This window comes from Oryctolagus cuniculus, chromosome 6 (genome assembly GCF_964237555.1).
Source record: "Oryctolagus cuniculus chromosome 6, mOryCun1.1, whole genome shotgun sequence".
In the NCBI taxonomy this organism is placed as follows: domain Eukaryota; kingdom Metazoa; phylum Chordata; class Mammalia; order Lagomorpha; family Leporidae; genus Oryctolagus; species Oryctolagus cuniculus.
In genome coordinates, this window is record NC_091437.1 from 1,723,708 (window position 1) to 1,792,674 (window position 68,967).

Here is a 68,967-nt window from a genome sequence, read left to right on the forward strand (position 1 = left end):
CTGAAACCATTCTAGGGACCAACTATAGGGGCCTTTGGTGTCTTGAAATGGAAATGAGTCACTGTAAAGACTTTTAGTGGGGGGTGGAGGAGTCTGAGTTGGTGACACACCCCAGTGCTAGAAGCTCCTTGGTAAAGTGGTCAGCATAGCCCTGGCCCTAGCAGATGCAGGGCCAGGGGTGTTGGTTCTGTGACTTCGACTCGCAGACCTCTTGGGGCATGGACACCCAGAAGCGGCTGGAGTCTGTGGGAAGGGCTCTGCTTGCTGATGACTCTCTGGCTACACAGGCCTCCCAGCTGGCACAGCGGCCTGGGTACATCTATTTTCTCTTTTGCTGAAAGCAAAAAGACCTCCAAACACACTGGTGGGCTAGTGTAAGTCACTGCTCTAGAAGTTGTCACTAGAGAGAGGGGTGACTCCCTCCCTCCCCTTGAGTTCACCTTGTGTGCCGTCATGAGCCCATGTGGTGATGTTGGCCCAATCAGCCCACCAGGGGCAAGGCTGTAGCTTGACAAGGTTAGGTGTGCGAGACCACCAGACCTGTTGTCTGGGTACAGTGTAGTAGAGGGGCTGGGACATGGCTAAAAGGGAGAAGGCTTTTGTGAGGTTGGTTATGGATGAAGGAGGAGGAGGATGTCGGGCGTGTTACAAGTAATTTTCCCTGGGGATCTTTAAGGCTCAGTCTAAACAGCAAATTACACTCTGGGAGGCAGATGAGACAGAGGACTCACTAGCACAGGCCTTGGAGGAGGAGCACAGCAGCCATGCAGGTGAGAGACAGGGAGATATGGGGGCCCAAGGATAGGTCAGAATGCTGCACACAAGCACGAGATTTGAGGGGACTTGGCTGGTCACTGTGTCATAGGCAGGGGAGGTCGAGAAGGGGACTTCGAGGCAGAGATGTGCCTATCCCACTGACACACCAGGTTGTCTGGAGCAAGGTACTTAGACCTATTTATGTGGTTGTTGAGATCCAGAAAATAGGAATTTAAAAAATGTAAGCTCCTCCCCTCCCTCTTCGTCCCCAGTTCCCTGCTAATGTACCTGAGAAAGCAGCAGAAGATGGCCCAGTCCCTGGGCCCCTGTACCCACCTGGGATACCTGGATGAGGCTCCTGGCTCCTGGCTTTGGATCCGCCCAGCTGTGGCAACTGCAGCCATTGGAGGAGTGAACCAGTGGATGGAAGACCTCTCTCTCTGCCTCTCCCTGTTTCTATAAAATTCTACCTTATAAATAAAGAAATAAATCTTTTTAAAAAATGTAACGGGCAGGTGTTTGGCTATGGTTAAGATGCCCATGTCCCAGTATCGAGTGCCAGGGTTTGATGCCCACCTGTAGTTCCTGACTCTGGTTTCTTGCTAATGTGGGCCCTGGGAGGCAGGAGTCCCTGCTACCCAAGTGAGAGACCTGGATGGAGTTCCTGGCTCCCAGCTTCTGCCCAGCTAGCCCGGACTGCTGTGGGCACTAGGTACACCAGAGTCGTGGCTGTCTTGGCTGCTGTTTAGAGGTGGGCCTAGGAGTAGGGGTGACTGTAGATTGTGGCCGCTTGGGAGACCTGGGAGGCTCAGCTACGGGCTCCCCTAGTCCTAACGGGTGAGCAAGTGGGGCTGGGGTGTCCTTGGTGGGAAAGCAGGATTTACTTCCAGAGGGGGTATGGCAGTCCTTAAAGGACTCTGCTGTGTTCCCCACCTCAGCCTGTGGAAGGCAGGGCTACCTGCCCTCTCAGTCCCTGCTGGTTTTCCTGGTGTTTGTCCCAGACAGGCTTCCGCTCTGCCTGGAGGGAAGCACCCGGAGCTGCCCTGAGCGGTGACTCTGCCTTTTTTTCTCTGCTGCCTGCTCCTTGAGTGAGCTGGATTCCAGCATCCGGGAATTTCAGGAGGGGAAGTGGCTCAGAGAGGGGACACTGGTCAAAGGTCCAGTGCTGCAGGGGTGTGGTTGGGGTCAAAGGAAACTGCAGAAGGCACCGCAGTGCTGGGATGAGGGTGTGCCTTTGAAGTCTGCTCTGAGTCTCTGCCTCAGGCGGGGTGAGGGCACGTGAAGGCATCCGTGAAATGAGACCTCGGGCGGGGTGACCAGTACTTCATGAGGGGACCTCGGGCGGGGTGACGGGTACTGCGTGAGGGGACCTCGGGTGGGGTGACGGCACTGCGTGAGGGGACCTCGGGCGGGATGATGGCACCCGTGAAACGAGACCTCGGGCGGGGTGACCAGTACTGCGTGAGGGGACCTCGGGCGGGGTGACCAGTACTGCGTGAGGGGACCTCGGGCGGGTGACCAGTACTGCGTGGGGGGACCTCGGGCGGGGTGAGGGCACCCGTGAAACGAGACTTCCGGCGGGGTGACGGGTACTGCGTGAGGGGACCTCGGACGGGGTGACCAGCAACTGGGTGAGGAGACCTCGGGCGGGGTGAGGGCACTGCGTGAGGGGACCTCGGGCGGGATGATGGCACCCGTGAGAGGAGACCTCGGGCGGGGTGACCGGTACTGCGTGAGGGGACCTCGGGCGGGGTGATGGCACTGCGTGGGGGGACCTCGGGCGGGGTGACCAGTACTGCGTGAGGGGACCTCGGGCGGGGTGACCAGTACTGCGTGAGGGGACCTCGGACGGGGTGACCAGTACTGCGTGAGGGGACCTCGGGCGGGGTGAGGGCACTGCGTGGGGGGACCTCAGGCGGGGTGACGGCACCCATGAGAGGAGACCTCGGGCGGGGTGATGGCACCCGTGAGAGGAGACCTCGGGCGGGGTGATGGCACCCGTGAGAGGAGACCTCAGGCGGGGTGACCAGCAACTGGGTTAGGAGACCTCGGGCGGAGTGAGGGCACTGCGTGAGGGGACCTCGGACGGGGTGATGGCACCTGTGAGAGGAGACCTCAGGCGGGGTGAGGGCACTGCGTGGGGGGACCTCGGGCGGGGTGACCAGTACTGCGTGAGGAGACCTCGGGCGGGGTGAGGGCACTGCGTGGGGGGACCTCAGGCGGGGTGACGGCACCCATGAGAGGAGACCTCGGGCGGGGTGATGGCACCCGTGAGAGGAGACCTCGGGCGGGGTGATGGCACCCGTGAGAGGAGACCTCAGGCGGGGTGACCAGCAACTGGGTTAGGAGACCTCGGGCGGAGTGAGGGCACTGCGTGAGGGGACCTCGGACGGGGTGATGGCACCTGTGAGAGGAGACCTCAGGCGGGGTGAGGGCACTGCGTGAGGGGACCTCGGGCGGCGTGAGGGCACCCGTGAAGGAGAGCCCTGTGTGGATGACGGCACCCGCTGAGCAGACGCAGGTCCCGAGACGCGGTAGTGGTGGCTCCGGAGGGCGAGTGCGCACGGCGCGGGGCGCGGGCTCCCGCCCTCACCTCACTAGCGGGTGCGACACTGAGACCGCGCATGCGCACCCTCGTGCCCACACGCGGCTCCTCGGCTGGGACGGTGGGGTCTGAGGGCCCGGTTAATGGTGCGGGTTGTTTAACGAACGGGGCGTGCGTTCTAATAAGGGCGAGGCGCAGTCATCCTGCCCCTGTCCACTCCTTATACGGCCGCGTGTTTCCTGTGATGGAGGCTGGCAGGTGTCACTTAGCCTGCCCAGGAGTTGTGATGAGCGCACAACGAGCTGTACACAGGTCAGTCTGCGTCAGCCTCGGTCCCTAAACTGCTGGGACCTGGACCATGCTGGGGTCTGTTTATCTCCAGAGCCAGAGGAACCAAGCCAGGCCCGTGGCCCTTGAGAAGCAGGTGCCTCACTGCTCCCTTGCCTCCCCTCAGGATCCCCTCCCTTAGCCTTTGCTGGTGAGGAGCTGTGGTCTGTCTGCTGAGACTTCTTTGGTTCTGTGTGTGGACCTGTCGTCCCTGCCTACCCAGGGCATGGGGCCCTCTGGACCCCTGATCTGAGGGTCCCAGCACTGGAGCAGCTGAGTCAGAAGCTGTGTCTGGCTCAGCCACAGTGAGAGTCCTTGCATGCTCGTCATTGTGATGTGAAGTTGCTGTATTCCAGAGGAGATGACTTAACAAGAAGGTTGAGAAGATATGTGTTGAAAACCAGTGACACGATTTCAGCCATGTGGCATCCTAAGACAGGTGGAAACCAGGTGATACCGAGGGCATCACTCACTGGCTGCCAGACGGAGCTGTTGGCTACCCTTGCCCAAGGGAGTGCAGCATTTAGCTAGGTCACCCATCTTCTGTCTCATTCCCCTGTGCCAGAGTTGCTGATGTAGGTACAGCAGGTCTGGTTCATTGCAGCACAGGCTGCACCTTGCTCAGTGGCAAATGGCCAAGGGCAAGCTTGTTGCAAGAACCACTCCTGCCAGGGAGCCAAGAGAGGTTGATGTATGACCGAGGGCATTGCTTATGGTGTGGGCCAGGTCCCTCCTGGCCAGAGTGAGATGTTTTATGTGGCTTCATGCTAAGCAAAGCCTCCCCAAGGGGCAGTTAACCCAATGGCTGTCCCTACGCCCAACCAAGATCAGCCTAATGGCCCATTTCTTTCATGTTGGACTTGCTATTTGGTGGACAGAGATGCCTTTTGGAACCAGAGTTCCCACTGAACATCTACCCCTGTGTAGACAGCTGTCGGTGCACTGGTAGGAACTCCTGAGAAAGAATTGTGTGTTGTATTGGCCATTAGGATCAGACTGGTAGTGTCTGTAGCTTACGCATTGTTTCAAGTGTCATTATCTGTTCACCCAGGTGAAAGTTATTAAATCTGCACTGAGGGAGAGATAGGCTCCCCACTTGGTTTCTTGGTTTCATAGAATGGGTCATTACAGGGGGATTGGTGGGCCTTATAAGTTCCAGAGAAACTTTGAGATTGTGTGTTGTAGCGCCTGTTTGGCTTGGGATGGATGGGATTTTGCCTACTACTACGCACTGAGGTGGGGGTCTCTGAGTCCTACTTGGACAGGCTCCATACTCTTTGCCCTTCTGTGCTTCTTGGTGTCACAGACCATGGTAGAGACCCAGGCAAAGATGTGTCTTGAAATAGTGACCCCTCCTCCATCTCTTCTGTGACAGTCAGAGAAGAGGGGACGGACTTTAACAATTTGGTTAATCTGGCTATGGTACTAAGTAGATCTCTCCCCAGGAAGGGTGCTGGCCTTCTGGCATCACAAAGAAACTATGAGATTGTGTTAAGCCTCCCATGATGCAGCACAGGGGAGAATCTTTCACTTGACTTCCTGCCTGCTCCACCAATGGTGCAGGGGGGCATGGTCAAGGGTCCAGAATTGTCAAATGAGGCAGAGCAGTTTTATGAAAATTCAGTCATCTTACCTGCCATGTCGCAGGTCACCTGAGGCTCCTCAGCAGAGATCGTGAGGTGTTCCATAGGAGTCTAGGGGTGAGGGTGGTGGTGTCTCAGGCCGCTTCAGTCCTTTAGCCACAGTGTGGGCTGCTCCAGACCCCCTTCAGGACTCAGAGCAATCTTACCCACCGTGGCCTCATGCCAGCATGTAGGGCAAGGCCTGGGAGGCATCTTTCCACCCTGCAGGTGAGGACGTCCTTTTTCCAATGGCCCTCAAGCTTACCATGGTATCAGAGGCTGCCCAGATCCTGCCCCTCCAACTTACCTTGGCCTGGGTGCCATCCTGCCACTTCTGCATTGGCTTGGGCACCCCCAGCTACCCTCTGCTTTTCCTCTGCTGTGCAGCAGGTAGGTAGTAGGGCCTCTGGGTCTTGTCAATCAGATTAGAAGTCACAGCCACTTTAGTGGGTCCTAGGAAAATCACCCAAACTTTTCCTGGCATAAGGACCAATCAGACACAGAAGCAGGTGGACCCTGAGGGTGTCCCCATGCCCCTCGGGAACCTCTCTCAAAGGGGAGGTTCTTTGTTCTGTTGCCTACTGTAAAGGGCTGTGTTCAGGGCTCCCATCCCCCTTGCTGGGTAAGGTAAAGGTAGACAAAAGCCAAAGGAGCAGGGGACAGTGCGAGGTTGTTGGGACATGCGGAGGAGTGCCTGGTTGGCTGGGGTGGAACCTGGGGAAAGAGAAAGGAAGGGAGGAGCAGCTGGCCTCCTTGGAGAAGCACTCAATAAGGAGTCATCTAAGATATCAGGCTTCTGTTTGGGTGGGGGTGGAACTTGATGGAGCTCAGGCCTAAGGGTCAGATCAGAAGTGCCCCTCTCCCGGTCAGTGTGGCCCACCCCAGCTCAGGGGCTGTGATGCCTGTGTCTGAAAAAGACTGAGACTGAGACAGCCCTGCAAGGTGGGAAATGTTTCCTAAAAGTTTGGGAGGGGTGGAAGTAGGAAAGAGAAGTTTCCCCTGCAATTTCTGCCCAATGCCGGGGAGAAGGCATCCAAGGGCCCTCAGGGAGGAATGAGGGAGAAGGTGCTGCCAGAAGTCATCAGATTGGTTTAGAGACATTAGATCATCCTACGGAGACAGCAATGGCTTGGAGTTCCTCCCCTCCCCCTTCCTTCCTGTTGCTTTGAAAAGTTTGTGTCTTACTATCGTCATCCCCACTATTTAGTGTGAACTCTTGATGGCGAAAAACTGTTGTTGCTTCTACAAACACAGAAATAAAAGTGATAAATCCTAGACATCCTCCTTCCTGCATTGGACTTGTTAACCCAGGCCCGGAAAGAGCCAGGAGGCATAGCGCTGGGGGGACTCCCGCTGAGCTCCGCTGGATTCCCTGGCTTCCGGTCTCTTTCCTGCGGGGCTGAGACCGGGCCTCCGAAATCCCAGAGCCTGCTGAGAGCCGGGTCGACACTGCCCTGTCCCCCCAGACCTCTGCACGGCTCCTGCCCTCCATCCTCAAGCACTGCCCGTGGGCCTCAGCTGTGTTTGTCGCCGAAGAGCTGCGCGCACGGTCAGGGGACACGGGACTGGTCGTTTCTAGCCCAGGGGAGATGGGAGTTCCCGCTTGGACGCACCCCGCGGATCCGGTGCCGCGGGTACTCCCAGACGCCCGGCGGAGACCTCTGGGGTCTGGGAGGCCGCGGACGCTCAGGGGCGAGCTCGCCACCGCCCAGAGAAGCCACGCAAGCACGCTTTGTGAACTTGAACGTCAGTCTGGACGAAGCCCGGGTGCGGCGGAGCCTGCGGCTGGAAGTGACCCGCACATGCACGCACCCCAGCCCGAAGGGCCAGGGCAGGGTGAGCGCGCGGCGGGCGGAGCCTCCAACCGCACACAAGGCTCCTTGCGCTGCTGCGGGCGCCCACGAGGCAGGTGCGGGGCACCTGGGCTCAGCGCCACCGCGCCGGGGCGTAGATGCAAGTGTCCCCGCGGCAGCGCTGCTGCAGGGGTTCGCGCGAGGGCGGCCGGGATCCTATGGCTGGCCAGGGCCGGAGCCAAGAAATCCTCCTTCCTCGAGAGGTCCCTGACGAGTTTCTCACCCGCGGAAATGTGGCGGCCACAGCCTCGGCCGGCGCGGGGACCGATGGTCGTGTCCCAGCCACAGCCCCTGTGGACACCCTAGTTTGTGAATTCCCGGGGTGGGGAGGCAGCCCCGGGTGCTCTGTCGCGGGCGCGGGCAAGGCAGGGCGCGAGCGGGGGACCAGGAGCCAGCCTGGCCCTTGCCCCTCCCCTCGTGCCGCGGCGCCCCGCTCCAAGTCCCGCACAGGAGCCACCACCCCTTCCTGGGGACCACCGCGTGCAGGCAGCCCCGCTCCTGATCCTGGGAAGGCAACCCGGGCCGGGAGGGGGCGGTTCTCCCCAGGGTCCGCGCTCTGTACGTCGGCACGCGGGCCCTCCCGTCGCCGCTCTGCGCCTCCACGCTTCCCAGGTCCGCGCGGGAGGACAGTAACCCGGACCAGCAGTCTCGGCCTCCCGATTCCCAGAGCGCGCCGTGCAGATTCCAGCGTTAACGTGCCTGAAAGGATCTTCCCGAGAGAGGCGGGCGCCCGCAGTCCTCCTTGGCCTCCGTGGCCTTGCGGTGCGGTGGGTCCTCGAGGATACCCCGAGGCGATCCTGGGCAGAGCGAGCCGGAAAGCCACTCTCACACAAGCCGCGAGGCGGTGCGTTGCTCCCAGGGGAGGTGTCCGCAGTCCCGCACCCAGGTGCTAAGCCTGGGCCGTGCGTCTTGTTATTCTTTCCGACTTCAGAGGACCGACCGCGGTCAGCCGAGGCCTCCCTTCCTCCCGCGAGCCCAGCGTTCGCTCTTCTGCACGCCAGGGTGAAAAGGCTTCCCCCGCGGGCCTTGAAGGAGGCAGAGGGCCCCGGCTGTCTTCCCACGCGTCCTGAGTGGGGGCTGCCCTCCTGGCGCGGGGCTGCTGGAGCAGAGGTGTCACCGCAAGTGCACCCCTGGGAGCCCCGCAGCAGCAGATCTATTTCCGGATTGGCTAGGGAGCAAAGGCATGGTCTTAGAGTTCAGGGCTGGGGCTGAGTTCCAGGGCGGGCCTCTGGCTGGTCCGCAGGACTGGCATTCCCGGGAATGGCAAGAAGAACTGGGTCTGGGGTTGGATTCTGCCGTCCTTTCTGTGACCCAGACTTGGCCGGACATTGGCTACGGGCTGGCCGATTCCAGAACTGCAGGCTCAGATCAGCAGGTGAGTTCCTGCGGGTGCTCTGGGAGCAGAGGCCAGTGCTGAGAGGCCGACCGCGCTGACCCTGGTGACAGTTGTGTCACTTTCTTGAGTTTAATGAGCCAGGCTCCACAGACGAGTTGCAAGCTGGATGCTAGAGTCTGCCAGAGAGGTGGCTTGGTGGCTTTTGTGTTTCTCCCTCCTGTCCCCCTTGCTGCCTTCTGCCTCTTGTGTTTGGGACTGGAGACTTTGGGAGGATCTCCCAGCTCTTGCTGACTCTCATTAGCTGCGTGATTTTTGTTCACCACTGGATATGAAAATTTGGTGCATATTTGCTGGTGCACGTGCACACACGTTCACTTCCGTGACTTGGCCTGTGTTGTGGCAGGTGTGTGTGGGTTTGCAGTGAGATATTTCAGTCCACACTTGCGACTCAGGATGTCCGTTCACAGGGAAGCAGAGCCCCTACCCCTGATGGCTAGAGGTCGACTTTGTCAGCTCCCAGTCCCTCCCTCAGCCTGCACTTCCTTTGTTTTCCCTTTGATGGTGGGCGGTCAATTCCTTGCTGATTAACTTGTCCAACTGAGGGAGTGGCTGGGGTTGGGGGAGGAGGCTGGCTTTGTACCCCAGCGACTAGAGCTCAGAATGCAGGACTTAGCATCTCAATGCCAGCCTCTTTGCTGGGAGCTTCACTGGGACTCCCGACCCGGCAAAGTGATGGTCTGGAGACCCCAGACAGATCAGAGCACACCTGACCCCGGACAGACCAGAGTGCACCTTTGCGGTCCTGAAAGAGATGGTTGGCTCCCCTTGAAACCGATCCCCCAGCCTCTGGTCTGTCCCCTTTAGCCCAAGGTGTCCTTGCCTGCCCGTCATCAAAAGGAATTCACTGACTTGAGGGAATGATCCAGCTGGCCCTCACAAGGTTCTAATCACCAGACTCAAGGAGTCATCTGCTCCTCCAGTAGATGAGAACCTTGCTGGCCACTGGGGTGGTCTGTGTGGGGGAATGCCAGGTCTGGGCAGGATGTAACTGCTATGTAACCCCCAGACCAGCTGGAGCCCACTTGGCCCTCTTAAATTCCCTAAAGGGCATGGCATCACTGACCAATCAAAGGAAGGTCACAAGCTCCACTGACCAACCAGAAACTTGGACACGAGCTGATCACGCACCTCTCAGCCCCAATTTCAGTCTGTAAGAACCTTCACCCCGCACTCCTCAGGGAACCTGGGCATTCAGCCAGCTCCTTGCTCCTTGCATTGCAATAAACACCTGCTTTCTCCCACCACTCCGATGTCAGTGGTGGGGTTTCTGCACGTCGGGGGAACAGACCCAGTCTGGGGGTTCTACAGTAAGGCCTTCAACCAGTTTGGGGTGTTGCTCCACAACACTCTGACTGACCAATCAAAGACAGACCAGGAGCTGGCCAGCACTGAGGCCAAATCCCTGTATTGTGAAGGCAGGACCCAGCCTCTGGCCTGTGTCCCTTAGTCCAAGAAGTCTTTCCTTCTCCTTTATCAAAAGGAATCAGTGACTTGAGGGAGTGGCACAGCTGGCCTGACAAGGCTCCAATTGATAAAACCCTGCTGGCCAGCATTGTCTGGAGGGGATTGTTTAGGGCAATTCCAGGTCTGGGGCAGAGGGTTATGACCTACTGGGGCTCCTGCCCATCATAAATTCCCTAGAGAGCACCGGGAAGCACCACTGACCAGCCGGGAACTAGGATTTGAGCCAGACATCTCTCAGCCGTGTTCCAGTCTCTTCGTCGCCAGCTTCTCGGGGAGCCTTTGTGTTAAGCAATAGCTGCTCCGCTTGGTGACAGACACTGACTTTGTCCCACCACCAGGAAGTGATTGGCTTCTGCACCTCAGGAAAGAAGACCCAGAGTAGGGGTGCTATGGGAACTCCTCTAACCAGTTTGTGGGCTTGTTCTGCAACAGAATGGTGGAGCCGAAAGCAGAGGCAGGGTGGGAGGTGGGCAAGGTCCCAGCCAAGACTGGGCAGAGCCTCGCCCAGGGACTGTGCAGACTGGATCTGACAGAGGAGGTCTGCGTGTTCTTAACTTCCCTTGGGAGGGTTCTCAGCATACAGGGAAACAGTAGGAGCCAATCATTTAATAGGTACAATGTATAACGTAATAACTAGTACTGATGTGCCATACTTCTGGGTTGCAGGATAGTCTGTGATGGATATGCACTGCAGTGTCCATTGTGCGCCACAGTTCACACACAGCAGTGTAACTCAAGCTGTGATCATCATCTATGCTTCCGTTTCCTCCTCCCAGGAATGAGGGTGTTGAAGATGGCAGTTCCAGCTGTGATGCTGAGATTTCTGTGCTTCTAGTCCAGCTCTTTCCTGGCTCCGGGGTTCCTGAGTACTAGGTACAGGAGCAGGACCATCTTTTATTGCTTACCTTGGCGGGTCACGCTGATGGATGTCTCCTGGAGGAAGAGGGTGTGGCTGCCCCCGGGACTGTTAGTGGCAATGGGTGGGATAGGTTCCTGTCTTCATACTAGAAAGAATTCAAATGTGAGACAGAGAACAGTGGTAAGCTAGGAAGCAAGGTTTAATGGGGGTAGGGTATCCATCAGAATGGATGGGACAGAATATGAGAGAGAGTGCCCTGTCGCTCAGACTGGGGAAAGCAAAGCTGCATGGTTTAATGGAGAATACCCGTGGTAGGCCAGGTGGTCGGCTCAGCAGAGAGCTGAGCGCTCTCAGCCTGTGTTCAGACTGGAAAGGGGTCCAGTTCTTCCCCATGCTGTTTCTCCTTCTTCTCCTCCTCTTCTAGGACAAAGGGTTTTCTGAGTGTGAATTAGATGAATTCCTCCCAAGCTGTCACTACTCAGTGCTATCAGACTGGGGAGCACACCTGGCGCCAGGCAGAGGCGCCTCCCCTAGAATGGAAAGGTTTTATTGCCCAGTGTTGTCAGACCAGGCAACCCATGTGGTGCTAAGGAGAGAGGACTCTCCCGGGGAGCTTTCCTTGGAGAGGGTGAGGGCTGAGACCACCTGGAGAGCTGTCTGGATGTGGGTGGGCTGCTCCCTAGGTGAGCTACTGCAAATGCTTTGTTTTCCTCAGGCCTTTCCCACACATAGGCTAATTTCTAACTTCCTACCTAACAGAACCAGCCCTGTCTGGAGCGCCCTCCCCACTGTCTTCAGCAGGGGAGAGGGGCTGGATCCTGGATGGCCAGTGGTATCACTTATGGTGTCTACATGAGCCGATTCCGTGATAAACCTCTGCATATGCCCACAAACCTGACACAGCCGCACCTAGCCCTGTCTGTCCCCACCAGCACTCCCAAGGGCTCCAGACAGAAAAGCAGCCATGCCCTGAGCAGAGTCGGGAGGCAGAGCTGCCACTGCTACCAGACGTCTCCCTCCCTGTGAGTTGTCAGACACTGAGACTCACCAGTCAGAGAGGGGCTCGCTCAAGGCCCTGCTCCAGCCCATAAAGGGAGGGCCACAGGGACTTTTGTGTGCTTGGATTAATGTTAGGATTTGCTAGGCCATGGGGACACACTAGTTAATTTCACACCTGGCACACGGGGGCCCCATGGAAGAATGACCCTGAGGATGTCACAGTGGAATCTGATGTTGGGGACATCCTAAGCCGGTAAGCACATCCTTGTAACTTGTTGACTTCACAAACACCTGTCAAGGGTCAGACCACCTTATCGCTGTGGCTGCTCCCTCCCCTACAAACAGCACCCTCTGACCATGGGGTGCAGCTCTTCCTCCCCTGCTTGCTGCCTGTCTTCAGTGAAAGTCTTTTCTGCTTTTGCCTGTTGCCCTAAAATCCTACAAACCAACAGAACAGCTATGACCATGACCGCTGACATTATGGTGCCAGAGACTAAAAGCTAGAACAAAAGGTGAATTACTTGTGTAAGGAAACAATACACATGCAAATATAAGCTGTATTAAAAACTCGGGGTGTGGTGAGAGGAGCAGCCATGTGCACTTTGCCCGCCTGTCCCCACCAAGTGGGAAGTGAGAGCTGATCCTCGGCTTCCTCACAGAGTCTGCTGCTGCATCCCAGGTCACTGTACACGCATGTGAGTGAACAGACAACGTCTCAGGAGAGAGTGGCGTTGACCTCACAGGTCCTCTGAAGGGGTCTCTGGCCATATTTTGAGGACAGCAGTGCTGAGCGAGCAGAGCGTGTCTGGAGGGCATGAGTGCTGGTTTCCAGCCAGGGACCGTGTGACTGCCTCACACATGTCTTACCTGTGTGCAGAATAGCCATGGGCCACATACGGGTACACAGTGAGGGCTTGTGGTGAAAATAATAAGAACATGAAGGAGGTCAAAGTTATAGGAAGATCTGGATCTGGAGAATCTGTCAGGACTGAGAAGACATTGTGTGAGTTCTTCAGAGAACTGGACCAGCATCACAGGAGGTGCTGCCATTGAATGTCGCCAAGGGCAGCACAGCAAAGTGCTTTTCAAGGGGCCCCAGGCTGCCTGGGGCATCCACACTGCTGTGTGCTCCAGGCCGGTGCTGTTCCTCCCATGGGTGACTCTGGCTCTTGTGAGTGGGAAGCTGGAGGCCATGTGGGCTGGGGACCCAGGGGGCGATGTTCAGGGCAGAGGAAGAGGGAGTGAACTTCCCATCCTCACCTCTGTTTTGCTGAGGCCCTCACCTTGGCTCCGTCTCCTGGTTCAGACCTGTTCAGGAACAGCCTCGCAGGCACACCCAGCTGTGCGAGCACCCCCTGACCCAGTCAAGTGGACCTGAATGGCCCAACACAGCCGCCCCATCGAGGGGGAATTGGCTTCAGGGACAGAAGAATGAGAGAGCTCACACTGGGGGGCCATGCCCGCTGAGTGGAAGGACAGGAGGACAGGGGTCCCCTCAGGGGTCCTGGAGTCCTAGACCTCCAAGAGGTGCTGATCCCATGGCCTCCCAGAGCAGGACTGGCCAGCAGCAGTGGGGGGAGGGCCACACCCATTCCCCTGTGGGGTGTTTAGGACCTTCAGGTGTGGACGCACAGACAACCTCATGCAAGACGCCTTCCAGTCCTTACCAGCACTGCCCTGGGCCCAGGGCCCACAGAGACGCATTCCTCATGGAGCTGGGGGCTGAGGTCCAACGTCAAGATGAGGCTGTTCTGGCATCTTGTGATGTTGCCGAACAACACCCCAAACTGGTTGAAGGCCTTACTGTAGAATCCCCAGACTGGGTCTGTTCCCCCGACGTGCAGAAACCCCACCACTGACATCGGAGTGGTGGGAGAAAGCAGGTGTTTATTGCAATGCAAGGAGCAAGGAGCTGGCTGAATGCCCAGGTTCCCTGAGGAGTGCGGGGTGAAGATTCTTACAGACTGAAATTGGGGCTGAGAGGTGCGTGATCAGCTCGTGTCCAAGTTTCTGGTTGGTCAGTGGAGCTTGTGACCTTCCTTTGATTGGTCAGTGATGCCACGCTCTTTAGGGAATTTAAGAGGGCCAAGTGGGCTCCAGCGGGCCAAGTGGGCTCCAGCTGGTCTGGGGGTTACATAGCAGTTACATCCTGCCCAGACCTGGCATTCCCCCACACAGACCACCCCAGTGGCCAGCAAGGTTCTCATCTACTGGAGGAGCAGATGACTCCTTGAGTCTGGTGATTAGAACCTTGTGAGGGCCAGCTGGATCACTCCCTCAAGTCGGTGAATTCCTTTTGATGATGGGCAGGCAAGGACACCTTGGGCTAAGGGGGACAGACCAGAGGTGGGTCCAGCTTTTCCATTGTGGGGGTTCCGTTTCTGCAGGGACTTGTTCCCTGCCTCACAGACAGCACCTTCTGGCTGTGTCCTCACCCGGTGGATGGGCCCCTTTCACAGAAGCTCACACACATCCCAGCCACACGGGCTCTGCCTGACTTCCTAGTCACTCAGAGTTCCCAGCTGACACTAAATTCCAGGCTCAGGAGCTTGTGTATGGATTATGGAGGGACGCATTCAGTCCACACGGCCTGCAGGAGCCGTTTGTTAGGCTCCATCCAGACGCACTTTTCCCCCTCCCAGACACGTCAGTGGGGAAGCTGCACCACCCCCTTCCTGCACTCGCTCTCCCCAGGCAGAGAGCCCCTGGCAGGGGGAAGGGTTGTTTGCCACTATCACCGACAACCAGCAGAGGACAGCAGAGAGTAGCAGGGGCTGCCTTCAGGCCACAGGGCTGCTGGGGGCTGCACCAGGCAGCCTGGCCAGCTTGTGCTTAGTCCTGGAGGGGGCAGGTGACAGGTCAGACCCAGTAGGAGCTGGGACACCCCAGCGTAGCCTGCAGCTGGAGGAGCAGGGTGAGTCAGGTCCCCAAAAGGAGAAGTGCCCACCATGTGGTCATGAAGAGTGTTGTGACAGCTGGTCCAGGCCACTTCCAGTTTTTTTGTTTTTGCTTTGAGAAATCTCAGTACATTGAAAAAAGAAGTGACCACGGAACTGTGGAGTGTTTTAAATTTCTGCATGGAATGAACCTCTTCTTAATGAAAACTCGGCTTTGGAGCAGCAATGTGATTCTGTGCACAAAAGAGATGGAGCCAGCTGACCACGCAATTCTGCCAGGATGCGGTCCTGTCTTTTAGCAAAGTGATCTCATTTGGGGAATTTTGAAGTCTCCACTGACAACTGTTGAAGAAAAACTTATCCCAAGACTGGGTAAGTGAGTAAGAAGACTTTGTTCAGGACAATTGCTGTGGGGGTGTCTGTGGGAGACAGAACTGGCCCCACTGCAACAACAAGGACATGGTTAGGGTAAGGGGGCACAGAGCTGACACTCAGGGAGAGGGCATACAGAGCTGATGGGGTGGGGGGCACAGAGCTGACAGGGTGAGGGGACACAGAGCTGACAGGGTGAGGGGCACAGAGCTGACACTCAGGGAGAGGGCACACAGAACTGACACTCAGGGAGAGGGCATACAGAGCTGACAGGGTGAGGGGGTGCAGAGCTGACAGGGTGAGGGTCACAGAGCTGACAGGGTGAGGAGCACACAGAGCTAACACGGTGAGGGGCACAGAGCTGACACTCAGGGAGAGGGCACACAGAGCTGACAGGGTGAGGGGCACAGAGTTGACAGGGTGAGGGGCACAGAGCTGAAGGGGGGACAGAGCTGAGAGGGTGAAGGGGCACAGAGCTGACAGGGTGGGGGGCACAGAGCTGAAGGGGGGACAGAGCTGAGAGGGTGAAGGGGCACAGAGCTGACAGGGTGGGGGGCACAGAGCTGAAGGGGGGACAGAGCTGAGAGGGTGAAGGGGCACAGAGCTGACAGGGTGAGGGGCACAGAGCTGAAAGGTGGGGGGCACAGAGCTGAGAGGGTGAGGGGTGCAGAGCTGACAGGGTGAGGGGACACAGAGCTGACAGGTGGGGGGCACAGAGCTGACAGGGTGAGGGGGACAGAACTGACAGGGTGAGGAGCACAAACAGCTAACACGGTGAGGGGCACAGAGCTGACAGGGTGAGGGGACACAGAGCTGACAGGTGAGGGGACACAGAGCTGACAGGTGGGGGGCACAGAGCTGACAAAGTGGGGGATGCAGAGCTGACAGGGTGAGGGGCACAGAGATTACAGGGTGAGGGGCACAGAGATTACAGGGTGAGGGGCACAGAGCTGACAGGGTAAGGGGCACAGAGCTTACAGGGTGAGGGGTGCAGAGCTGACAGGGTGGGGGGTGCGGAGCTGACAGGGTGAGGGGTGCAGAGCTGACAGGGTGAGGAGGGACAGTGCTGACAGGATGAGGGGGGACAGAGCTGACAGGGTGAGGGGCACAGAGCTGACAGGGTGAGGGGGACAGAGCTGACAGGGTGAGGGGGACAGAGCTGAGAGGGTGAGGGGCACAGAGCTGAGAGGGTGAGGGGTGCAGAGCTGACAGGGTGAGGGGCGCAGAGCTGACAGGATGAGGGGGGCAGAGCTGACAGGGTGAGGGGGACAGAGCTGACAGGGTGAGGGGCACAGAGATGACAGGGTGAGGGGGACAGAGCTGACAGGGTGAGGGGCACAGAGCTGACAGGGTGAGGGGCTACAGAGCTGACAGGGTGAGGGGTGCAGAGCTGACAGGGTGAGGGGGACAGAGCTGACAGGGTGAGGGGCACAGAGCTGACAGGGTAAGGGGCACAGAGCTGACAGGGTGAGGGGTGCAGAGCTGACAGGGTGAGGGGCACAGAGCTGACAGGATGAGGGGGACAGAGCTGACAGGGTGAGGGGGCACAGAGCTGACAGGGTGAGGGGGACAGAGCTGACAGGGTGGGGGGGGACAGAGCTGACAGGGTGGGGGGGGACAGAGCTGACAGGGTGAGGGGCACAGAGCTGACAGGGTGAGGGGCTACAGAGCTGACAGGGTGAGGGGCACAGAGCTGACAGGGTGAGGGGCTACAGAGCTGACAGGGTGAGGGGGCACAGAGCTGACAGGGTGAGAGGGACAGAGCTGACAGGGTGAGAGGGACAGAGCTGACAGGGTGAGGGGCTACAGAGCGGACAGGGTGAGGGGCACAGAGCTGAGAGGGTGAGGGGTGTAGAGCTGACAGGGTGGGGGGCACAGAGCTGAAAGGTGGGGGGCACAGAGCTGAGAGGGTGAGGGGTGCAGAGCTGACAGGGTGAGGGGACACAGAGCTGACAGGGTGGGGGGCACAGAGCTGACAGGGTGGGGGGCACAGAGCTGAAGGGGGGACAGAGCTGAGAGGGTGAAGGGGCACAGAGCTGACAGGGTGGGGGGCACAGAGCTGAAAGGTGGGGGGCACAGAGCTGAGAGGGTGAGGGGTGCAGAGCTGACAGGGTGAGGGGACACAGAGCTGACAGGTGGGGGGCACAGAGCTGACAGGGTGAGGGGGACAGAACTGACAGGGTGAGGAGCACAAACAGCTAACACGGTGAGGGGCACAGAGCTGACAGGGTGAGGGGACACAGAGCTGACAGGGTGAGGGGACACAGAGCTGACAGGTGAGGGGACACAGAGCTGACAGGTGGGGGGCACAGAGCTGACAAAGTGGGGGGTGCAGAGCTGACAGGGTGAGGGGGACAGAGATTACAGGGTGAGGGGCACAGAGCTGACAGGGTGAGGGGCTACAGAGCTGACAGGGTAAGGGGCACAGAGCTGACAGGGTGAGGGGAACAGAGCTGACAGGGTGAGGGGCACAGAGCTGACAGGGTAAGGGGCACAGAGCTGAAAGGGTGAGGGGTGCAGAGCTGACAGGGTGAGGGGCACAGAGCTGACAGGATGAGGGGGGACAGAGCTGACAGGGTGAGGGGACACAGAGCTGACAGGGTGAGGGGACACAGAGCTGACAGGGTGAGGGGGACAGAGCTGACAGGGTGAGGGGCACAGAGCTGACAGGGTGAGGGGCTACAGAGCTGACAGGGTGAGGGGGACAGAGCTGACAGGGTGAGGGGGACAGAGCTGACAGGGTGAGGGGCTACAGAGCTGACAGGGTGAGGGGCACAGAGCTGACAGGGTGAGGGGCACAGAGCTGACAAGGTGAGGGGCGCAGAGCTGACAGGGTGAGGGGCGCAGAGCTGACAGGATGAGGGGGACAGAGCTGAGAGGGTGAGGGGCACAGAGCTGACAGGATGAGGGGGACAGAGCTGAGAGGGTGAGGGGCACAGAGCTGACAGGGTGAGGGGCACAGAGCTGACAGGGTGAGGGGAGCAGAGCTGACAGGGTGAGGGGGACAGAGCTGACAGGGTGAGGGGCTACAGAGCTGACAGTGTGAGGGGCACAGAGCTGACAGGGTTGGGGTGGACAGAGCTGACAGGGTGAGGGGCACAGAGCTGACAGGGTGAGGGGCTACAGAGCTGACAGTGTGAGGGGCACAGAGCTGGCAGGGTTGGGGGGGACAGAGCTGACAGGGTGAGGGGCACAGAGCTGACAGAGTGAGGGGGGACAGAGCTGACAGGGTTGGGGGGACAGAGCTGACAGGGTGGGGGGCACAGAGCTGACAGGGTGAGGGGCACAGAGCTGACAGTGTGAGGGGCACAGAGCTGACAGGGTTGGGGTGGACAGAGCTGACAGGGTGAGGGGCACAGAGCTGACAGGGTGAGGGGCACAGAGCTGACAGAGTGAGGGGGGACAGAGCTGACAGGGTGAGGGGGGACAGAGCTGACAGGGTGGGGGGCACAGAGCTCAGCCATGGTGACTGGGAGGCCCCACCTGGCGGAGTCTCAGTGGGGCTCCTGCACCTGCCCCAGCCCTACCTTACTTTCCCTGTGATGTCTGCAGGTGCTGTGTTGAGCCCGCTTATGCAGGACTGCCCACGTTCCTCATCCCCTGTGCCCAGAGCCCCACCTGCCTTCGTTTTGGCCGGGACTGCCCATTCTGATATTTCCTCTCCTGCTGCCCCTCCCCTTGTTATAGGATGGACCCAGCCCCACCCCTCCCCCACTTCGACATTCCCTTTGCTGGCCCCAGCCCGGGTCACCGTGGCCCTCAGCTGTCTGCCTCATGGGCTGTGAACAAGGGCAGGCTGCTCTTGCTAAAGGGACCCAGGTCCAAGGTCCTGAGGACCCCCTCAGCCCTGCCCATCCCAGGGCCTCAGTGCAGGATCACCAGGCCCATAAAGGTGTCCATCCCCTGCATCTCAGAGCAGGCTCTTTTTTTTTTTTTTTTTTTTTTTTTTTTTTGACAGGCAGAGTTAGACAGTAGCTAACTGTGAGAGAAAGAGAGAGACAGAAAGGTCTTTCTTCCGTTGGTTCACCCCCCCCCCCCAAATGGCCGCTACGGCCTGAGCAATGCGGCCGGCACGCTGCGCTGATCTGAAGCCAGGAGCCAGGTGCTTCCTCCTGGTCTCCCATGCAGGTGCAGGGCCCAAGGACTTGGGCCATCCTCCACTGCCTTCCTGGGCCACAGCAGAGAGCTGGACTGGTAGAGGAGTGAGGGGAGCAGAGCTGACAGGGTGAGGGGCACAGAGCTGACAGGGTGAGGGGCACAGAGCTGACAGGGTGAGGGGTGCAGAGCTGACAGGGTGAGGGGCACAGAGCTGACAAGGTGGGGGAGTACAGAGCTGACAGGGTGAGGGGCTGCAGAGCTGACAGGGTGAGGGGCACAGAGCTGACAGGGTGAGGGGTGCAGAGCTGACAGGGTGAGGGGCACAGAACTGACAGGGTGGGACAGAATCTGGTGTCCCAACTGGGACTAGAACCCGGAGCCAGCGCCGCAGGTGGAGGATTAGCCAAGTGTGCTGCAGCGCCAGTCCTTTGGCTCTTTCAACTGGTTACTTATTATTTAATTTTTTTGAAATACTCAATTAAAATTATTTAAATTTTATTTGAAAGGGAAGTGGAGAGGGAGAGTTACAGAGAGATCTTCTATCTGCTGGTTCACTCCCCAGCTGCCTGTAGCAGCCAGGAGCCAGGAACTCCATGGGAGTCTCCCATGTGAGTGCTGCCTTTCTAGACACATTAGCAGGACATGGATTGGAGACTCCAAATTCTAAAAAGTCAGAATCTGAAGCACTTCATGTCCCAAGCATCTCACACACAGAAGGCTCTGCCTATAGCCCCTGTCCCTGTGAGGCTGCCCTGCCCCAGCTCCCAAGATGTGAATCTGCACCACACGCCTGCTTCCATGACAGCAGACACCTCCCTTCTGTCTCAGAGTGCCCTGCATGTGGTGTCGGTGGGGACGGCAGTGGTGCCATCTCATCCGTGCCAGACCTGAGGGCCTTGCATTTATCCAGCCACTTGATCCCCTGTGAGGATTCTGGGACTGCCCCTACTTTACAGACGAAAAAACTGAGGCACAGAGAGGGAGATGTTTGTCAGCCTCTGTCAGTCTGGGCCCTGCTGCCACTGCGGGGAGCAGAGGGCGGGTCTGCATCTGCCTCTCCTCTGCGGGTGGGTGGGCGCTGTACAGCTTTGCACACAGGCCTGGCTCACACCACACGGGGAAGGAAGTGGCCTCATCCTGCAGTGCTGCAGAAGTGCAGGCAAGCAGGTAAGGGTCAGGGACTAGGATTTGTGGGCCAGGTGTTTGGCCAGCACTGAGAGCCTCGTACCCGATACTGGAGTGCCTGGGTGCAAGCCCTGGTTCAGCTCCCTGCTGATGTGCACCGTGGAGGTGGTGGTGATGGCTCCAGGACTTGGGTTCCTGCCACCCATGTAGGTGGCATGCAGTTCACCTGGCCCAGTCCCTGCCACTGTGAACATACTAAATGAGTGAGCCAGCAGATAGAAACTATCTCTGTCTATGATGGAGAGCTCCTGTGCCTGTTCCTAGCCTCGATATGCAGGCAGAACAGGGAGTGCTGCTGGCCTGGTCAGTCCCACCTCTGCCAGGCCACACTCTCCCTCTCCGGCCTCAAGTCCCTTGCCATCCGCAGGAGGTCAAGGGAAGGTAGGTGGGGCCCTGAAACTTCACTGCTGGCTGTGGCCCTGTGGCTTCCACAGGTGCCACTGGGGAGAGTGGGCAGAGCAGATTCAGCCCAGCTCAGCACTTCCCCAACCTGCCACTGAGAACACACTGCCCCGGTCGGACTGGGCAGGAACTGCTCTGGGCCCTTGCCTCTGACACAAGCTTGCTCACTGTGGCTAAACCACATCCTTCCTGCTGGGAAGGCCCAGCTGTGGCCACTGCGAAGTCATCGCATTTCCCCTTGGGCTGTGTCCCAGGCTGGCGTGGGTGAGTCTAGCTTCCTGTGGCAGGGTGGGCAAACAGACCAGGGGAGGAATGGGAGAGGACATGCTGGCAGAATTGAAATTTCTTATGCTGGCCTCCCAGTCTATCCTCACGATGTTGCAGGAATGCTTTCTTGTGGATCAGGATCTGGGCACTGTGTGTGTGTACATGTGGGCTGAGGCAGGAGCAGCAAACGTGGCCCACACCCTCCTGGCAAGCCGCTCACAGCAGCGATGTGTGTGGGAACCCAGTGCGCTCTGGGATCAGGGCATCATAGGAAGGACCAAGGGGTTAGAAGCTGGCTGGTCTGCAGGGTAGTTGGAACAGTGTGGAGAAGCAATCTGGGTGCATATGGATGGATGTGGGGTGGTGCCTGGGGCTGGGAGCAGAGCACAAAGAGCAGAAAAGAAAGGGCGAGGAGTGGCCATGTTTTTGCCAACCTAGAGGGCTTCCTGCTGCCCAGGTACTCATCCTTTTAACACTATACATGGTTTTGGGTGCAGGCTGAGCTCTGCCCACAGCACCAAGTGAGAAGCTGAGGAGAGAACAGCTCCACGCTTGGCCCCAGGTCCACCGACAACAGTCTCCAGGAGACGTGGAGGATCTGAGACTGCAGGCCATGTCCGGCCTCTGTGGGGCTCCAAGTGCTCTTGGGAAAACTCAGTGACTTCTGCAGGGGAAGCTCCATCATAAATGTCAGTGATTCAGTGTAGATGCCTGATGCATGTTGGTGATTCTGCAGTGTAGACGCGTGTGGTCAGTGCCTGCTTGCCTGCTTGCCCCTTGTTCCTCTGTTCGGCTGACTCTGATTGTTTGGTTTCTGCCTTCTCTGCCCCTGCCAGCTGCTGCCTGGTGTTGCTGGTTACTCACCCCCCTCCCAGCCTCCTTGTTCTGTTCCTCATGCAGCTTCCCTTGGTCACAACAGGAGCAAGAAACCAGAGCCTTCAGTTAGCAGGACTGAAATCACCTCTTCCACACTCTCATTTACAGAGCAGGGAATGGCATGGAGGGACAGGGTGACCTTGTCCAGGTCTCAGCCCAGTGGTCAGTGGCACCAAAGGGACATCAGGAGGTGTTGTTTGCCACATACTGCAATGCGATCATGACTCTGGAATTCCTTATTTATTTGTTTGTTTTTCCAGTCTTTCCACAGGAGCCTCTCCCTCCATGGCTCAGGGAATGCTCCTGGTTGGAACTGCCAGAACTTTCCAGAATTGAGGATGGTGACTCATTACAGCTAAGCGATGCTCTTCCTCCGAGTTTTCTGAGATTTTGTTAGTTCAGTTCTTCTGGAGTGGACAGAAGCCACCTGTTACTCTTATGCCATTTCCATTGCCTGCTGTTCCCATGTGACGCTAAGCCAGGGGCCCTGGAAGGGCAGTGGGGATGGCCGGCACTCGCTGCAAGTTGGCCCAGTACCTGGAGGACCTTGAGGAGCTGGACCTCAAGAAGTTCAAGATGCACTTGGAGGACTATCCCCCCGACCAGGGCTGCATCCCCCTCCCCAGGGGCCAGGCGGCCAGGGCTGACCCTGTGGATCTTGCCACCCTCATGATTGACTTCAATGGGGAGGAGAAGGCCTGGGCCATGGCCCTGTGGATTTTCACGGCCATCAACAGGAGAGACCTTTATGAGAGAGCTAAGAGGGATGAGCCAGTGTGGGGTGAGTACATGGAGGCTTTTAAAAAATAGGTGGAGGGGGCTGGTGCTGTGGAGTAGTGGGTAAAGCCGCTGCCTGCAGTGCAGGCATCCCATGTGGGCACCAGTTCGAGTCCCGGCTGCTCCACTTCTGATCCAGCTCTCTGCTATGGCCTGGGGAAGCAGTAGAAGATGGTCCAAGTCCTTGGGCCCCTGCACCTGTGTGGGAGACCTGGAAGAATCTCCAGGCTCCTGGCTTTGGATCGGCGCAGTTCTGGCCATTGTGACCAACTGGGGAGTGAACCAGTGAATGGAAGACTTCTCTCTCTCTCTCTCTCTCACTCTGTCTCTCCTTCTCTGTGTAACTATGATTTTCAAATAAATAAATCTTTAAAAAATAAAAAATAGGTGGAGGCAAGTAGAGGACATTCAGGGTGACATTCACTGTGTGAGTGGAGCCTGTGGTGTGTTCAGTGCACTCCAGTGCCACCAGCCTCAGAACCCCTCCCTCTTGCAAAACCAAAATTTCTATTTGTCACAAAGAGAGAGCTCTTCCATCTGCTAGTTCACCGCCCAGATGCCCACAGCACTCAAGGCTGAGCCAGGCTGAAACCAGGAGGCTGAATCTCAGTTCAGCTTCTCCCACGTGGATGGCAAGGGCCCCAGTGATTCGGGCCTAGGTGCCTTGCTCTGTGAGTGGGGTTCTTGCCCCCACGGAGGTCAGACTTGAAAGCAGAGGCATGGACAGTGCCCACATGAGAGCAGGATTTGTTTGAAAGTAGGAATGACCATGCATCCAAGTGTGAGAGTGGGTCATCCCACATGGAGAATGCTATTCACTCCCCCCGCCATGAAGAGAGGGAGAGAAAGGATGCCTGAGTAGTACCCCCATGCATGGCCGGGGCAAAAGGATGGCCTCTCCCTGCCTCCCAGTCTCTTCCTGAGGCAGGGGTGGTGCCTTAACTGAATTGTGGTCATCATGGTGTCTCCTTCCCCTTGGTCCTGGATGAGGCACAGGTGCATCTGGGAGTGTGGGCGTATGAGACCAACAGGTGAATGCATAAATTTACATTGCAGGACTGACAAAAATTCCAGGTCACCCAGCACTAACTCCCACCCGATTGCCCCAAATCAAAAGTACTTGAGAAAGCTTCTGTTCTCTTAGGGTACACGTTGGCAGGAAACTGGAGTCGGGCTCAGAGCCAGGACTTTAACCCAGACACCCTGATGTGGGATTTGGGAGTCCCAAGCAGCGTCCTACCAGCTGTGCCAAATGCCTGCCCTGATTATTCAGCACTTTTTTCTTTAAAGATTTATTTATTTTACTTAAAATCAGAGTTACACGGGGGGGGGGGGGGATCTTCAATCCTATGGTTCACTCGCGAAGTGGCCACAACAGCTGGAATGGCACAGATCCAAAGCGAGGAGCCAGGAGCCTCCTCCGGGTCTCCCACGCGGGTGCAGGAGCCCAAGGACTTGGGCCACTTCCACTGCTATCGCAAGCCATAGCAGAAAGCTGGATGGGAAGAGGAGCAGCTGGGTCTCAAACCGGTGCCCATATGGGATGCTGGCGCTTCAGGCCAGGGCTTTAACCCACTGTACCACAGCACCGACCACTGATTCAGCAGTAGAGCAACCAGATTTGACGTAAGACAGATCAGTAATTTTAAGACCCAGAAGTCTAGACCTGAAAGTATGAGATATGGGTGACAAGGGTGAAAGGCACCTGGGGTCACCACATGTGATCTTTCTTGGCCATCTCCAGGGTGTTAGACTTGGGGATGGCTTCAGAGCCATCTGCCATCTGCACCTCTGAGTCAAGCTTTGATTTCATGGTGTCTGGGGCAGGGATCTTTGATCCATGCCAAGTGTCATCCTCTGCTTTTTGACCCTTTGTATTTATTTCACGTTCAGAACCTGCACATGTTTCTAACGCCACTGTGATATGCCATGAAGAGATCATCGAAGAGGAGAGGATGGGTATCCTTGGGCACCTCTCCCGGATCTCCATTTGTACAAAGAGAAAAGGTAAGCAGCAGGGTGGGCGTCCACTTGGTGTAGAGCCAGGCTCAGGAGGCGGGGGAAGCCAAGCAGCCAGGGGCTCTGCCATTCTTCCCGCTGGCCCAGGCACACCCCCACTGCCTAAGACGCACACTCAACCCAGAACCTGGGGAGGAGATCCTGTGTTCCAAGGCCTGGGCTGCAGACCCCTTACAGGAAGCAGGTTGAAGAAAGGGATTTTCTGGCTTGAGGCTTCCATACAGCCCTGGTCTGCTCCACTGTGCCCATGAGAAATCAGACACTTGGGTTTCCAGGACACACTCTCCCTCTCCCTGGTGTTGGAGAGAAACCATACCTCCCAGCTCTCAGTTCTGACTGCCACTCCGTCCACAGACGTGTGGCTGTGCCCACAGTCCGATTGCTGTCTCTGCCCTAGATTACTGTAAGAAGTACCGCAAGCATGTGCGCAGCAGGTTCCAGTGCATTGAAGACAGGAATGCCCGGCTGGGCGAGAGCGTGAACCTCAACAAGCGCTACACACGGCTTCGCCTGGCCAAGGAGCACCTGAGCCGGCAGGAGCGGGAGCAGGAGTTGGTGGCCATCGGCAGGACCCACGTGTGGGACAGCCCCGCAAGCCCCGTCCGGGTGGAGCTGCTCTTCGACGCCGATGAGGAGTGCCTCGAGCCTGTGCGCACGGTGGTGCTCCAGGGGGCAGCGGGCATCGGGAAGACCATCCTGGCCAGGAAGATCATGCTGGACTGGGCTTCAGGGCAGCTCTTCCAGGACAGGTTCGATTACCTGTTCTACATCCACTGCCGGGAGATGAGCCTGGGGATGCACAGGAGCCTGGTGGACCTGATTGCCGGCTGCTGCTCCGACCCCAGCCCCCCTGTGAGCAAGATGTTGCACAGGCCGTCCCGTGTCCTCTTCCTCATGGACGGCTTCGACGAGCTGCAAGGTGCTTTCGATGAGAGCAGCGGGGCGCTGTGCAGTGACTGGAGGGTGGCCGTGCGGGGGGATGTCCTCCTGGGCAGCCTCATCAGGAAGAAGCTGCTCCCCGAGGCCTCACTGCTCATCACCACCAGGCCCGTGGCTCTGGAGAAGCTGCAGCACCTCCTGGACCGCCCCCGCCACGTGGAGGTGCTGGGCTTCTCCGAGGCCCGGCGGAAGGAGTATTTCTTCAAGTACTTCCTGGAGGAGGCGCAGGCCAGGGAGGCCTTCAGCCTCCTCCAGGAGAATGAGGTCCTGCTCAGCATGTGCTGCATCCCACTGGTGTGCTGGATCGTGTGCACAGGGCTGAAGCAGCAGATGCAGGGCGGCAAGCACAGGGCCAAGACCACCACCTCCAAGACCACCACAGCTGTGTACACATTCTTCCTGTCCAGCTTGCTGCAGTCCCGCGGAGGCAGCCAGGAGCAACGCCTCTCTGGCCACCTCCGGGGTCTCTGCTCCTTGGCTGCTGATGGCATCTGGAACCAGAAAATCCTGTTTGAGGAGCGTGACCTGAGGAGGCACGGCCTGCAGGAGGCAGAAGTGTCTGCCTTCCTGAGGATGAGCCTGTTCCAGAAGGAGGTGGACTGCGAGGCCTTCTACAGCTTCGTCCACTTGACCTTCCAGGAGTTCTTTGCCGCCATGTACTATGTGCTGGAGGAGGAGGAGGAGGAGAAGGAGGAGGGGGCAGGCACAGGGAGGAGCCCGCCGGCAAGGGGCTTGGACCTCCCACACCGAGATGTGAGGGTCCTTCTCGAAAACTATGGCAAATTCGAAAAGGGGTATCTGATTTTCGTTGTGCGTTTCCTCTTCGGCCTTGTGAATCAGGAGAGGGCCTCCTACCTGGAGAAGAAGCTGAGCTGCAAGATCTCCCAGCAAGTTCGGCCAGAGCTGCTGCGGTGGATCGAGACAAAAGCCAACGCCAAGAAGCTGCAGATACAGCCAAGCCAGCTGGAGCTGTTCTACTGCCTGTATGAGATGCAGGAGGAGGCCTTTGTGCGGGAGGCCATGGGCCACTTCCCCAGAATCGAGATCAACCTCTCCACCCGCATGGACCACGTGGTGTCCTCTTTCTGCATTGGAAACTGTCACAGCGTAGAATCACTTTCACTGGGGTTTCTGCATAATTCACCCAAGGAGGAAGAAGAGGAGGAGGAGGAAGAGGAGGTGGAAAGTCCACTCTTTGATGTGGGCTGCCCCAACCGCCAGGGCCCTCATGCCGCCTGCTCATGGAGGTAAGCCAGCTCATCTGCAGCCATGGGTAGAGTAAGCGTCTGCTGCTGCACCTTGTTCTTGTACTCACTTCCTCTCCTCTTTTATTTTCTTATATATTTGAAAGGCAGAGAGACAGCTCCCGTCCACTGGTTTACTCCCTAACCTGCAACATCCAAGGCTGGGCTGGAGCTGGAGCCAGGAGTCAGGAACACAATCCAGGTCTCCCATGTGGGTGGTAGGGACCCAGTCACCTGGAGCCATTGCTGCTGCCTTCCCAGGTCTGCACTGGCAGGAAGCTGGAGCCAGGAGCCGGAGAAGGGACTTGAACTCAAGCACTCTGATATGGGATGTGGGCATCTTTTAGATAATTTTTCTTTATGCATTTTCATCTACTTGAAAGGCAGAGATCGTGGGAGAGAGATCTTCCATCTGTTGGTTCACTCTCCAAATGCCTGCAACAGGAGCCAAAGCCAGGAGCCTGGAACTCCTGGTCTCCTGTGTGGGTTGCAGGGACTCAATCCACTACCTCCAGGAAGCATTAACAGGAAGCTGGATGCAGCAACCCAAGCTGCAGCTTCACCCACTGCATGGCTCCCTCCCCATGGGACATGGGTATCTTAACCACTGAGCTAAATGGCTGCTCCTGCTCTCCCTGTTCAGTTGTCTTCCAATCGCAGTTTCCACAGGCACAAAACAATGCCCCCCATCCCTGCCAGATCTCTTCATCGGACCCATTGACTCATGATTGGCAGATAGATGAGATGAGTAAGAAACAACCCCCCGAAAGAGTAAAGCAGTCAGCAAATGTTTGGGGATGCTGGTTTCTCACAGAGGTTAGCTGGGATGTGGGATTTCACACACACTCCAGCCTCTGGTGATCTGCTTGGGGCTCTGTGCCAGGCTCCAGCAGTAAGATCAGGACTGCTGGGCCTACGTAGTGTAGGGCAGAGATGTGGTCTCTGATCACAGAGGCGGGAGTCCAAGACCTAGGGCCATCCGTGTGAGGGCTTCTGAGGGGCAGGCTGTGCAGCTGGCCGCACCGGGTAAGACAGCCCTAGGCCCAGAGTCTCAGGGGAGAGGGACCCGAGCTGCCCTGAGACCTGAGGGCAGTGAGGGGCAGCCCAGGAAGGCGAGAGCTTGGGAGGGTGGGCAGTGCTTTGGGACCTGGGCACCTGGGAACGAGCCTTCCGAGAGAGATCGGGGGACGTGCACCCCTCGCTGGTTTTCAACGCTGTGGATGCTGAGGGGTGCCGGGTGTGGGAAAGCTCAGTCAGGTCGGTCCGTCCCTGCCCCACTGTGGTGAGACGCGAAGGTTCTGGAACCCGCCATCCTAGGCTCGGGGAGGAGCGCCGGGCTCTGCTGCCTGGGTGTTGTGGCTGCCCGCGGTCTGCACTGGGCGCCCAGCGGTAGAAGGCGCCAGTGTGTCAATCTTCACACGAGGCTGGGACAGGACCAAGAGGGAACTGGGTCTTTCTGCCGGCAGTGGTGAGTTCCCGCTCTTTCAGGCTGCCCGGATGCCCTCCGGCCCACCGCGGCCGGGAAGGACCGGGTCCTGCCATGGTGAACGGAGTAGCGTTCAGGGACAGGGATGGGAAGCAGGCCCATTTCCGAGACGGCCAGGAATTCAGACCTGCTGGAGACAGAGCCGACCATGGGGCTGCTCGCTGCCTTGCGCCTGCGCCCAGCCTGAGTGAAGCGTCCGCGTGGTGGTTCCTGGCAGGGGAGGGTGCCGTTCCCACGTGGCGGCCTCCAGCCACGTCCTCACAAAGTGAAGGGCGGGGCATCTCTGGGCTTCCTCTTGCAAAGGCCCTGATCCTGCTCACGAGGGCTCCACCCTCAGCCTCGTCACCCCCAGGAGCCCAGCCCCCAACCACAGCACACAGCACTGTGCTGGGTGAAAGTTTCAACCTAGGACCTCTGGAGACCCCACATTCAGACCAGAGCCCTGGGGAAGGAGAGGTGGGCAGACAGGAAAGGAGGCGGCCCTGGGTCTGTGGGGGAGCAGCCAGGAGCCTGAGCAAGAACTCCCACCCAGAGAAGGCTGGTGGCATCCCCGGAGCAGAAACTCAGCACTGGGTTCTGGTGACAGCAGCCACTCTCGGCCCCTGGACCTCGCTTAGTGGTCCCAGAACCTTCAGGGGGCCTGGTCAGCACAGCAGAATCAACACCCAGTCCTAGATATGGAATCAGACATGCGTGTGAACGAGAGCTGAGGGCGAGTCCAAGTGTCACTGCACAGAGAGCGACCTGGAGTTGGAAAGTCATTGGCAGAAGCCGGCCCTGCTGCAGATTCCAGCCTTGTGCCTGTGACAGCACCTGTGTTGCGGGTGACAGCACCTGCGATGCGGCTGTCAGCCCCGTGGGCTCACTCTCTCTCATTCACAGGAGGACCTGACTCCCTACGTCTCCCATAGTGTCTGGGCTGTGGTCAGGACAGCTGGAGAAAGGGAGCAGAAGGCCCTCTTGATCAGCCAAGCCTCAGGCTGCACTTCCGTCCATCATGAGGTGTCCGCCTGGTCTTCTCATGTCCTCAGCCCCTTCTCCCTCCAGGAATCGCCTTTGGTTCATGACCCCTTTCTTAACCCTAGGAAGTATCCCAGCCCCTGCGCCAGTTTCTATTGTGGAGCCTGATTTCCTTTGCTCTCCTTCCTTCGACCGCTAGATTGGTGAACTCCTGTCTCACGTCCAGCTTTTGCCGGGGCCTCTTCTCAGTTCTAAGTACCAATCCAAGCCTGACAGAACTGGACCTGAGTGACAACAGCCTGGGAGACCCTGGGATGAGGGTCCTGTGTGAAGCGCTCCAGCATCCCGGCTGCAACATTCGCAGACTCTGGTAAGCCCATGGGTGTGCAGTGCTGACAGAGGGGAGACTGGAGAAGGCTCTTAGGGACTGCATCAGGGCGCAGGAACTTCCCACGCTGTCATGGAAACAAAATGCCCCAGGGGTGGTGCTTGGACATTGGACAGCAGAAGCTTATTTCCTCACAGCTCTGGGAGCGGCAAGTCCACGGCCCGTAGGGTTGGTGGCCTCTGAGGTTCGCTCGTGGGCTCCTTGATGCTGTCTTCCCCTGTGTCCTCAGGGGTCATCCCTGTGCATCTGCGTCATGAACTCTTCCTGCATTCCTGTGAATGGGGCCCACACTGAGGACCTTGCTTTGGCTTAACTTCCTCCTTGGAGACCCTGTTTCCAAACCCAGCCATGCTCTGAAGTCAGGGGGGCAAGGGCCTCAGAACAGGAGCAGGGGGAGGCAGAGCAGGTCAGAGGCCAAGTGCTTGGGAGCGTTGGCAGGGGAGAAGGAAGGGCAGCGGGGAGGAGAGCCAGGCCCCGCAGGTTCCCTTTTCTCTGGCCTCCCTCAGAGCCCCAGACTGGAAAGCTTCGCCACACCACAAGGGGACAGGAACTAGAACACACCAAAATGTGATTTTCTCTTTCCTTTAAAAAAAGATTCATTATTTATCTGGAAGCCATGTGCCTCTGTGATACTCTCCATCACCCCCACAAGAGTCCTCCGCAGGTCCCCGGAGGGCAAGGCACAGCAGGAAGTCCAGTGACACTGTGGGGTTTGTGGGACAGAGGAGGCCTCCTTGTCCATTTGCTTGTAGTTGGCCTGGAGGTGGGGTGGGAAGGAAGGAGTGCAGCAAGTGCAGGCCCCGTGGACGCTGGCGTGGGAGGGGCTGTGGTGTCATTCTCGCCCCATGGGGCGCACACATACTGGGGTGTGTGTGGTCACAACACTTTCCCATTGCTACAGCAATGACTGAGGCTGAGCACTTAGGAAGGAAAGGAACTCACTTAGCTCACAGTTTCACTAGTGTGAAATCCAGACAGCACGGCCCTGGCCCTGGGAGAAACACAGTGAGACAGAGAGGGGAGATCGCAGAGGGGGAGTTGGGAATCTGAGTTAGGAGTCCAGTGCACAGACTGAAGTGGCTTGGTCTGTCAGAAGGGCTCACTGTCCTGGGAACTAAGTGGGTTCCACAAGAGCTACCTTAGTCCCTTCTGAGGGCCACTCCACGGTGACCTCACCTTCCCCTGTAGACTCTACTCTTAAAGGTGCCTCCACTTCTTAAGGGCACCAGGATTTCCACATATGAACCTTGGGAAAAACAAACCGAGGCCTCTGACAAGTCCCTCATCACCAGCGACGGCTCCTTAAGTTTCTGCTGCAGGGCACTTTAAGTGAGGTGGAGCACAGTGCGATGAGGGCAAGAAGTAGCTGGGCACAACCCCACCAGGGGCATGGTGCGGGCCTGGGCCTGGGTAGCTCCGGGGTGGGTCGTGGTGTACCTGGTGCTCTTTGCTGCCAGGCCATCACGCAGGGGTGCTCTCCATGCTCATGATCCCAGGCTGGGAGCTGCTGAACTGTGCTCGTGAGCTCGCTGGTCAGGTGATGCGCCCTTGAGAGAGCAGGGTGTGCCACCCTATGTGGGTGGCAGGGACCCAAACGCTGCCTGGTACTAACGCTGACGCTTTGTGCTTGGCGCCAAGGCTGGGCCGCTGTGGCCTCTCCCACCAGTGCTGCTTCGACATCTCACTGGTCCTGAGTGGCAGCCAGAAGCTGGTGGAGCTGGACCTGAGTGACAACGCCCTGGGAGACTTTGGGGTCAGGCTGCTGTGTGTGGGGCTGAGGCACCTGTCCTGCCAGCTGCAGAAGCTCTGGTGAGTCTGCACCACCAGGTGCCCGGGTCTCTGGGTCTCAGTCTGCTGTCCCTGTGCCAGGGAAAGACAGAAATAGAGTAATACCTGCCTTTCCGGTGGGTGGAGCCTGGCTGAACAGTGCTGGGCAGGTTGCTGCTTTATGGGAGAGTTGGAACCACCCCCAGGTCCTCTGCACACACACAGAGTGCCCCATGCTGGGGTGCTGCCCTTCTAATGCTTCTGAGAGGCCAGAACCTTTAAAGTTTATTTATAAATAAATAAAGACAGGAGAGGGAGAGAGAGAGAGGTAGAAGGAGGGGGAGAGGGAGAGGTAGGGGGAGAGGGAGAGGGAGAAGGAGAGGGAGACGGAGGGGGGAAGAGAGAGAGAGAGGAAGGAAGGAAGGAAGGAAGGAAGGAAGGAAGGAAGGAGAGAGAGAGAAAGAAAGAAAGAAAAAGAAAGAAAGAGAAAAAAGAAAAAAAAAGAAAGAAAGATCTTCCACTCATTGGTTCATTCCCCCAAATGCCTGAAGCAGCTAGGCTGGGCCAGGCTGAAGCCAGGAGACAAAACTACACAGGGATCTCCTATGTGGGTGGCAGGGACCCAAGTATTTCAGCCATCACTGCTGCTTCTCAGGGTGTGCATTAGCAGGAAGCTAGAATCAGATGCAGAGGCAGGACTCAAACCTAAGTATTCTATGTGGGGTCTGGACATCCAAGTCTTGTCTTAACTGCTGTGCCAGCTATCTGCCTGAGACTGGAATTTCAAGGAGAAGACAGTATTGGAAAGGGCCAATTTCCACCCATTGGGATGACTTTCATAAAATAAATGCAGACTCACAAGAAACCAACAAGTGTTGGTAAGGATGTAGGGAAACTGTGCACTGTGGGGGAGGCATGAAGCAGTGCAGCCATGGTGGGCACAGCATGGCAGGTCCTCCCACAGGAGAGCATGGCCATTGTCCAGCAATCCCACTTCTAGGTCAGTGCACACCAGAACTGGAAGCCGAGACACATATCTGTATCCCCACACCTACAGTGGCACCAACAGTGGCTAGGAGGTAGAAGAAACCCAGCTGTGCCTTGATGTATGTAAGAAGTGGCACCCATGTCCTGTGGCTTTAAAAGGCATTCTGACCTCTGCTGGGACACAGATGGACCTAGTGCCAAGTGAGACGAGCCACATGAAAATGGACAGAGGCCATGTGACTCCACTTACGTGAAGTTCTGAGACCATCCAGTGTTGCAGGGACAGTAAGCAGGATGGAGGTTGCTTGGGGCTGGGGGAGGTGGAAGGGGAGTTAGTGTTTAATGGGTGCAGCCTTTCAGTATTGCAAGATGAGAAGAATTGTACAGATAGATGGTGGTGAGGGTTGCGCAACGGCGGGAAGGTTCATAAAGCCACTGAGCTGTGCCCTTCAGAATAGTTAAAATGGTGAATCTTATGATGTGTATTTTGCTATAATGAAACTAAATGCAGCGGCTGGTAAGATGTAGTATTGACATAAGCTTGGAAGGTGCCTGCTTGTTATTACAGCCAACAGAAAATGGAATCAAAAGTTGCAGGCTTCGGTTCACTCCCTCCCACACGTGGACTGGCATAGAGGCAAGGCAGTTATGGGGCCGCCATGGCCCCTGGGGGACAGGAAATGACAGACGAGACCCTGACACTGTGCTGTCTTCATGGAAGGTTGGTCAGCTGCTGCCTCACGTCCATGTGCTGCCAGGATCTCGCCTCAGTCCTCAGCACCAACCACTGTCTGACCAGGCTGTATCTGGGGGAAAACACCTTGGGAGACTACGGAGTTGGACTTCTGTGTGAAAAAGTCAAGCATCCACAGTGTAACCTGCAGAAACTGGGGTGAGTCTTTGTGGGTGTCCCAGCAGAAAAGGCCTCCTCAGAGCTGTCATTTGGGAAGTGTGGGTGAGGTTATGGGGGCAGTGCCCATTGCCTCCTATTGTATTATTTCTCTTCTTCAGCCATTTGGTCTCTGCCACTCTGTTCAATGGCCGTGATTTGCCACTTCATTTCCCAGGGACTCTGGGAGCTCTGTGGTGGGTTGGAGGGTAGCAGTGAAGAAGACAGACCAAGACCTGCCCTGTCAAGCCAGTGACACTGGCACAGCCACTCAATGAAGTCTGGGTGGGGACTGTGAGGGAGCAGGGGACAGAGGTGAGGGACGCAGGATTTTGGTGCAAAGTTGGCCCTCAGGGACCCTGGCTGTTGCTCTTACAGGTCCTTCTCAGTCCTCATCCTAATTGACATCTGCTGACTTTAATTCTGCTCACCACTTCCTCCATTAGTGCTTCTCCCGCTCTGCGTTAAGATCACTGCTGTCTCTCCTGCCAATGTCTCAACTTCTTCTTGAGATCCTGAACTGATTTCTGTGGTCTGGGGATTTCACCACTGCTTTACTATTTTTAATAAAACTTTCTGTACTTCCTGGAATGTCTTGTATTTCCCTCAGTGTCAACAACAATCTATAGACAAACTCTAAACAGCTCTCAAACCCTGATATTGCTCGTGAGCTTTGTTACAAAAATCACAGCCTTGGTAAAAACACCAACACTACAGACATGTGAGGTCCCATGCACCCAGTGTAAACACAGAAACATGGAGTCACACATACCCAGTGTAAACACAAATGACACAGAAACATGCACCCAATGTTAACACAAATAACACAGACATGTGAAGTCACACACACCCAGTGTAAATACACAGACACATGGAGTCACACGCACCCAGTGTAAACACAAATAGACACATGAAGTCACATGCACCCAGTGTATGCACAACACAGACATGTGAAATCATATGCACCCAGTGTAAACACAAATAACAGACATGTGAAGTCACATATACCCAGTGTGAACACAAATAACGGACACATGGAGTCAGTGTAAGCACTAGACACATGGAGTCACACACACATGAAAACACAGATAGCAGACATGTGGAGTCACATGTACCCAGTGTAAACAGAAAACACAGACACGTGACGTCACACACACCCAGTGTAAACACAAATAACAGAAACATGGAGTCACATGTACCCAGTGTAAGCACAAGACACATAGAATCACACAAACATGTGTAAACACAGATAGCAGACATGTGGAGTCACATGTACCCAGTGTAAACAGATAACACAGACATGTGGCGTCACACACACCCAGTGTACACACAGATAAAAGACACATGCAGTCACATGTACCCAGTGTAAACACAGGTAACACAGACAAGTGGAGTCACACGCACTCAGTGTAAACACAAATAACAGACACATGGAGTCACACGTACTCAGCGTAAACACAACACAGATGTGTAGTCACACACACCCGTGTAGGTAACACATATATATGGAGTCACACACACTCAATGTAAACAGATAACACAAACATGTAAAGTCATACACACCCAGTATAAACAAATAACACAGACACGTGGAGTCACACACACCCAGTGTAAGCAGATAACACAAACGCATGGAGTCACATGCACCTAGTGTAAACAGATAATACAGACACATGAAGGAAAAATGAAAGCCCCTCTTAGCCCACATAGAAAGCAATTTACAACAGTCACATGAACATCCATCTGCCCATTTACCCATCCATCCTATTCATTCATCTGCCCATACATTTATTTATTCAGGCATCTACCCAACCACCCATTTACCCAGCCATGCATCCATCCATCCTATCTTCATCCATCCTCCACTTATCTCTCCTATCACCCATCTATCTTGTGGGGAGCAGCCCGGACTGGACTGAGTTACTGGAATTAAGACTTATTCTATGCATCTGCTCTCCCACAATATGGCGCTGGGAGAGAAGTAAACAGCTTCCGCACAGCTGCCTCCAGTTCAACCAATAAACTGTAGGACTTGCTCCTGATTGGAGAGCAGCGTACTCGGCGTGTGGGCAGCCGAGTTAGGATTGGCAGAGGAGGACTATAAAGGAGGAGAGAGACGGCATGCACCAGGAACATCTATGGGGAACATCTAAGGGGAACATCTAGCTGAAGGAACACCTGTGCAGCCCCCGAGAAGAGCCGGCCGGCGGTGTGCCGCTCCCCTGCGGAAGTGGGGAATGTGGCCAGGGGGAACTGCCCTTCCACGGAGGTGGAAGGGATAGTAGCCAACCCGGGAAGAACCAGCAACAAACCCGGGGAGGGCCGAGCAGACGAAAGAACAGCGCAGGGTCCTGTGTCGTTCCTCCACGAAGACGGGGAGCGACATAATGGTGCCGTGACTCGGATAGGAAACCTAGGACGGATAGGAAACTTAGGAGGGAAGAAACGGGAAGAACTGGGAAAATACCGGAGAGAGAGACTAGCAAACAGCCTAGGGAAAAGCCGGATGAAAAAGGTGCCGGAAGAAGCTATTGAAAGCCTAGGCATAGACTCAGATACGGACTATGGGGGGAAGCTGGGAGAAATCTCTAAGGTCGAAAGCGAAAGTGAAAGCTAGAACAAACAGACTCAGATGCGGACTGTGGGGAGAGGCCAGGAGAAATGAGGGAGGAGTATTGTTGGAGGAAAGCTTGGGGAAACATACCGGGTAGAGAAAAATGTTAGGGAAATTGAAACCGCGGGGGGCAGGCCGAGGCTGAAACGAAAGCCACTTTGGGATTCTCAAGTTAGCCCGGGAATAGGGGGCGAAAAGTTGAAACCAGAAGCTGAAACGTAAGCCTGGTTGGGATCCGTCTGATTAGCCCGGGGAGCAAAGGACGGGAAGCCAAACCGTGAGGTGGAGACGTAAGCTGGGTTGAATTCGCCAGGCTAGCCCGGGGAACTTAGATTGAATGCTAGTGGCGGACACGTAAGCTACGCTGTGTGACTCGCGGAGGCTGCCGCGCGCAGACAGAGCGTGCGGGGCTCAAGTACATAGGGAACGCGGGGCTAGCGCGGAGACCGCGGAGTGTGCGCGCAAAGCCGAGCCGCGCAGATGAGAGAGGCGCGGGCTGAAGCGGCTCAGAGCCGGCGAGGCGCCGAGAAGCAGCCTCGGGGCGGAGCCTGCCGGCAGGGCGAGGCGCCAGGAAGCCGCAGGGATAAGAGAAACAGAAGTTTAGAAGTAAGATGAGAGAAATAGGAATGCTGGAAGATAGAAGTAAAATGGGAGAAATAGGAATGCCCGGAGATAGAGAAATAGAGAAATAGAAAGGCCTCCCCTCAACACAGCAATGTGAGAGCTTGGATTCGGTCTGCCTGATTAAGTGAGGCAATGAGCACCTGCGGCGGCTAGCAGCTTATGCGCCGCAGGTCACCGAAGACAGGCACGAATTAACATTAGTAAGGCCTCCCCACAATACAACAATTAGGAGGCTTGGATTCGGTCTGCCTGATTAAGGCGGTAAGCACCAGCAAGCAGCTCGACCAGAGTATGAGCTGCAGGTCACCGAAGATAGGCACGAACCAACACTAATAAGTCTCCCCCACAATACGGCAATGAGAAGGCTTGGATTCGGTTTGCCTGATTGTTAGGGCTTGTAAGCCCCTGCGGGCAGAGCAGAGCATGCGCTGCAGGGCACCGAACACAGGCACGCATCAGCACCTAAAAACCTCCTCACAACATGGCGAAGAGAGGACCCGGATTCGGTTTGCCTGATTGATAGGACTTGTAAGAACCTGTGGCAACTCTAGCAAGTAGAGCAGAGTGTGTGCCGCGGGACACCGAAGACAGGCGCGTATCAACGCCAAAAATAAAAAGAAAGGGGGATCTGTGGGGAGCAGCCCGGACTGGACTGAGTTACTGGAATTAAGACTTATTCTATGCATCTGCTCTCCCACAATATGGCGCTGGGAGAGAAGTAAACAGCTTCCGCACAGCTGCCTCCAGTTCAACCAATAAACTGTAGGACTTGCTCCTGATTGGAGAGCAGCGTACTCGGCGTGTGGGCAGCCGAGTTAGGATTGGCAGAGGAGGACTATAAAGGAGGAGAGAGACGGCATGCACCAGGAACATCTATGGGGAACATCTAAGGGGAACATCTAGCTGAAGGAACACCTGTGCAGCCCCCGAGAAGAGCCGGCCGGCGGTGTGCCGCTCCCCTGCGGAAGTGGGGAATGTGGCCAGGGGGAACTGCCCTTCCACGGAGGTGGAAGGGATAGTAGCCAACCCGGGAAGAACCAGCAGCAAACCCGGGGAGGGCCGAGCAGACGAAAGAACAGCGCAGGGTCCTGTGTCGTTCCTCCACGAAGACGGGGAGCGACACTATCTCCCTATCTTCCATCCATTCATCCATCTGTCCTATCATCCACCCACCACCCATCCATCCATGTCTATTTATCCACTCATCTGTTCTATCATCCATCCACCCATCCATCCATCCATCTGTCCATCTTACTAATCTCTATCTATTAGTTTTCTAGGACTGCTATCATGAAGTAACACAAACTCAGGGATTCAAATAATAGTTTATTGGCTCTCAGTTCTGGAGACTGAAGTCCAAGATTAAGGTGCTGGTAGGGTTGGTTCCTTCTGAGGGCTGTGAGGAAGAATGCATTTCACACTTCCCTTCTGGTTTCTGGTGGTTTTCTGAAAACCTTTGGCATTCCTTGGCTTATAGATGCAGTATTCTGATGCCTTTACCTCTAGGTGGCATTTTCTCAGTGTCTCTGTGTCTATCTTTGTGTCTGAACTTCCTACGTTGATAAGAACTCTAGTGATATTGGATTTGGGCCCACCTAATGGCCTCATCTTAACTAATGACCCCTGTAATGACTGTATTTCCAAGTAAGGTTCACATTCCGAAATACTGGCAGCTAGGAGTTCAACATAGGAAGATTTGGGGACACAATTCTACCCATAGCACTCGTTTGTCTATTGAAACCAGATCACCATAGAAACACTTTTCACTGATTTTTCTCTCTTTATTTTAAAAAAAGATTTATTTATTTATGGGCCGGTGCTATGGCATAGCTGGTAAAGCCACTGCCAGCAGTGCTGGTATCCCATATGGGCACCGGTTCAAGACCCAGCTGCTCCACTTTTGATCCAGCTCTCTGCTATGGCCTGGGAAAGCAGTAGAAGATGGCTCAAGTCCTTGGGCCCCTGTACCCATGTGGGAGACCTGAAAGAGGCTTCTGGCTCCTTGGATTGGCACATTCTGGCTGTTGCAGCCAACTGGGGAGTGAACCAGCAGATGGAAAACCTCTCTCTCTCTCTCTCTGTGCCTCTCCTTCTCTCTCTGTGTAACTCTGACTTTCAAGTAAATAAATAAATCTAAAAAAGAGACTTATTTATTTATTTAAAAGACTTACAGAGGGAGGGGGAGGTAAGGGGGGGAAGGGGAGAGATCTTCCATTTGCTGGTTCACTTCCTGGATGGCTGCAATGGCCAGTGCTGGGGCAGGTTGAAGCCATGAGCTAGGAGTTTTTCCAGGTCACCTGCATGAGTGGCAGGGGCCCAAGCACTTGGGTTATCTTCCGCTGCTCTTTTCAGGCCATTATCAGGGAGCTGGATTGGCAGTGGAGTAGCTGGAACAGGAATTGGTGTCCGTATGGGATGCCAGTGTCTCAGGTGGTGGCTTTACCCATTAAGCCACAATTCTGACCACTGATTTGGTTTCTTTATTTATCATGGATGAGTCTCCATGCTGGTGTCTGAAGACCTAGAGATTCCATGATATGCGTTACCATAATTTATTTACCATTCATGCACGTTATCCTGACATGGTACATGATAAGATATCTGTTCCCAGTAGGTGTAGAACTAAGTTGAAGGGATTGGTTGAAACCAACACAATTACACTGGTCACATTCCTCTGATACAGTGGACTGGGGAATCTGCATGGCAAAGAGGCGGAGGAGATGGGGATCTGGATTGGTTTGCTTTTGCTCCTTCTGCTGTGATCCCAGCAAAGTGTCTGTGAGATCATCATTTGTGTCTCCTGCAGGAGCCAGAGACCGGGAGTCAGGATTATCCAAGCTGGGGCTCATGACCTCCCCTCTGGGCAGCTGCACCATGCCCAGGAGGGACTGGACATTGAGGCTCTACCTTCTCCCACAGGCTGGTGAATTCTGGCCTTACCTCAGCCTGCTGTGCGGCTCTGTCTGCAGCACTCAGCACCAGCAGGAGCCTCACACACCTCTACCTGCGGGGCAACGCCCTTGGAGACGCAGGGGTGAAGCTGCTCTGTGAAGGACTGCTGCACCCCAGCTGCAGGCTGCAGATGTTGGAGTAAGTCCCTCGGCTCGTTCAGGGGACAGGAATGTGAGGTGGCTGAGGGGCTTGGGGAGCCATGACTGTGACAACATTAGTCTCTGAGAAGGGAGGTGTCTTCTTCAAGTTTGTTTTGTCACAAATATGGAACTGGGACACATTCTAGATGGTACCAGCAGAGACTCGAGTCCTTTTGCCAAATCTCTGTGCCGTGAGATTGGGGGTTTGTGGCCTGGGGGTTAACACACTGGTTGGGATATCAGAGTGCCTGGGTTTGAGTCTGGCTCCTGCTCCTGACTCCAACTTCCTGCTAATGCAGACTCAGGCAGGCAGCAGACAATGGCTCAAGAGAAAGCTCTGCCAGTCCAGCTGGGAGGCCTGGATTGAATGGCTCCCAATGGCTTACAGAAATTTGGGGAGTGAAACAGAAGATGTGAGTTCTCTCCCTCTCAAATAAATAAAAATTAAAAAATAGGTTGTGGATGATGAGGCACCTCATTTTATGGAAATGTGGTGGAAGACAGAATTTTGGAAAAATCAACTCACAAACCACTGCTGCTAACGTGACCTGCACAGTCCAGTGGACTTGAGGAAGACGCTGGCATCTACAATGGGGAGAGGAGTGACGCAGGCACATGAGGTGCCCACTGCTCAGTCCCAGCCCTGCCTGCAGGGTGGGAGCTGGGGCCCAGGCGTGGTCCAAGGCACACTGTCTGTCTGCATCCCGCCCCTTGCAGGTTAGACAGCTGCAGCCTCACCTCGCACTGCTGCTGGAATCTCTGCACGATCCTGACCTGCAGCCGCAGCCTGCGGAAGCTGAGCCTGGGCAACAACGACCTGGGCGACCTGGGCGTCATGATGCTCTGCGAGGTCCTCAGACAGCCGGACTGCCCCCTGCAGAGGCTGCAGTGAGTGCGCATGCGCGCGGGGTCCTCGGACACGGGCTGCGCCTCCCGGAGGCTGCAGTGTGTGCACGCGCGGGGTCTTCAGTTGCGTGGCTGCATCTCTCAGGCAGCAGTGAGTGCACTGCCCGGTCCTTGGACGCGGGGCTGCGACTCTCAGAGGCTGCAATGAGTGCGCGCCAGGGGGTCCCCGTGATGGATTCAAAGTGCCCAGGAAAAGGAGCCAGTTACCAAAATCCAGGACTGCTTTGCCTTTATCTGCAATGGTGCTAGGAGGGGCTGGGCCAGGTGTTGCAGGATTTAAAAAATGGGACGTGTGTCATGAACTAGGGTGTTTAGAGCAGTGGAGGCTCCGTGGTGTGGCAGGGTCTCATCCACAGCTCCAGGAGACTCCAGTCCCGGGACAGCGGCCCCCTGGTGCTGTATTTTGTGCAGGGGCGGGAGCCTGCGGGACTGATCTCCAGCCGCCCAGTAGCGGAGGTGTTCACAGAACGCAGCTGTGTTTGGGGACAGCGGCCTCTCTAGGTAGAGCTTCCCAGCTGCTGGTGGCCCCTGTGGCTGTGACCACCCCACTGTGAGACCCTCTGTGTTTGCTCCACTCTGTCAGCAGGTTCTGCACAGCCTGGCTGGCCACCGTTCTTGGTCATCCTGTCTGTGGGTGTGCAATCCTTGGAGCTCTGTGAGGGGCTAATTTTCCTTATACTTGCTCCCTCCTTTAAGCACTCCAGGCTTCCGGCTCTGCCATAGGTGTGCTGTGTGCCCCTCTATGTCCCGTGAATTCCCTAGACTTTGCCACATGGACATTAATCAGCCTCCAGGTTCTACAGTGCTGTCCCCTTTGCAGTCACTTGCGAAGCCCTGGTGCCATCTTGGGCGTCTCCTTGTACAGTCCCACAGCCCACCCCTAGCCACCTCTTTAGGTCTCCAGCTCAAGCCACAGTTCCCTGTTTTACTTTTTAAAGATTTATTAATTTTATTTGAAAGGCAGAGTTATAGAGAGAGAAGGAGAGACAGAGAAAGAGGTCTTCCATGATGGCCCAAGTCCTTGGGCCCCTGCACCCATGTGGGAGACATGGAAGGGGCTCCTGGCTCCTAGCTTCAGATCGGCACAGCTCTGGCCCTTGTGGCCAATTGGGGAGTGAACCATCAGATGGAAGACCTCTCTCTCTCTCTCTGCCTCTCCTCTCTCTGTGTAACGTTGGCTTTCAAATAAATAAATCTGAAAAAAAAAAAAAAAGAGAGAGAGAAAAGGTCTTCCATCTGCTGGTTCACTCCCCAAATGGCTGTGGCCTCCAGAGCTGGGCCAGATCGAAGCCAGGAGCCAGGATCTTCTTCCTGGTCTGCTACGTGGGTGCAGGAGTTGAACCGGTGCCCATATGGGATGCCAGCACTGCAGACGAGGCTTTATCCTCTGCCACAGCACAGGCCCTCACCATTCCCTCTTAGTACGGCTGCCCTGGGCTGCTGCTGTGCCACCGTCTGTGTTGTTCTCACTTTGGCCAACAGAGGACGCAGCTGAGATGAGAGCCAGACCCCACCACTCCCACCCCTCTTCCCAGTTTCTTCCTGTCACAAGCTCATGGCTGCCTTGGTGGCCCTGCGACTCCTAAAGAGTCTAGCGCTGGTGTGTCCTGCACGTCACTCTGGTCTCTTGCTGATTCAGACCCACGCAGGCTTTGGGACTCTGCAGCCACTGCCTCTGCTTGGAGCACTCTCCTTGTAGGCCTGTGCTTTCTGTCCCCAGGTCTGCTCCCCCAGGCACCTCAAATGTGCTGCTGGACACAGGAAGCAACCCCTTTATCATTGCCTCACTCCACCCCTCAGCGTAGACACCACCTCACCTGCTGCCCTCCCCTCCCCTCCCCTCAGCATAGACACCACCTCACCTGCTACCCTCCCCTCCACTCACTCCACCCCTCAGCGTAGACACCACCTCACCTGCCATGTTATATTTTTGTTGTTTCATTACCTATCTCTTCCCCCCAAATGCAAATTTCATGAGTCTTGGGACTCTGGTGTCTGTCTTAGCTCAAAGGTGCATAGATGCAAGTGTGGCTCTGCGCTGCTCTCTTGTGCAGACGCAGCAGGGTGCGTTTCCTGCAGTAAAGGCAACATTCCCAGAGCAAGAGAAGGAGGGACCCAGGGAAGCCTGGTCAGGACAAAGCTAGGGACTCTGCTGTGGGTGAGGTCACTGGCCCAGTCCAAGGGATACTTGGGTCCCAACCTGGGGCACAGGCTTAGCGTAGATGATGCCCCAGCTGGGCTCTGCTTGCCCTGCCATAAGAAAACACTGCGGCGCTGTGCACTGGTGGCTTAGACACAGATGGTTATCTTCTCACACACCCCATTGAGCCAAAAAGCCCAGAATTCAGGTTCTGGGGAATTCAGTGTCTGGCAAATGTGTTCATGAGCTGCACACACACACACACACACACACACACACATGAGTGGGTCAGAGACAGAGGGACAGAGACAGACACACAGAGCCGGAGTCAGAGCAGAGACGCAGAGCAGCAGAGGCAGAAGGAGCCGTCTAGTGTCTCAGGAGGACTCCTCTGACTCTGGGGGTCTCCAGACCCTGGCCGGCCGTTCACACACGTCTGGAGGAAACACTGGATTGTGAGCAAATCAGGGCCGATGGAAGCGACACAGGACAAAGATCTGGCTCCTGGGGTCTGAAGCCCTGGGTCCGAGGAGGCCTGGAGGGCCCGGGCTGCCACAGCACAGCCGACATGTAGCTGTGAGGAGATGCTCAGAGGCGGTCATTGACAGGGAGGCTGCAGGCACCGAGTGCATGGGCACTGTCTGCGGCGGCTCCGGCCGGGTCAGCTGCCACCACTTGGCCTTGCCACTGTGTTGGTAGACGTGCGGGGTGCAGGTCCCGTTCTTCCCAACACAGAGGTTACCAACTCGACAGGGCCGCGTGGACATGCCGCGCTCAGAGCGCCATACCCGCCGAGCCGCCTCTGAGTACCTGTCTGCCCCGCAGGTTGTGTGAGATGTACTTCAACCCTGAGACGATCCACGCCTTGGAAACACTGCGGGAAGAGAAACCTGCATTGACTGTCGTTTTCGAGCCTTCGTGGTAGCAACGGAGCTGCCCCCCTCCCCGCCCACCTGTGCCCAGGTGCGCCCATGTGGGAGGAACCCTCCTGCATCCAGTGTCAAGACCACAGCTCCGCTGTCCCCCAGGTCCAGCTGGAGAGCCAGGGCTTGTGGTGGAGCCCTCACGTGGGGAACCCTGTGCCTCCTGCGCCCCTGGCAGAGATTCTGGGCACAGCCCCTATGGTTAGCCTGCCTTTCCCGATTTCCGCTGGCTTTTGTCACTCACACTCCCACTGTCTGTCAGTGGACTGACCACCGACCACTGCATAAAGCTACGCCCTGCATGCTGTCTTGTAATTGTGTGTCCACTATGTATTTATTTTTAATGTTTTGTAACAGTTATATTTTCTAATAAAGATTCACGCCTATTGTAGCTTGCTGAAAATTCAGAAATATAAAACAACCTTTTTGTATTTATTGTGTTAAATTGTTTCCTGTACTTAATTTTTAAAAACAAGTACCTTGAAATTTTAAAAATTACTTATCTGAACTAATAAAGATGAATTAATTGCTCTATGAATGTAAAAGGTCTTTTTGTTCAGGGCATGCATCGCTGTGCCATGGGTTAATCTGCCACTTGGGACTCCTGCATCCTGTATCATAGTGCCTGGGATCAAGGCTGCTCCACTTCCCATGCAGCTTCCTGCACCTGGGAAGGCAGTGGAAGATGGCCCAAGTGCTTGGATCACTGCATCCATGTAGGAGACCTGGATGGAGTTCCGGGCTTCAGGCATGGATCCAGCTCAGGACCTGCTGTTGCGGACATTTGGGGAGTGAACCAGGGATGCATGATCTCTCTTTCTCTCTGTGTTTCTCCTGCCTCTCTATCACTCTCCTTTCAAACAAACTTAAAGACAGCTCTTTGTGAAATGATTCCATGTGGTAGTAGTGGGGGAGTGTCACCTAGCTCAGCTGGGACGGGGGTGGAACTCCTGCAGGGGACGTTCGTGGCTTCGTTTTTCTGGAGGAGGTGGCCAGTCCTGACCCTTGCCAGTCCTGACCCTTGGCCAGTTTCAGTTTCAGCACCTTGGGTGCTGGATGGGTGATGTTGGCTAAGTTGTCACAACCTAAGAACCAATTCTAAGAGGAAAAAGAGGAACCATGGCAAAGATTGCACAAGGGTACGCGTTGGGTCACTCAGGGTGTTGCCTACATCTTGCAAGCTCTCCACAGATGTTGACTGGAACAGTTCCTCGAACTTCCTTTTTTATTTAAAATATTTATTTATTTATTTGAAAAGCAGAGTTACAGAAAGAGAGGGAAAGGCAGAGAGAGAGAGAGAGAGAGAGAGGAGATCTTCCATCCTCTGGTTTACTTCTACTTCCCAAATGGCCACAATGGCTGGGCCTATGCCAGGCTGAAGCCAGGAGCCAGGAATTCCATCCAGGTCTCCCATATGGGTGGCAGGGGCCCAAGCACTTGGGTCATCCTCCACTTCTTTCCCAGGTGCATTAGCAGGGAGCTGGGTTGGAAGTGGAGCAGCTGGGACTTGAACCTTTGCAGGTGGTGGCTCAACCCACTGTGTCACAGCATCAGCCCCTGAGCTTTGTATTTCAGGTTTCGTTGCCCTTAACTGTTTGGTTATAGTTGTGCTCTCAACTTGGAGGTGGTCCTTTTATTTTACTGGTGAAACTCACACAGACCCTGCCCATTTGTGGCAGGCTTGTCTGTGGCAGGCGCATCTGTGTCACGATGGGGAGAGCGCCTCAAGAAGGAAACTTGAGTGACAGAATGGGAGCTCCCCTGAGATCACAAGAGGAGGCATTTTTGGAAAGCATCACATACAACTCACAGAGACTGAAACCTGCAGAGAGGCCTGTGTCTGCTGCACTGTGGTCCAGGTTGCACTATGCATGGAAAGGAAGAAAGAAGCTTGGACAGGGACAGAGAAAAACGAAGCGACAGGCACCAAGGAAAAGGAGATCAGAAAAGAAAAAATGCAACAGATACTCATCGAACAGTGAGTTGTCGACACGGTCATTGACAACCAGGGCCTGCAGAGTGGTGCCTGTGGGACCGACTTTATTTGCAGACGCGACCACACGGCTTGGAGGAACACATGTTCTGGACCTGGCACTTCCACGGTCCTCCCATCGTCCAAGGACGACTCTGGTTATCGATCCTGAACTGAAGAGTGCTCTGAGCACACAGAGCACTTGCACCGTGTTCTGTCGCCAGGGTGACTGCCGTGACTCAGACCCTCATCTCCTGCAGGGCCTCCAGGCCCTGGCTAGGAGTCTCCTCAGGGCCCCCTTCACGTCCTTATTCCTCAGGGTATAGATGAAGGGGTTGAGGGTGGGGGTGATTATGGAATAGAAGAGTGAGATAAACTTGCCCTGCTCTTGGGAGTAGCGGGAAGGGGGCTGCAGGTACATGTAGATGGCCGGCAGGTAGAAGAGGGAGACCACCAGCAGGTGGGAGGAGCAGGTCCCAAAGGCTTTGTGCCGTCCCTTGGCGGAACGGATCCTGAGCACCGCACGGGTGATGAAGCCGTAGGACAGCAGGATGAGGGCCAGGGGCACCAGCACGAAGAATGCCACCAGCACGGCCAGTGTGGCGTCGTTCACTGCCGTGTCAGCGCACGACAGCTTGATCATGGCCGGCACCTCGCAGAAGAAGTTGTCCAGCACCTGCCGCCCACAGAATGGCAGCTGTACCGTCAGCACCACCTGAACCAGGGAGTTACCAAAGCCACTGAGCCAGGCCATGGCTACCAGTAGCAGGCAGAGAGGACGGCGCATGATGATGGCATAACGAAGGGGCTCACAGATGGCCACGTAGCGGTCCAGGGCCATGGCGGCCAAGACGACACACTCAGTGCACCCCAGCCAGTGGAAGATGGCGTACTGCACGGTGCAGCCCCCGTAGCTGATGGTCTTCCTGGAGCTGCCCATGTTGACCAGCATCTGTGGGACCGTGGTGGTGGTGTAGCACAGGTCCAAGAAGGACAGGTGGCTGAGGAAGATGTACATGGGGCTGTGCAGCTGGGGATCCAGCCGGGATGCCAGGATGATGGCAATGTTCCCCAGCATGGCCAGCACGTAGGACACCAGGAGGACCACAAAGAGGGGCAGCTCCAGCCATGGCCTGTCAGAAACACCCAGAAGGATGAAGTCCTCGGGGGGGTCCCCCAAGGCGCTCTGGTTGTCACTTCTCATGTCGAGGCATTTTCTGACACCTGAGGGAGGGAAGCACTGCTGGCTCAGTCCTGCTTCTCTCTCTGCCTCAGACACCTGGACACTTGATGGTTTCAAAAATTTCCTCCTCCTGTGACCTCAGGTGAGCACCTGCAGCAGCTTCTCTTCCCAAGACATGCAGTGTTCCGGAGCCTCGGTCCTAGGCTGTGGAACAGGGAGAGAGTCAGGGCTGATAGGGGACACCGGGTCAAACCATGTGAGGGACACATCTGCTGCAGTGTGGCCCTAGACACGGCAGCTCCATCACCACAGGCTGCTGGATGTCCCTCTCTGCAGACACAGAGACGGGAGCTGTCCACTGACCCCCGGCCTGAGTAAGGAGCACGGCCCCTGCGGCTGTTTCCTGAAGCTTGGCCTCTGCTTGGAGGCTGCGTTGCTGCCCGTGGCCTCCTGCCTGTCCCCCTCCCCCTCACTCGGCCCCAGCTGCACACCTCCAGTTGTTGGGGGGAAAGGAGAGAGGAGCTCGGGGCAGGACTGACGAGAAGCAAGTCCCGGCTGTGGTGATTTGTGACGGGTTCGTTTCTGGGCCTTGATTTGATGCTTTATGTCCGACTGTAAAACTGATGGACCTGTCCAGTTCTGATGTGGCAGTCAGCCTGCCCAAGTCACCACTGTTTGGAAACACTCACACCCCAACATCTAAACAGCAGGTAAGAGCAAATTTCCTTTCCTCTCCTGTGGTTTTAAGACTGTATACTATTTGCGTTATGTTCCCAGCATTCCCGTGAAAGCTCAGTTCTTGCCTGTAGGACGGATCTCCCAGAGCCTGGCCCGGTCCCCGCCTGCTCAGGACACTATTAGTACAGTCAGCGGGGGCAGGGAAAAGCCAAGATTTCTTCTGGGAGCCTGAAGTAGGGTGGGAAGGGAGACAGACACTGAAGGGCAGACGGAGGGGAATGAGCACCTGATCATGAACTCAAAGTACCAGTGCTTGCCAGAGGGGGCACTGCGGTCATGGTTTCACATGCCTTGACCTCCTTGCCTTGGTGAGCCTAGCAGCTAAGGGAGGCTGAGACAGGCTATTCGCACAGCAGCAGGACAAAGGCGTGCTCTTCTCTCAGCCTTGCCTCTCTCTAGCTGCCCGTGACACGGGAAGCAGCAGATGGCCAAGCCTAGTTGGGCTGTGGAAGGGAAGCTGGGGGGAAGGGGAGTGGTAGAGGATATTCCAGGAAGAAAGGTTTGGGGGGAGGAATCTTGTGGTCTTGTAATCATGCCATGCACCTCATCAGCGTGTACCCACAGTGTGTACACAGACACATGCACACACGTGGTACCATGCACAACTCCTCACACAGACACACACACACGGTACCATGCACACTCCCCATACACATGCACACACACACATGTGGTACCATGTGCACTACTCACACAGACACACTCACACACGTGGTACCATGTACTCTCCCCACACAGACACACCCACACACATGGAACCATGTACCTCCCCACACAGACACATGCACACGTGGTACAATGTATATTCCCCACACAGACACATGAACATATGTGGTATCACGTACACTATCCACACAGATACATGCACACACATGGTACCACGCACACTCCCCACACAGACACACACACACACACACACACATGGTATTCACACTCACACACAGGTCTTCCTACTTGCAAAGCTGGAGGTGTCCAGCCCTGACTTTCTTGGCCTGGGCCTTACCCCCTGCCCTCCAGCCCTTCCACTGGGATCCCTGTTCAGGGCGTGGCCTCTACTGTCATGTTCCTCCTGCCCGGATGAGACACCCTGTGCTATCCTCGAAGCCCAGCCCCCCCACAGCCTCTATCCCTGTGATAGAGAACTGTCTGTCCCATTTCTGTCCGTCCTCCCTGAGGTTTGCTGAGGGAGTCCCTTCGGGTGTGGCAGCAGTTGTCACGTCCTCCGCCATGCAGGAGGGAACTTCAGATCCCACACAGTCTGAGAGGTCCCTGGGAGGAAGCTGTGAGACGGGCAGTTAGGAGCTCGGCTGAGGGTTCACTGCCGATCAGCCTGTGACCCTTTCTTCAGCCTGAATCCCGACGCGTGGGAACCAGGCTGAGGCCATAGGAGGCTGGCCCCTGGGAGGCTGGCCCCTGGGGGTGGGGACATTGACCGGTGTTCTTTCTTCACAGGAAGAGGAGGACGTGCTTTGCTCCTTGTGTGTTTGTATTTTAGTCCTGGTCCAGGGCACGCACCCTTAGAAGCTCTGACTGCGGTCACCTCAAGATGCTGACTGGCCCCAGGGGAACTCTGCAGGGCCAGGTGGGGCTCAGTCCGGGCGAATCTCAGCACCTGCTTCTTCCCGCAGTCCATGCCAGCTCCACCCGGGGCCCTGCTCGTCCCCCAGGAGCTTGTGAGCCACATCCTCCTGCTGCAGAGGCCCTCTTCTCACGGTCCTGAGTCCTCCTGGCCTCCCTCCGGAACCCCCACACCCAACCCCACAGTGGGCCAAGGGCTGATTCCTCAGGACACCTGTAAAACGCTGAGTGTGGGGGAGTGGCCAGTGCTGACCAGGCTTCCGCCACTGGCTCGGGTACTGTGGGCAGCTGTGGGGACAGGAGTCACCTGACCTGCCAGAGGTGGGGTGTGAACCACCAGCGAGCCCGGGTCCAAGCCCAAGTCCCCACTCTGAGAAGCCCCAGCTGGCCTGGGCTGCATGCCCCACAGTGGGGAAGGAGACCTGAGTCCTGGCCTCGTGGATGCTTGATGATGGTTAGTTCATGAAGCAATGACTGGCTTTGGCAATGCACCTGGGCCTGACCCCCTCAGCCCCTCAGGTTTTCTTTCTGGTGCTGACGGAGGGGAGGGGAGAAGCGGAAGAGGAGCCCGGGCCTTGCAGGGATGAGCCCTGGGACCTGAGGGAGGACATGACTGCATGCTGCACAGCCTGGCTGGAACGGGGACCCCTCCTCACCCACACCCCATGGCCTTGTGAAGTGGCCCGGGCTTTTCCCCATGCTGCTCGGGCCCAGCTCCAGGCTCACTGGCTCAAGGGACTTGCACTGTTTATTCGTTCCTTTCCTCGTTGCACAGCTGCGTTGGGTCAGCTTTGCTCTCACAGCAGGGATGCAGCAGCAGGAAAGAGGCTCAGGCCCCCGTGCCCTGGGGAAGAGCTTGTCCACCTGTGTGTTCGGGGGTGGCCTGCTCTGCCCTGGCCGTGCTTCCCAGCTCGAAGGATACAATCTGACCCAGGCTCCTTGATGCATGGCTGTTACTCCCTGCACACCTGCCTCATGTTGGCCCCATGTTCCCCCGCCCCAGTGTTGAGGGGGCCACAGCCTGGCTGAACGCTACTCACAGTGCATGTCCAGCTCGCCTGGAGCTGAGCACTAACCACTGGCCTCCGCAGCCTGGGCTCTGGCAGAAGGCTCAGGAGTGGAGGCCTTGTTGCAGCTTGGGCGGCTGTGGTGTGAGGCGCCCTGAGGGACAGAGCCGCATTCCAGGCAGACACAGCCCTGTCGCTCTGACACGGCTGCTGGGGCAGTGCCTTACCTGAGCCCGGCACTCAGAGCCAGTGTCGAGAAGATGCTGCCCTTGGTCGCAGCTTCGGGGAGACTGCGGCTTTCTCTGCAGCTCACGGATCCTCTGTCGCTGGAATGGCAGCAGAGGCACTCGGGCAGCAGAGTGAGCTCACCACTTATGTTGTGGAGGTCAGTTCTGGGGAGCAGCTGCCCCTAGGGGCCACGACTTGGTCCTCTCGCCTCCTCTGAGGCTCTGCTCTGGGGCCCCAAACATCCAGAGGGAAGTCTCCCCCTCTTCTGGCTGCGACTTCATCCCTGATGCTTTGCTTAATTAGTGTCTGAGGGGTTAGATGGCATCGGAGGCAGCGTGTGAACCAGGGACATTGGCAATTAATGGGAACTCCTGGAAGATCAGAGAAAAGGACCACAAACAAATAAATAAATAAGAGGACCCCATGTTTTCTTTTAACTCTTTAAAGCAGGGGTGGGATTAAAGCAGAGTGGACAAGAGCTTGTGCAGCACATGGCTCAGAGCGTGGACCCTGCCACCCCCATGTGTCCTGAACAAGTCCCCTATCCTTTCTGTGGCTCCCTGGCAGTCCTCCAGATCCTGACTTTTGTGACTTCTCTGGGTGACACGACTGGGTGTTTCCTGGCCACAGCCCCAGGTTTCAGAGAAAGGACAAGTCCTTGGACAGAGAGGAAGAGTGGAGTAAGCAGCTGAACTCCCGCGAGTGCTTGAGGAAGGGAACCGCCCAGCCTTGGCACCTCCTGGGTTGCTTTTTCTGGTCCAGGTCCCCAAGGACCAGTCTTCAGGCCCTGGCTTCAGATTTCCCGGTGGGGTGGGGAGAGAGCAGGAGTGAGGGCTCCATTTTTCCTCTCTGGGGTTTTAGGAAGTCTGTCTGAGACTCAGGGAGGGCCATGAGAACTCCTGGGCCTGGCTCCAAGAAGCTGGGGGCTTCCCTGAGTGGGGAGGAAGAGGGTGGTGGCTATCCTGCTGGAGGAGGTGGACGGGTAACCAAGGAGCCCGAGGATGGAGCACACAGGGTGGCAGACAGTGCCTGTCACGACTGACCTTAGCATGTGAAACATTGTGATTTGCAGGTCACTTGAGACTATGGCTCTGAGCTACAACTGCCAGCTACTCTACATTTCTGATGCCTTAGAACCCCTAGAGGATTTTCCAGGACAATAAATGTATCATCTCTTCTAGACATGTCTGTAACCACGACTGCCTAGGCCGGTGTCCTGAACTGACAGCCGTCCAGTGCTCCCAGGCCATCCAGAAGAAAAAGCAGATAGTGCTGCTCTTCCCAGCTGTCGTGCAAGTCATCTCTGGCCACACCCCATCACCCATCCTGTCTAGAATCAAATTAAATAGGTATCTAAATACAGATAAGAAATTAGTTCAACAGATGGGTGGAAAGCCCCTTAAATAAGACTTTTTCTTTTAAAAATAAATTTTATTGGGTATATTTAAGATATGCAACCTGATTTTATGAGATGGTTACTACAAACAAGTTAACACATCCATCATCTCAGTGGTTACCTGTTCCTCTCCCCTACAGAAAAAGCAGCTATAAGGTACTCACTTAATTTTTAAAATTATTTTTATTTACTTGTAAGGCACAGTTAGAGAGAGAGAGAGAAAGAAAGAGAGATAGAGAGAGAGGAGAAAAGAAGGAGGAGGGAGGGAGGAAAGGAGGGAGAGAGAGAGAGAGAATCTTCCATCACTGGTTCACTCCTCAGGTACTCCCCTGTAAGATGCAGGCACTCCAACCATCCCTCTTTGCCCACGTTTGATACCAGGTTATGTTCTCTTACTATTAGGTTGCATGAATTCTTTATGTCAATATATGGTATACAAATATTATTTTCCTAATCATGTCACCTTCTCACTTTGTTAACTGTTTCTTTTGCTGTCCAGTCTTTCTAGTGGGATGCTGTCCCTACCACTCAAGGGAAGTTTCATTTTTACGCTGTCCCTATTCTGGAAATGCACACGACCCACGACTCTGCAGAGATGTGAGGTGGGGACCACCGTGGGGTGCGGGGTGTTTCTGGGCAGACTTAGGGTCTCTACTTGCCTTTCTCCCTCCTTCTCACCTTCTTCGTCCCTGGAACATGCACTCCAGGCCTTGAACTCGGGCATGTGTGGGTGTTCTTCAGTAGATCCCTGCGTGCCCCTGGATGGTACACACATGTGTAGGGAGGCGTGCTCTCCTACATGACAGATTCTATGATAGGGTATAAATCCAAAATGTAAGTACACAGGATTAGCTTTTTTCTATTTCTCATCTGTCTCTGCATTTTCTATATATTTTAGGATACGAATCTGGACATCACATGGATGGTTACTTTCTTATTTAATAAGAAGGAATTAAGCAGAAGAAAAGCAGCTTTTGCAGCTACGTAAACTGTATCAATCACGACATCATCAAAGGCAGCAGTGGCTGTGGATGCACAGTGCTGGTCTTACCAAGGACTGACTTCTTGTGCTGAAAAACTCACCCAAGATAAATGACAGGTAAGCATGTGCCATATTAATTCTTTGCCAATTAAGGATCATTTTCACTGCTAGGATTCATCAAGAAGTGATACAAATTATATAAGAATGATATATTTATTCGATATTAGCTGCACGTAAAGTTATAGTGTATGTCAGTCACTGCAATATGCGTCCGACTCTGTTACTGTTCTTTCCATGGGCTGGACGAGTGCACTGTGCTCTGCAGCGTCCAGCCTCCGTCCACAGGTTCTAGTCCTCCCCACGGCAGTGATCTCTGTGTGCAGAAGTCCCAGCCAGTCTTGTGCTGCAGCTTCCACACAAGACTCTGGCTTCCTCCTTCCACCTCATGGATCATCTGTCGACGTCCTGAGCCTTGCAGCCCGTTGCTCTTGCTTGTTCTGGACTTAGCGAGTACTTCTGATATTTTGAGCACAGTACTGGGGAGGCTGGCTCAGTAAGTACCCATTTTTCTTTCTGATAATGTTGTTTTCCCAATTTCTGGTATCAGGGAGCAAGACCGCTTCTGTCATCTTTTGTTCTAAAATAATTTCTGAAACCCCCTCAGGGGAGTGAATCAAGTAGCACCTGGACACTGAGACAGGGGCCATCATTGTGAGGATTCAGGTGAAGCTGCCACCTGTGATGCAGAATCCCAAACGGGTGCTGGTTTGTGTCCTGGCTGCTCCACTTCCCAACAAGCTCCGTGCTAATGGCCTGGGAAAAGCAGCTGAAGATGGCCCGAGTGCTCGGGCCCCTGCACCCGCCTGGGAGACTGGGATGAAGCGCAAGCTGTTGTGGCCATCTGGGGAGTGAACCAGCAGATGGAAGCTCGCTCTTTGTCTCTCCTGCTCTCTTTAACACTTTTAAAATAAGAAAGAATCTTTAAAAAAGAGAGAGAGAGAGAGAAACGCCTGAAAGTCGGTGCTTGCGATCCTGTAGGAGGCACGCGGCAACTTTTCACCTTTTTTCCTACCAGGGGCCTGCCAGGCAGCTCCCCGCCCCACACCCTTCCAGCTCAGAAAGACAAGTATCCCCTCACCCTCAATGCCACAGGAAGCTCACTTTACCTTCCCCAGCCCCCCACAACGGGACTTTCTTTTCTTTTTTTTTTTTTTTTTTTTTTTTTTTTTTTTGACAGGCAGAGTTAGAGAGAGAGAGACGAAAAGGAAGGTCTTCCCTCCGTTGGTTCACCCCCCCAAATGGCTGCTATGGCCGGCGCGCTGCGCCAATCCAAAGCCAGGAGCCAGGTGCTTCTCCTGGTCTCCCATGGGGTGCAGGGCCCAAGCACTTGGGCCATCCTCCACTGCACTCCCGGGCCACAGCAGAGAGCTGGCCTGGAAGAGGAGCAACCGGGACAGAACCTGGCGCCCCGACCCAGACTGGAACCCGGTGTGCTGGCGCCGCAGGCGAAGGATTAGCCTAGTGAGCCGCGGTGCCGGCCAACAAGAGGACTTTCAAAAAATGTCCTGCATGGCAGAGTGCAGAGAAGAAAGCGGGGCCGGCGCCGGTCCTCGCAGCCATCCCTGCGCGTCCACCCGCGCGTTTTCAACCCCGACTTCGGGAGAGTCCAGGCTTGAGAGCGATGCTGCAGGGATGCAATAAGCAGAGAGGTAGAGATACATAATTTTTTTTTTTTTTACGATTTTATTTATTCGAAAGGCAGTTACATACAGAGAGGCAGAAGCGGGGGGGCGGGGGGTGGGGGACGCACTCTCCCGTCCACGGGTCACTCCCCAGATGCCCACTTCGGCAGGGCCGAAGCCCGGAGCCAGGCACTCCGCGCAGCCCACGCACGCGGGCTCTGCGTCCTGGGCCGCCGGCCGCGAAGCTGCGGGGTGACTCCCGCCTACTCCCCGGGCACGCCTTCCCACACCCCGACGGACCGCAGCCGTCGCGGGGCGACCGGCCGCGCGGCGCACTCGGCGGGAGTTCCCCGGGAGCGAGGCCCTTCCGGTCACACTCGCGTTCCGGGGGCGTCGGAAACGATTCCTGCAGGCACACGGCAGGGCACACTGCAGGGCACGCGCCGCGCTGCCGAGGCCCGGGAAGACGGCGAGCCACACCCCCGCCGGCCCTCAACCCGACCCCTCACGCGCCAGCTGCTCGGCCCCGCTGGAAACCCGCGTTTTATCGTCCAATCCCAGCGCTTGACACGGACCGGCGCCGCCACCCCCCAATCCTAGTGCGCGACACAGACGGGCCTGCCATCCACTCCTGGAGCTGGAGACAAGCGGGTGTTTCCGTCCTCCAATCCCGAGGCTTGACACGGGCAGGGCTTACCATCGCTCAATCCCAGCGCTTTTCCGTGACCTCACTTGGCTGCGACGCTGTCCCGCCCCTTCCTGTGCGGAGGCGCAGTGTGCGCGCGTCGGTGCCTTGCCGGTCGCTCGTCCTGGGGCCCCTCCGTGTTTGCTGCAGGGAGACTCAGCCTTGGGGGTTCTCGGCCTGCGCGCTTGTCTCAGCCCCTCAGACTTAGGCACTTGGAGAGGCCGCGGGGCCCTCGGGTTCTCGGGTGTCCGGGCTCAGGTCCTGCTGGGCGGAGCCCTTGGTTTTGGGACCCCCCCGCGTTTGGGACGCGGCACTCCAGAGTGATTCCTGTGGCCAGCGGCGGCAGAAGCAAGCGCAGTTAACCCGTGTTGGTGCTGGGGCTTCTGCAGGAGAAATGGGGGGGGGGGGGAGTCACCAGGCTGTGGTTCCCAGGAAGCCGCTAACGTAAAGATTTCACCAACCCCAGGAAGCGGCTTTTAAACACTGCCATGTACGCCTGTCACTCTGTAGAATATCGCGATGACGATGGCACCTGCTGGGCCCTCAGGCCGGGCTGGCCAGTTGTCAGGCGCGCCTGCTTCTCACCTGTCAGTGTCACACTCAGCTCCCAATGGCTTGTTCCAGACTTTCTGTTACTTCTGAGACTCCCTTCAGTCCCTGTAGCACAGGCAGCTGGCCTGCTTAGGGGTTCTCGTGGACTGTGGACAGGAAGCGCTGTCTAGTGATGCCCAAGCCTCAGGCTGTAAGGGCACAGGCTACAACCCTGAGGGGAAGGGGCATCTTCATCTGCCTGGGCAGCTGTAAGGGTTCCGGAGCGCTGGGATCTTCAACAGTAAACCCTTATCACAGCTCTGGAGACGGAATCCAGCATCAGGCGCTGGCACGTTGAATTCCCTGGTGACAGCCCAGTTCCTGGCATCCAGAAGCTGTCAGAAAGTGGCAGGGGCAGGGAGAATGGCGTTCCTCATTTCTCATGTAAGAGCCCCAGTGTCACCATGAAGGACTCTCCTCATGACCCCATTACCTCCTGAAGGCCCAACGGGGCCGGCCTCAACCTCGGAATTCTCAGGGGCAGGACATATTCATCTGAGAATCATTCTAGGAAAACCACCAATGGCTGAGATAGACTCGACTCACTACAGTTTATAAACTTGTGTTATCAAGCCTAGGAAAAGTAGTCATTGTACCTAGAGTGTAACCAGGCAGAGCTAAACAAACACTTGTGGCCTTTACAGCCGAATAACAACTGAGGAAACACATTAAATGGTCACTCAGGAGGACTGCTGAGCACTTACCAAGTGGCAGAGACTCAAGGCAGTGGAAGCAGAGAGGTGAATAAAGCTGCCCTGGTCAGTGTTAAGGTCTGTGCAGGTTCTGCTGCTGCTGTCTGTTGGTTGCCTGTGGACTGCAGACATTTCAGGGGGATTTTCTAGGGCAGTGAATGCATCGGTTTGCTGATGTCAGGATCGTAGTCTTTTGTTTGAGCTAATCCCTTTCCTTTATAAGCTGGTCTCCTATTTTTATTTATTTGATGTATTTTTAAATATTTATTCGAAAGGGAGAGGGAGAAAGATAACTTCCATGCACTGGTTCACTCCCCAAGTGCCCTCAACAGCCAGAACTGGTCCAGGCTGAAGCTAGGATCTGGGGCCCCACCCCAGATATCCCATGTGTGTACTTGAGCCGTCAACCAGTGCCTCACAGAGTGCACATTAGTAGGAAGCTGGGATGGAGTGCAGAGTCAGGACTGGAACCTAGGGGTGCGGGTGTTCCAAGCAACAACTGCTCTGCCAAACACCTGCCCCTCCTGTGGGTTTCACAGACTGAGTTTGTTGTTGATGCTCAAGATGGTTGTTTACCCCCAACAGTCATCTGTGACGGTCTGAGCAGCCTGTTGGCTTTACTCTTTGATAGCTCTCTTTGGGAGTCCATGCTCGTTAGTTCCAACAATTCCTGTCTGAGAAATAACCCCCTACTAATGTCAGGGATCTCACCAGAGTATTTCTATGTGCCTTCCTCACAGAAAGCTACATTTCAAAAGCTGCAAGTGGGATTTGTCATAGTTTCATATTTTCTGTGAAAAAATTAAACTTGCATGATTCTTGATAAGAGCCAGACTTGCCCTTTGAATCTAGTTTGGATAAGCTGAGGGAGCTCTGATTTCCTACTCTCCCAGACTGTCTTCTCCGCCCTAAGGGTGAGAGAGGGATTGGGCATGACCCCTTTGAGGCAGATGCCTCGCGTTTTCTTCCATCCCTTAAAATGCTGTCTGGGAGTCAGTGTCTGCTTATACACATGGAGAAGTGAAGGCATTACAGAAAAGAGAGGCTTGAATCCAGCTTTTGGTAACATTTGCTCTCAGGATGGGTAGATCACAAGATTTTTACTTCAAATTTCTTGGTGAACTGAAACCTTTCTGCTTTTCTTTGTTATGAGAGCAAAAGTAGATATGACGTGGCTTTGGTAGGTGCAGGAGTCAGATGCAACAGAGACAACTGTGTTTCTTGATCACCAATAAACGGGACTCTCTTTGTACTTAGTTAGCCCTTTGTTCAGATCTGAATGTAATCATTATTCCACATTAGCTATGTCTAAGGCATTTAGAGCCTAATGTTTATTGGTCAGTGTAAAATGAAGAGAGCTGTCTTATCTCTCAAAGCATTAAGTGGAATAGAAATATTAGACAACTACATGTGGTAGCTCATAAATGTATAGGAAATGTAAACTCATGCAGTCATATTTGTCCTAAATTGGGAGCAGTGAAGTAATTTGTTACTTTGAGATTCTCAAAATGGCCACAGATGGGTTGTGAGGGCTTTGATGATGTCAAGATAAGATGGATTGTAGGGTGGCAGGTATTTGAAGAAGGAGAGGTTAAAATGGTTTGAGTTGGAGACATGATAAATCCAACAAAGGTTTATTTAGAAATCTTATTGGAATCTGTTAACATTTTTAGCAAATTTTCTCTAAGGGCATCTGGTGAAGGGGAGCAATTGTAGGAAGGGATTTTTTAAAAAAAGATTTATATATGTATTTGAAAAAGTCACAGAGAGGCAGAGGCAAAGAGATGTCTTCTATCTGCTGGTTCACTCCACAGATGGCCAACGGCCAGAGCTGGGTTGATCCGAAGGCAGGAGCCAGGAGCTTCCTCTGGGTCTCCCATGTGGCTGCAGGAATCTAAGGACTTGGGCCATCTTCTACTGCTTTCCCAGGCCACAGCAGAGAGCTGGATTAGAAGTAGAGCAGCCAGGACTCGAACTTGTGCCCATATGGGATGCTAGCACTGCAGGCCACAGCTTTACCTGCAGCCAGGGCTTGATCCGGCATCCATGTGGGATGTTGGCACGGCAGGTGGAGGCTTAGTCCACTATGCCACAGTGCCAGACCTGTTGCAAGGAATTTGAAAAGAGGGTGCTGTTCACCTGCATAGTTGTATGGCCTCTGCAGCTCACTCTGTCTGTGGAGAGTGCCAGGAGTGAGCACAGTGTCACTGTTTGATTTTCCAGAGAATGCGCTTTCTAGTCAGAAGCTAGTTCTGTAGACATCAGGGAAGTTGATGTTGGGAAATGGGAGCTGTTTCCTTGGAGCTTGTGGATACTCGTTTGGAGAAGCAGACATCCAGAAGTAACTGACGTGAGTGTGGCTGTTGCAGGAGACAGACTGAGATCTTGCGACTTTCTAAGACTTCACTCCACCCTGGACCATAGGACCCTCTTCCACGCTGCCTTCACATCCTTGTTTCTCAGGGTGTAGATGAGTGGATTGAGCAGAGGGGTGACGACGCAGTAGAAGAAAGACATGAACTTGGCTTGAGTACTGCTGGCAGGGGGCTGGAGATACATGTAGATGGCTGGCCCAAAGTACATGACGACCACTGCCAGGTGGGAGCTGCAGGTGCTCAGTGCTTTGTATCTTCCTGTGGCTGAAGGTAACTTCAGTACAGCCCTCGTGATGAATGTGTAGGAGATGAGCACGCACACGGGAGCCAGCAGTGCAAAAGGGACAGCTCCCAAGGCCAGGGACAGGTTGTTGGCAGTCGTGTCCCCACAGGCCAGCTTGATCAGAACAGGTACCTCACAGAAGAAATGGTCCAGGGTGTGGTGACCACAGCGGGGAAGCTGTAGGGCGAGTGTGGCTTGGAGCAGGGAGTTGGCCAGGCCACTGAGCCAAGTTGTGGCTGCCAGCTGCATACACACCCGGGGACGCATGATGAGCATGTACCGGAGGGGCCGGCAGATAGCCATGTAGCGATCCAGAGCCATCACGGCCAGCAAGGCACATTCGGTGCAGCCCGTCCAGTGGAAGAGGTAGGCCTGTGTGATGCAGCCCCAGGCAGTGATTGTCTTCTCTGGCCCCCAGAGGTTGGCCAGCAGCTGTGGCACAATGGCGCAGGAGACACAGAGGTCCAGCACAGACAGGTTGTCCAGGAAGAAGTACATGGGGGTCTGGAGTCTGGGCTCTACCAGGGAAAGGAGGATGATGGAGCTGTTTCCCATCAGAGTGATGATGTAGGAGACCAGGACCACCCCAAAGAGAGGAATCTCCAGCCATGGATGCTCTGAGAAGCCCAACAAGATGAAGGTGCTGGAAAAACTCACATTTTCTCCTTCCATGATACCACCTTGTGTATGGTTGGACAGAAAGAAAGTTTTGAAGACAAATGTAAAGACTCGCATTTCAACCACTGCAAGGCCACATTCCCCAACCTTCAGCTATGTTAGGAGAAGCTCTGTGGTGCTGGGATGATCATGTGTAATGCTTTCCTGGTAGCAGACGTTGGAGTAAGAGGGAGCAAGCCGGAATGTCCTAGTCAGGAGCAGAAATTCTACATGGAGCCCAGTCCTCTCTACTCACCTGGGACTCTGTCCATATGAAGCCTGACTCTCTCCTCTCTCTCTCATTGTTATCTTTCCCTCCCTGACTGCTCTTTTTTCTCTTTCCTCACCTCACTCCCTAACATTTCCTTTCAGCCCCGTTGGGTGAAGGACACTCGGGTGCTCAGAGGGACAGAGGTTGGGTTTGCTATTACAGCCGCATAACTGTGGAGTATTTCTGCAGGGCAGAGACCATCAAATGAGTTTAGTTTATGCAATATTCCTTCTTGCCTGCTCCACTTATTAAAATGGTAAATACAAGTAACATAATATTTGCTGTGTTAGCCACGTTTAATTGCATAGGTGGTTCATTCATGCCATTGTGCCATCCTGACCACCACACATCTCCAGAATCTGTATTTAAATGGCAAGTCTCAGACCGTACTTTTCAAGAGCAACTGCCTGCTGTTTGCTCTCCCTAGAGCCTGGCATCTACCATTCTGCTTTCTGTGATGCCGACTGCCCTCAGTGCCCGTTATGCGAGTCTGCCCTTGGCTTGTTTCACTTCCACAGTGTCAGGGTTCACGCACACTGCAGCATGTCAGCCCTTCCTACCCTTCCTAGACTGGACAGCACTGCCCAACACAGTGTGCTCAGGTGGGCATTCGTCTGTCAGACTTAACCATTCCACTTAAAAACAATGCTGCAAGACAACACACACTTTTATCTGTCTCTTTGAAATAATTAAATAAACCTGAAAAGGCAGGGAAACTCTCTGTGCCAGCAAAGAGATACCTGCCCACCAGGGCTGTGTGGCACAGATAGTTGTGTTTCTAAAGGAAGACGTCTGCCTGATAGGTTGAAGTGCATGCTAATGAGGTGTGCTATGTGAGCCAATCAGGGAGTCAGCAGAGCCTGATGTGGCCTGCACCGGGTTAGTGACCTTACCTGGAGCTCATGTTACATAGGGAAGTTAGCAGAGTGCTCAGACAGGTCCTTGGAGGGCAGGACTGTTCAGCAGATGCAACATCTGAAGATTACATTGTGTGTGCTTCTCCCTTCTCCCCTTCTCCCGGGGCTCCTGGAGGGTCAAGTCCTGTGTGTTTCTTCCTTTCCTTTCCAGCGGACCCTTGCTTAGGTGAGGTTTCAGGCTGGAGTCTACACTGATCCATCTGGTGCTCGGCCCAGAGCAGAGTGAGCTGGACCTGGAGGTGGTGGTGGTGGCATTTCTGTGCAGGCAAGCCGTGTGGGCCACAAGGAAGCAACGCCTTTCCCTTGTGGTGGGGGTGGAAGGATGGAAGTTTCAGGGGGAAAACACTGAAAACCAGAGAGGCTACTTTTGCACCTAACAAAGTTATATGCCTTTCAGGTTTATGTACCTGTTTCAGAGAGACAGATAAAAGTGTATGTTACCTTGTAGTGAGGTTTTGAAGTGGGATGGTTAAGTGCAGCTGACTGAAGGATGTATGTCACTTCACATGGTTAGCATTTTTACCATCGGACACGCATTCCCACGGGTGCCTCGCAGAGTTAATGCATCGCAGAAATGCAAAGCCGAGCGTGTTTTGGTGCAGGTAGGTCCTAGCATCCATGCATAGCTTTCTCGTAGCAGGCATCCTCTGTGAATTATATGAGGACCATCTGTGGACACAGTGGAGCTCAAGTCAGCCTTCAAGGAGGAAGATCCCGGTCACCGACAACACAGGTGAGCCTTGAGGTCAGGCGCTCAGCGACACACAAAGCCTGTTTCTCTGAGGATTTTCCCACTGTGCACCAGCCCCGCTGGAAGCAGTTTGATCTCTGTTGGATGACCCAATATAAGGATTCTTCATGAAACTCAGAGCCCTGGGCTGAGCGCCTGGCACTTGTGGTTTGCTACTGAGCTCCCTCTATTGGCGAGGCACCTGCCTAACCCAGTCGCCTGCATTGTCTTCAGGAAAAGTGTAGTCTGGGTTTTATGCTTCTGTTGCTTCCAAGCCCACAGGGACCCTCCCAATCCGCCTGCAGCACCCAGGCCCAGCTCTGACCCAGCAGCTATGCCACCCTGCGCTTCCTCTCTCACCAGCCTCATGCTGACCGCTGGCTCCCACCACCTTCCCAGCCTCCCACTCCGGCCTGGCTCCTTTGCCCATAGTGGTTTCTCTCTGTCCTCCCACATCCCACTCCACCAGCGCTGGCATCACTTCCTCCGTGACAAGGGCCTGCTTTCCACTTTCTGTCCTTCCACACTCGCAGTCAGCCTGGGTCCCCTCTTCCGCCACTGAGCTCCTGAGGAGGCTGATCTGTGGGTAAGCGTTCTTTGCCTCCCTAGCACCTGCTGTGGCTGGAGTGTGAACCACAGAGCTGGCCTATGCAGTCACTCACATGGCAGCGTGTAGCCTGTGTCCATCCGGTCAGTGGTTCCATCTCCACCCTGGCTGCATTGGAGCTCCCGTCCAGCTGAGCTTGTCTGCTTCTTTAAACCTCGCCCACAGTCCTTGCTGCCTCAGCCCTCTTGGAAATGACATTGTCCTTGTACTAACTTCTCTTCCGTTTCTGCTGTGTTGTATGTGACACCGGCACAGCACTTGCTGTTTCCCAGGCCCTGGTGTGTGCTGAGAGGGGCACGGCTCTTCTATCTCTGCACTGGTGCCTTTTCCTTAGCCACCAACTTCTAAAAATGCATATGCGTTCCAGGCATCATCTTTTCTGGGACCTGGACACTTCTTTGGCCTTGGGGAAGACAGGCTTAATGATCGCATTTGGAGCCCAGTGTTTTCCATGCCCACGAACTAGAAGAACCGCCTGGGGCTGAGCACATTACAGAACCTCCAGCACCGCCCTGCGTGGCAGTCATTGGTACCAAAGTGAGTGTGGTGGCACCTGCCCGGGTCTGACCCCACCCCGTCCCCCTCACTTTACCTGGGATAGAAGAAGCAAGTGCTGCTGAGGTGAGGACCTAGCCGGACTGGGGGAGGATCCCAGGCCAGGAGGTGTGGATTTGCTTCAGAGGCTGGGATTTCATGGAGAGATGGGTGGGACCAGCCCTTTGCAGCCCAGCGAGTGAGGATTTGTTACCGTGGGAGGAGTCTCCTGAGGTCTGTCTTGGCCCACTGAGACCTGAGCTCTGATAATTGGCTCAGGGGCTATGTTTGTAGCAGGGAGCATGCTGCAGGGGTTTCTGCTCTCTTCAGGATGGCATTGTCCCTGTGGAGTGAGCCTGAATGAGCCACCACACTCCAGGCTGTCGGCAAAGGTGCAGGCGAGAGGAGCGGGCACAGCAGCTGAGGCCCCACATGCACTGTTCCGGGAGGCAGAAAGAATAGAAGCAAACTGGTCATGAAATGAGTTGGAGACAAGGACATCAGAATCCTTGCAACAGAGGAATATTTGTTTCTGGCATTCTGCTGGATTTGCCAGATATCTTTGATCACACAGTTCTCTAGAGTTAGTATTTAGTTTCTGTAGTACCATGACTACTCTGGGAGAGGAAATAAAGCATCCATGTCCCTTAAAGCATCATTACCGTATTTCAGAGAGGAATATAGGCTTGCTTCCAGAAGTATAAAGACGCGAATATCCTTCTACCTGATGTTGATTTCCCGCTGAGTGCTGGCAGTATTTCATTTTGATTTTCAAAGTCATCACTGGCAAATAAAGCTTTAAAAAATCACCACTGGCCATAAAATTTTGCCCCATTTCTTCATAAACATTTTATTTGAGGGGGAGAGAGAGAGAGAGAGAGAGAGAAAGAGAAACACCCATACATTGGATTTACTCCCTAAATGCCCACAATGGCCCTGGGCTGGACCTTGCCAAAGCCAGGAGCCTGGAACTCCATCCAGGTCTCCCAAGTGGGTTGCAGGGAACCAGGTACTTGAGCCCTCACTTTTGCCTTCCAGGGTGCAAATTGTCAGGGAGCTGGATTGAGGATGGAGCTGGAACTTCACCCAGGCATTCCAATGTGGGGTGAGGGTGTTCCAGGTCCTGTCTTAAGAGCGGTGCCAAATGCCCTCCTTGCCCTGTTTCCTTAAATCAGGCAGAGAGGAGGAGCTGTAGCTCAAGGAGCTATAGTATGGGAGTCATGCCGTTTCTAAAGAATCTGGCAAAAAGAAGAATCTGCTATGTCTCTTGGGGATGAGACCCAGACTCCTCCTGCAACACTGAAGCCAAAACTCCTGTGACAGTTTTACAAAACCAAGAAATTGCATGGAGAATGTAGCTATCAGTCACTCCAGAAAATGACAATGCTCTGGTCCTGTTCGCAGGTCCTGCCACTGGCTCCAGCCTCAGAAAATCTGCAGCTTGACCCGTGGCCATTTGCATTGTCATTCTCAAGATTTGCTCAGAATCAACAGCTTTAGCAGTGATTCATAACTAATAGCTGTGTGTGAGCCCTGTGAGAATATTTTACATGTGATCTTTTCCATTTCATCATAACTGTCCTTTGAATTAGATTCTATTATGTGTACGTATTACTGATGACAGGATAGATCAGATAATCTGCAAAAGTCATGAAACTATTAAAGCAAAGATGGGATCATAGCTTGTTTGTTTCCAAAGCCTTTATACCAAAGCACCCAGGATTCACTGGGCAGCCCAGCTGAGGCTCCCTTCTCCCTCTCCAGCAGGCCCAAGAGCAGCAGCTCCTCTGGACTTCCCTTCACCTCCCCTCACCTCTGCATGGTGGCTCCAGTTTCAGATACAAGTCGGTGCAGGTTATCCTCTTGGTGAGTGGCCCTGAGCCTTCCTGTCTTCAGGAGCATCTCCAGGTGAGCATGTGGGTAGAGGAATCCAGAGCTCATTCTATCAGCTGCGGTCATTCTCATCTCCACGCATACATCTGTGGGTTCTGACCACCCAGGAACAAGATACACTCAAGCCTCAAACAGCCACACAGACATGGCCGACCTGCCAGAGGACAGCTGGCCCATCTGACAGCCTGGCCCTGCCTGCTGACAAGTCTCCTGCGCACCATCTAAACCCCTGTTCCTTCCTGTGTACAGCCCAGGAGCCCTGTCTGTGCACCCTGCAGGCCCAGCTCCTGCACACCAGCAAGTCCTGGCCTTTCTGTGTACCCTGCCAAGTCCCACAACGTTGCCAACTTGGAACCAGTGCTAGCTGGAAATATCCAACATGGCTGCAGAAAGTGTCCATCCTCCCCATGACCTTCAGGTCATTATAATAAAATTACCCTGAGGGGTATGTCCCCTCCCATCAGGCACCTGACACCATGACACTTCTGACATTTCTTAGAAAAGGCACAGAAGTGAGCCCCCCCTTGGAGTGGTCAGTTGGGCTTCACCCCAGTGTGCCTCCCAAGGGTGCAAAGGGGAGCCTGGCCTTGCCAGAGGGCTTTTCACTCCTTGGGTTTTTTCACTGGCGGAGGCTTTTCCTCAGGGAGGGGGTTTTCTCTTTGGGGTCTGCTTCAGCCTCAGCTGTTTGTTCATGTACGTTCTTTTTTTTTTTTTAGTGATTGTACTTGAAAGGCAGAGTTACACACACACAGAGAGAGAGAGAGATTCCATCTGCTGGTTCACTCCCCAGTTGGCTGCAACAGCTGGAGCTGGGCTGATTCGAAGGCAGGAGCTGGGTGCAGGGGCCCAAGGACTCGGGCCATCTTCCACTGCTTTCCCGGGCCATAGCAGGGAGCTGGATTGGAAGTGGAGCAGCCAGGCTTGAACTGGCGCCCATATTGGATGCCGGCACCGCAGACAGCGGCTTTACCTGCTCCACCACAGTACCAGCCACGCATGCCCGCCCCTCCCCCACCCTCAGCCTCTGTTCTTACACGTTCTTGGTGCCTGAGTTTGTGCTTTTGTGCATAATTCCTGCCTCCAACTTTGAATCCCTTCACCTGTGGAGGGATAACTGCAGTCTGCCCGGCTAGGAGCACGCAGCCACTAGATGGCGCCACTAGAATATCGCTCAGGTACTGCAAAGACCATTGAAAGGGACCCTGGAGGGGCTCCCAGCAGCGGTGTGCGCGGGCGTCTCCCTCCAGGCGGCGGGAGGGTGCAGGACCCAAGCCCGAGTTTCTCATCCAGTTCTGAAAGGAGAACAGATCACGGAGGACTGGGCGGCCAGGCCTGTGGACGTTGGTGCTGGCCCCTCTTTTCCGCAAGCTGTGCTGTGGACCTTGCGGCTTCTCTCTGCTGGAGGACGTGGCCTCAGACGCTGTTGCCACAGAAGGGAAGGGGGCCGTGATAGGGTCTCCGGTTTTAGATAGATCCACCTGTTTTCAAAGTCCTAGGAAAGACAGAGCTGATCCATTGAACAGTTATTTGTATACTTTGAAAAAAACCCTTAAGATGGTAATTTGTGGTCTGCAGAATTACAGTTTGAGTGCTTACTAATTATCTTCCACCTCAATAAATCCCATGTTATTTAATGGGAAGAGTTCGGAACAAGGTTGCCACAGGGAGCCGGTGCTCATTTGGTAGCCACTGCATCCCAGCCGCTTGACACTGGAATAACTCACAGTGCCGGTGGCAGTTAATTTCTTCACACGCAAAACTGAGAGCTAAAGTTACCTATTAAAACTATGCAAGATTACATTTCAAAAATTTATTTTACTTTTAAGTGATGCATAAAAATTGGATGTGTTTCAATGCTTGTAAACATTGTAAAACATTCAAATCAGGATGAGCATATCCATGTTCTCAAATATTTGCAAGATTTTATTTTTGAAATTTTATTTTTAATTTATTTGAAAGGGAGAGAGAGAGGAGAGGGGAGATAGAGGAGGGGGAGAGAGAGAGAGAGAGAGAGAGCAAGAGAGAGAATATCTGTCTCCTATCCATTGCTTGGCTTCCCAACTGGGGCCAAAGCCAGGAGCCAGGAACTCATTCTGGGTCTCTCACGTTGGTGGCAGGGACTCAGTGACTCTCATGTGGCAAGTACCTGCAGCCACCCAGAGTCTGTATTAGCAGGAACTTGGTAACAGGAACCAGAGCCGGGACGCACCCAGGTGCTCTGATATGGGATGTGGGTGTCTTTAGTATTAGGCTAAACTTCTACTCCAATTGTAATTTTTTAATCAATAAAGTAAACAGCTTGGATCCAAGAAAATTGTATATATTCTATTTTCTTTTGCTTTTCAAGAGGTTCCTATCTTGACTTAAAGCAGTTAAAAAAGCTAAGTGGGGGCTGGTGCTGCGGCATAGCAGGCTAAGCTTCTGCCTGTGGTGCCAGCTCCCGTATGGGCACCGGTTATAGTCCCAACTGCTCTTTATCTGATCCGGCTCTCTGCTAATGTGCCTGGAAAAGCACTAGAAGATGGCCCAAGTAATTGGCCCCTTGCACTCCCGTGGGAGACCCAAAGAAGCTCCTGGTTTCAAATCAGCTCAGCTCCGGCCATTGTGGCCATCTGGGGGAGTGAACCAGGGATGGAAGACCTTTCTCTCTCTCCCTCTGTTTGTAACTCTACCTCTCAAATAAGGAAATAAAATCTTAAGGAAAAAAAAAAGCGAAGTAAAACCTTCCAATCTAATTGTGTTTTGCAAGGCCACCCTTCCCACCAGGTGCTTCTGTCTGGGAGGTCTCCTGCGGGAGGTGGGACTGGCAGCTGTGGCCCCAGGAAGACCGCGTGTAGTGAGCATGGGGGTGGGATGGAGTTGCAGATGCTGGCTGGTCACCTGTGCTGGGCGGGACTGGCTGATTCCAAGCCTCCTGGTGTGGCTGTAGCCAAGGAGGCGGCAGAGACAGGCTGGGTGGAGCGCATGAGGGGTGACTTCTCCTTGGCTTCTCAATGTGGCGAGGGCAGACCCCAGCGCTTCCTGTGCCTGTGTCCCCCGCCCCATTCTTTACAAGCGGCAGGTTCAGCCCTTTGGGGTCGCTGCTTTCCCACACTCCCATGGCTTTCATTTTTTCAATCAGGGACCAAACGAAGAAACTGATCAACTTCCGTTTTTCTATGAAACCCAGAAATGGACTTTCTCTTCCAGAAAACCTGAGCCCTTGTTTGGGACCTGGCCACACTACCTCCTTGGGCCAGGGGCCCTCGAGAGCACCTGTCCCCAAAGCCTTGTCTCTGCTGACACACTGGTGGCAGCTTCCCTCGAGACCCCAGGCTAGTCCAGATTCCCAAGGTGATGATGCATTGAAGTCATCCCAAAGAGCTTAGCGTGAACGCTGTCCCCGGGCCCAAGGCTGTGCCACCACCCCCTTGGCCACAGAGGCCACTACACAGTGAAGGGTAAGGCGCCGCCCTGGACCCTGGCTGGCGCTTTGCCCAGATGCCACCTCCAGCCATCTACACCATACCCAGTCCTTTCTCTTGCAAACTCTCCCCCTCCAGGGCTCATTAAGGCAGGATGGGGCCTGGGGCTGATGGGACTGTCCTTACTTTTGTGCTCAGTCCCCCATGAGAATACTCACTGGAACTTCCTTGGGGCAATCCAGCAACTGAATGGGACTGGCATTAGCTGCCTTATCTTGAGCTATGGGATTGGATCGAGGAGGGCTGACGCCCCCTGGGAAGTCTCAGGTCCTCTGTGTGCCTCTGGTCCCCTGTGTATGGATGCGTGGCTGTCTCTGTGGCGGCTTCCCTCAGGATTTACATGTGCTAGGGCACCAGACAGCACAGAGCTGCTGCTTGCAGTTCACAAATGCACCAAATCCCAGCAAAGCCAGGGCAGATCAGAAATCAGTGTGTGCTGCCTGTTTCCGCATCCTGGGCTAGCCCCGTCTTCTCGCTAAGGCTTCCCCTGAGGCCTCTGGGTCTCTTAAATGAAACGACAGTGGAGCTGAACAGGAAGCTCCGTGTGCTTCCGGGTTGGCACAGTGGCAGGTCAAGCATGAGCTTTGTGTTGCTGGATCTCACATAGGTAAATGTCACCTTTAAGCAGCCATAGCTTGCAGGGCTCAGGGCAGGAAGGCAGTGACTGGAACCGTAAGCAGACAGCTGGGACTGGCATCCTGGACTCACTCTGGTAAGAAGCTGCCGTGCAGGTGCTGGGCGCTCTGTCTTCCTCTTGGCCATGGAGGCTGTTGTCTCTGGCACAAAGACCGCTGCTGGGCCTGGCCCACCTTGCAGGGCTGTTGTGAGG

At 55.2% G+C, this 68,967-nt stretch overlaps 3 protein-coding genes across 15 annotated transcripts; 1 reads left to right on the plus strand and 2 right to left on the minus strand.

The window, feature by feature from the left end:
• The first annotated feature begins 3,375 nt into the window (after positions 1-3,375).
• On the plus strand, positions 3,376-44,207 carry NLRP3 (NLR family pyrin domain containing 3). Of its 13 annotated transcripts, XM_070075752.1 has the most exons (11): positions 3,377-3,613; positions 14,838-15,094; positions 22,179-22,699; positions 24,589-24,702; positions 25,112-26,900; positions 29,543-29,713; positions 31,370-31,540; positions 33,207-33,377; positions 39,532-39,702; positions 40,422-40,592; positions 43,576-44,207. In XM_070075752.1, the coding sequence occupies exons 3-11, from the start codon at positions 22,423-22,425 to the stop codon at positions 43,673-43,675; spliced, it is 3,135 nt and encodes a 1,044-aa protein (XP_069931853.1). In that variant the 5' UTR covers positions 3,377-3,613; positions 14,838-15,094; positions 22,179-22,422; the 3' UTR covers positions 43,676-44,207. The 13 variants fall into 13 exon arrangements, with proteins under 13 accessions (XP_069931860.1, XP_069931853.1, XP_069931864.1 ...); XM_070075755.1 differs by lacking the exon at positions 3,377-3,613 and having other exon boundaries at positions 3,620-15,094; positions 25,069-26,900; XM_070075751.1 differs by lacking the exon at positions 3,377-3,613 and having other exon boundaries at positions 3,620-15,094.
• Positions 44,208-45,892: 1,685 nt separating this feature from the next.
• Positions 45,893-46,849, minus strand: OR2B11 (olfactory receptor family 2 subfamily B member 11). The gene has a single exon (XM_070075764.1). The coding sequence runs from the start codon at positions 46,847-46,849 to the stop codon at positions 45,893-45,895; it is 957 nt and encodes a 318-aa protein (XP_069931865.1).
• An 11,961-nt stretch (positions 46,850-58,810) lies between these two features.
• LOC100354909 (olfactory receptor 2G3-like) lies at positions 58,811-59,737 on the minus strand. The gene has a single exon (XM_070075737.1). The coding sequence runs from the start codon at positions 59,735-59,737 to the stop codon at positions 58,811-58,813; it is 927 nt and encodes a 308-aa protein (XP_069931838.1).
• Between the last annotated feature and the right edge of the window lie 9,230 nt (positions 59,738-68,967).

Excerpts from the sequence above, each read along its gene's own strand:
- LOC100354909 (XM_070075737.1), bottom strand. The coding sequence starts at position 59,737 with ATGGAAGGAGAAAATGTGAGTTTTTCCAGCACCTTCATCTTGTTGGGC.
- OR2B11 (XM_070075764.1), bottom strand. The coding sequence starts at position 46,849 with ATGAGAAGTGACAACCAGAGCGCCTTGGGGGACCCCCCCGAGGACTTC.
- NLRP3 (XM_070075752.1), top strand. The coding sequence starts at position 22,423 with ATGGCCGGCACTCGCTGCAAGTTGGCCCAGTACCTGGAGGACCTTGAG. Across the intron at positions 39,703-40,421 it reads TGCAGGCTGCAGATGTTGGA|GTTAGACAGCTGCAGCCTCA; the intron begins GTAAGTCCCTCG and ends CGCCCCTTGCAG. Across the intron at positions 40,593-43,575 it reads TGCCCCCTGCAGAGGCTGCA|GTTGTGTGAGATGTACTTCA; the intron begins GTGAGTGCGCAT and ends TCTGCCCCGCAG.